Raw genomic sequence first — 72,089 nt, forward strand, 5'->3', positions numbered from 1 at the left:
GCTAAATATCCTGAGTATGGCTAAATATATTGAGTATGGATAAATATCCTGAGTATGGCCAAATATATTGAGTAGGGCTAAATATCCCGAGTATGGCCAAATATATTGAGTAGGGCTAAATATCCTGAGTATGGCCAAATATATTGAGTAGGGCTAAATATCCTGAGTATGGCCAAATATATTGAGTAGGGCTAAATATCCCGAGTAGGGCTAAATATCCCGAGTAGGGCTAGATATCCAGAGTAGGGCTAAATATCCTGAGTATGGCTTAATATCCTGAGTATGGCTAAATATCCTGAGTAGGGCTAAATATCCCGAGTAAGGCTAAATATCCTGAGTATGGCTAAATATCCTGAGTATGGGCAAATATCCTGAGTAGGGCTAAATATCCTGAGTATGGCCAAATATATTGAGTAGGGCTAAATATCCTGAGTATGGCCAAATATATTGAGTAGGGCTAAATATCCTGAGTATGGCCAAATATATTGAGTAGGGCTAAATATCCTGAGTATGGCCAAATATATTGAGTAGGGCTAAATATCCCGAGTAGGGCTAAATATCCTGAGTAGGGCTAGATATCCAGAGTAGGGCTAAATATCCTGAGTATGGCTAAATATCCTGAGTATGGCTAAATATCCTGAGTAGGGCTAAATATCCTGAGTATGGCTAAATATCCTGAGTAGGGATAAATATCCTGAGTATGGCCAAATATCCTGAGTATGGCTAAATATCCTGAGTATGGCTAAATATCCTGAGTAGGGCTAAAGAGCAGCCTATGCAGAGGTTTAGCGCCACTGCAGAGATTATGTCTACATTGCTAATTTTATGCCATGTTGTCTGCAGTAATGTGTTGGTAATGAGGGAAGTTTGGGACATAAAATAGCCTTCAAGATTTTGGAGTGATATGCTTAGTGACTGAGTAACATTTTCTCTGAATGCAGCCCGACAATAGAGGCCACAGTAATCTAGGCCAGAAGTTTGGAGAAGGACAACATGTAGTAGAAGGATAGACTACCTCTGCCCAATGCTCCGTAAGGAGAAGGAAATCTCAAGTAAATCTCTTTCATATTCATTTGGAAGTGAGTGTCAGATGAGGCCCAAATAACTTGAATGTATCAAACACACATTTCAATCTACACCAAATGTAAATGTGACATTTGTAAACGGAAGATTATAACTTCAAAACACTTTATTGCTCTTAAAACATGAGACAGGCTGTACAGACAGAAGAACACAGTGAAGACAAGATTATTGACAAATAAATACTAAGTAAATAAATAAGTGCAAACAAACACAATGGAATAGGCCATGAAACAAAGGTTCATTACGTTATGAAACAAAGGTCCATTATGTTATGGAACATAGGTCCATTATGTTATGGAACAAAGGTCCATTATGTTATGGAACATAGGTCCATTATGTTATGGAACATAGGTCCATTATGTTATGGAACATAGGTCCATTATGTTATGGAACATAGGTCCATTATGTTATGGAACAAAGGTCCATTATGTTATGGAACATAGGTCCATTATGTTATGGAACAAAGGTCCATTATGTTATGGAACATAGGTCCATTATGTTATGGAACATAGGTCCATTATGTTATGGAACATAGGTCCATTATGTTATGGAACAAAGGTCCATTATGTTATGGAACATAGGTCCATTATGTTATGGAACATAGGTCCATTATGTTATGGAACATAGGTCCATTATGTTATGGAACAAAGGTCCATTATGTTATGGAACATAGGTCCATTATGTTATGGAACATAGGTCCATTATGTTATGGAACAAAGGTCCATTATGTTATGGAACAAAGGTCCATTATGTTATGGAACATAGGTCCATTATGTTATGGAACATAGAGACACATTCACAATATGGCAACAACGCAACTCAACAATGACAACCACACACTATATTTATATATTAATGTTTGAAAACATTTCCAGGTGGTCATGATGAGAATGTTTTGTTTTTATAAAAATAAACATGTCCCATGCTTTATACTCATTATATACTGTTAAAATATAAGTTTTCGCTATTAGTTTTCTATGGAACATAACGACTATACATTATACGGTACAGACATGTTTTCTCTTTTTTTTACAAAACGCTGAAGAATTCAGAACCAGTCTTCACACGTCAGTTAGTCATTTAAAAGTGTTTTCCAGGCTCACAAATATTCCAACTGTTTTACAATATTTACATCTTGAGTGTAGAACAACACAACTCCGCATAAATAATTTCAGTTGCAAAACATTATTGGTATAAGTAGCATCCTCATATATTGTTGTGGGTGTATATTCTTTCTTTCTCACTTCAATAAAATTACTAGTAACACGGAATCTGCCAACACCACTGGTAACGGGACCGCTTCTGCTTCTTGTAACTCTAAGAACAAAGGACCGCTTCTGCTTCTTGTAACTCTAAGAACAAAGGACCGCTTCTGCTTCTTGTAACTCTAAGAACAAAGGACCGCTTCTGCTTCTTGTAACTCTAAGAACAAAGGACCGCTTCTGCTTCTTGTAACTCTAAGAACAAAGGACCGCTTCTGCTTCTTGTAACTCTAAGAACAAAGGACCGCTTCTGCTTCTTGTAACTCTAAGAACAAAGGTAGAATTGAGGAAACATGCAAGACAGTGGTGCAGTGAAAGAATTCACGTGGCCTGGTATGAATAGTATCCTGTCAGAATATAACAGAGTCTGAATAGTTTCTGTTGAGGTTAGCTGTAGGCTGCTTCGATCTCTGTGGGTTGACAACAGGAGGAGACAGAAAGACGTTTTCAGACAGAAAACACAGGTGTCAGTTTTATTAAAATACATAGAAAACTACTTTGTGTGTTAGTGATTTATATATATCTCCTGTATTGCACAAGGGATAACAGCACATATAGAGAGCAAAAAGTATAACCCCATTGAATTGTTTGTGACACAGAATCCTGTAAAATTATTGTAGAGAAGAATATAGCAACTTGAATCTTTTCTAAGATGAAATAGTTTATAAAATGGAAGGTGTATGAGGAGTTTGTTTTCTAGAGCAGTGTTCAGTTGACTGAATGTAAACAAAACATGAACGTAGATCATGTGTGAACAGGAGCAAATGCTGAAGGTTGTGCAAAATTCGAAGGCTAAGCTTGCTAAAGTGGATCTCTCATTTACAAGTGTTGATGTGCCGGTTTAGTGTGGATTGTGATTGTCGTGTGTGAGTATTGTGTGTGTGTCTCTAACCAAGACAGCAACGTGAGGTTGACTACACTAAATACTGCAGAGCGAGGCTGCCTTCATTTCCTTCATGAAGAACATTGATCCTACCCAGCTGATTGGTTAGCCACTAGTGAGTTAGCGTTTCTGTTATATCTGCCCACGCTAGGTGTTTCCATACCAGTGGTTTTATTCTACAGGTGAGTAAATGGGCTTCATATCTGTTTTATATCAACCCAATTCAAATGTGTGGATTTTCCAATCTCACAGGAGGTACAACATTCTGAATGTGATGTACGTGATATTGTTGAGGTGCAGGTCATGGCATTGTCCAGATGACCAACAGAACGTATTGTGTAACAACAGTTAGAAAATTTAACAAACAAACACGTCAACTACTAACCCAGGCTTTGGACTACTTAATTCACAGAATTCGCTACTTTGACATTTTCTCTGCTGTATTTTTGCCCAGAGCACATTTATTGTAGATGTATTACTCTTTACATTTGTTATACTCAATATCATTTTATATATTATTTTCATTATTTTTATTCTCCACAAAAAGGTATACTTTGCTAAAAAGATACAACTCAAATATACATAGAGAATAATGAGACGGACCTCTGTAATGTGAGAGTTGACATGGAGGAGTGGTTAGCCCTGTTTTCACACTGCATTTCAGAGGTGTAGGTCCTTGCACCTTTTGTATAGAGGTGCCCAGGCGTCTGTCTCTTATGCTAGAACACCACAGGGCCACTCTGCAACTGCCACAGCCCCTGGAAACGCATAATGGAGCAGTTGCATTGCGATTTTTGCTGAGGATGGATCATTGCATGTCCTGTAAACAATAAATAACTACTGGACATTGAGAATGTGGTCCCAGCCACCCACACTCCCAACTGTCATATATGATTATTTACTAACTTCCCCATTCTTTGTCTCTACTGGGTAGGCAGGGTTTTGATTGGGCGAGAGAGGGAGCCCATGTTAGTGGAGGTTGTAGTAACTTGGGGACTCACGCTCTTGTTAGGCAGACTACTGGAGTGGCCCATCGCCTCCTCGGCTGCACGCAACAGCAAAGTGTAATTGATAGCAACCTCTTCAACCTTCCGCAACAGTTGCAGCCTTTGGGCCTCTGAACGCACCCCTCTAACCAGCTTGATGAATGTCTGAGTCAGTTCGCAGAGGACCAGGAAGCTGGCCGTAACAACGCTCAGCATGCGAGTGGGGCTCTTCTCAACGCTCGCCACCCGCCTGCACGCTGCCCTGAACTCTTTGAAGCGCACTGCCAGCTCCTGCTTGTATTCGGCGATCCGGGATGGCTGTAGGCGTGATTCGTTATCCACCTGGGGAATGTTAGCGCACTGTCGCAGGATGGCTAGCAGCTCATTAGCATCCAGCTGGGCATTGAGGAAACCGTCCGGCAGGCTGAACGTCTTTCCTTGCAGGGATTCGACCCTCGCCAGGCTCCCCTCCAGAGTCCCGCAGGCCCGGAGGTCGATCTCCTGTGTCTGCGGCTCCTCTTCTTCTTCCTCTACTTCCTCCTCCTCCCCGCTGCAGCCCTCAGCGTGGAGAACCTGGAGCGTTTTGCTGACAATGGGCAAGGTCTGAGAGCCAAGCTGCATCCCGGGCAGGACCTGGAGGGTGGTGGAGTAGGAGAGCTCTTCTTTCTCGCTGCTCTCGTCCGCCGCTTCACACTTCCTGTAGCAGAAACAGAAAGAGCAGCACTTCTCCCTGTCGTCACTGTCCTCGCTAGGCAGCCCCAGCAGCATCTCCGTCGGCGCCCCCTCTCTGCTCTCCCTCAGCAGCTCTTCTCCCTGGATGAAGAACACTCCTTTCTTCCCCTTTGCCTCTGCAGCAGCCGTGTGAGTTTGATTGTGAACGGGCTCCACGGTTGTTGGAAGCCTCAGCCCTGCGGCCCTCACTCGCTCCATTTCCTTCTCCAGGTTCTTGGCTTTGGGTTTTATCTCGGTGTACAGCTGGGTGCCTTCAGCATTGTCCACCTCTCCGATGCTATACCGCCTCTGGAGCTTCTTGTACTGCGGAGCGCCCATGCAGTCTGGTGTGCGAGAGGTGCAGGTGGGCAAGCAGGAAGCCTGCTCCCCCCTGGGTTCCCGCGACTCCAGACTGGTCGAGCGGATTCGGGTGGTCTTGATCTCTAAGGTCTGAGGTCTCCTCTGAGCTCCCTGGGGGTGAGGGGTTTTGGAGTTCGCTGGAGGGGTCTTGGAGAGGGGTCTCTCTCTACCTCTATGCTGCTGTGTCTCTGCAATTGAGCCGACCGGCGTATCGGGCAGTCTGATGCCTCTGCACATCCTCTTGCAGTCGCAGCTGCGGCGTTGCTCTCTGGAGATTCCAGGGGCTTTTAGCACAGGACTTGTAAGGAGCTGGCAAGCACATGGGGTGCCTGAGGGGACTGGCGAGGACCCCTGGGGTAGGTATTCGCACCCAGACGACTTGGGCTTCAGAAGTTCTTCCAGAAACTCTAACTCGTACTGCCGGACCTTCTGGAGCTGGGCTCGGCGCTCATCAGTCTCCCTGCGAATCCGAGCTGGGAACGTGGCCGACAGAAGGTTCTTGATACTTAGGAAGGGAGCGCTACGCTGGGCCTTCCCTTTACCGCCACCCTGGTTCTTGCTGTCAGCAGAGGAGAGAGTAGAGACCTTGTCCACAGAGCAGGTAGGGTGTGTTGGGTCTCCCAGGAGAGGGAATGTCTTTGGGGGGCATTTATGTGGCTCAGCTTGAGCTTTACCCTGGGACCTCTCTGCCTTGGCCTCTGCTGCTTCCTTCCTCTCAGCTTTCACAGGCATGTGTGGGGACTGGGAGTACTTGGTTGGGACCTGGGGTCTGGGCTTGGCCAAGATGGGGTCTGCTCCTGCTCCTCCTGCTGCTCTCACTGTGCTCTCTTTGCTGCTGGCCAGTTGGAGGCCTTTGGCACAAAGACGCTCATCATCTGTAGGGGAAGAGGAGTGGAACACCACCACCTTCTGGGTATGTGGATCCTTCAGTCTTAGCTGTGGCCCGGGTTCTCTAACTGGGCATGTGCAGAACAGGTCATCAATTGGCAAGAGGTCTTTAGAGCTTGAAGGCTTGATGGTCTTGCTAGAGGCAGTCTCGGCATCTTGGCACATGTTTGTGGGGCAAATCTTGGCGGAGGCAGTTCTGTCCACAGGCAAGAGAATAGGTAAGGCTTTGTTGGTAGTGGCCGGGCTCAGAGGCGCAGACTTCTTCCCCTTGACACCCACAGAGGAATTTGGGCTTAGTTTGCCCACAGCAGTACCGGGTGACCTTTGATCCTTGCCGACCTTAGGTGCCTGCCCTGGATCGGAGACTTTCAGCTCCTCAGGTGACATCGCAAGGCGGTCTGGGGTGCACGCTTTGGTGGGCTCTGGTTTTGCCTTCTTGCCTTCACTCGGCTCACTCTGCGTTGGTTCTTGGGTAACGTCACTCCCCTGCTCCACTGTGCTGAGGCCTGGACTGGCAGTCTCCTGACCAGGGCTAAGCTTTAGGGGAACAGTCTTACTGAGGATCACTGGTTTCGAGGGGCAGCCGCCGCGGATCTGACCCATGGAGAACGCACCGCCTCCAATAGTCTGGGTGGTGCAGCCTGGTATGGCCAAGGGGAAGTCTCTGCGACTGAAGATACGCTCCTTGTTGATATGGTGGGCCAACAGGTAGGCCTGGTTCTGGTGCTGCTTCATGGCCGACACCATCTCTGAGACGTCTGTCAGCTCAGAGGAGTTGGTCTCGTGCCCTGAGTCTAGCGATGACTCAGGCGTAATGGCCGCCAACACAATCAACCCTATGGAAAGAAAGAAACACAAGACACTATCAGGGTCACACGGACGTCATACAATATCACAGACAGATGGAAAACAGTCATTGATTTTTGAAAGATGGCACATCAAATACACTGTTTCTAAATACTTACACTTGTAAAAAATCTCTTGATGTTTCTTTTAAAGCTCTGCTAACCGTCTGTGAGCAAAACCTTGTTTTGCATCAAACTGAATTTTAATCAAGACTGAGTGAACTCTTGTGTTTCTCTCGCTATCAAAAGATACAACACAAGAGACTATGTTCAGTATCAAGCAGAGTGCTGTAAAACAACACGTCAAAACAAAACGTCTTTTTGTCCCTGTTTTGGGATGTTAAAGCTTTGAACTTGAATTGTGCTGTCAAGCCAGCCCCAATTCATCAGGGCATGGACTCAACACGTTGTCTAAAGTGTTCCACAGGGATACTGGCCCATGTTGACTCCAATGCTTCCAACAGTTGTACACACGGGAAACTGTTGTGCGTGGAAAAACCCTGCAGCATTGCAATTTTTGACACACTCAAACCGGTGTGCTTGACACTTGACACCATATCCCGTTCAAGGCACTTAAATATTTTGTCTTGTCCATTCACCCTCTGAATGACACACATACACAATCCATGTCTCAAGGCTTAAAAATCCTCCTCCCCTTCAGCTACACTGAAGTGTACAAAACATTAGGAACACCTGCTCTTTCCATGACAGACTGACCAGGTGAAAGATATGATCCCTTATTGATGTCACTTGTTCAATCCACTTTAATCATTGTATGTGTGTCATTCAGAGGGTTAATGGGCAAGACAAAATATTTAAGTGCCTTTGAACGGGGTATAGTAGTAGGTGCCAGGCAGGTGAGTGTGTGTCAAGAACTGCAGTGCTTCAGGGTTTTTCACGCTCAACAGTTTCCAGTGTGTACAACTGTGGGAAGCATTGGAGTCAACATGGGCCAGCATCCCTAAGGGAAAGCTTTCAACACTTCCATGCCCTGATGAACTGTGGAGGGTAAAAGAGGGTGAAACTCAATACTAATGTTTTGTACACTCAGTGTATAAAAATATTTAAAAGTGCCCCTTAGTAGTCACTGTGCCCTAAAATTAACCATTAGCAATGAAGGAGCCCTTGGTGGTTAGATTCGACTCTCTATATGAGAAGAAGTCCATATAGCATGACACGGCATGTTGACCTGTGGTCTGAGCTGGCTGTTGGGGGTGATGGGGGAAGTCCTCTGATGCAGCTAGGGCCTCCAGGGCCTGCAGAGTGGACACCAGAGCATCATCCAGCTCCTGGGCATGGTCCCGTACTGTCCTGGTGGCCACGTTGTCTATCAACGTCACCGGGACATCCTCTGGAGCCGGTACCACTTCCTTGGAAGAAGCCTTGGCAGAGCTCTTGCTGACTGCAGCCCCGGTTGCAGGGCTTGGACGGGTGACAGGGTTTGGTCGAGACTTCCGTCCTCTCTTGGCGTCATCTTCGTCCGAGCTGTTGTCCCTGAACCCAGGTGGAGGAGCAGCAATGGCCGGATGGGGCAGCTGCAGCTTTCTTCCTACGTCCTCCACCTCTTCTTCCTCCTCCTCTTCATTCCCCGGGGGAGGCAGGGCCATCAAGTCTACTGCACCTCCATCGCGGGAGGCACAGGCGCTGGAGCAGTGCTTTGATGAGGCGCTGCTGCGTCCACCGTTCAAGGCCACAGCCACTCCCTCTGCCCTCAACCTGGCCTTGCAGGAGTCACAGAAGAACCGTGTAGTTCGCTGGGACTGCCCCATGGTTTGGGCTCTGCTCCTGAAGGCCACTGAGCTCTCCTGGACGGGGCTTTCCAGCCTCACGGCAATCGTCTCCGTTTTCTGCAGCGTCGGGTCAGACTTGGTACGGGGCCGCCCTGGTGCCTCTTGGGAAATGAAGTTCTCGTTGACGTCGAGCTCGGGTTCTGCCTGCATTTGGAGCTCCTGCAGCTGTTGTTGCTCACGGAGATGGACGTGGCATAGACCCAGGTGTTGGGACTCTGCGGGCAGTGGGGCGGTCGCTGTCTTCTGAGACTGGGACCCTGGGTCCCTCGTATGGGGTCTTTCCCTCTCGTCCCCTCGTCGGTCCCCACTGGACACAGCTGTAGTGCCGGAGCGCGGGTGGGTGTGGTGGGAACCTCTGTAATCTGCGGACAGAATTTTCAGAGCAGTTGAGAGGCTGAGAGGTGAGGAATCGCATGGGAAGATGGAGTGGGTCCTTATGGGAAAATAGAGGCGAAGGCTGGTGGATTTTTTTCAGTGATGGATGCTGGAGACTGGAGTTGGAGGTAAGTCTGGTGGGATGTTATGGGACGTAGCGGCCTTCCTCTCATGCAGGCACACCACCACAGCAGATGGAAACAGAGCTGTGCATGTTTGAATATTACATATATATTTCACAGAAAAAAAGCAAGGCAAAAACCACAAAATGTTACCCTATGCAAGGAAGAGGGAGAGAATAGTCCGATGAAGATGAGATCTCAGTATGGAGATGGGAGGAGCGACAGCAGAGGTGATTGGTAGCTGTTGATATGGTTTAGGTCCGGATGCACAGATGCATTATGGAGAAGCAGGTGTCAGTCCAGATGGATTGACTAGAGTTGGTTGCAGTATGATGGTTTACATGCAATGCCTCACACTTGCAGACACACACTAAAACCTGTAAATGGAATCCTTGAGATGCAAACTGATATTCAGTCAACGTGCCTTTGGATACTGAGTTTGGATGTTGAGTTTTATTGATAGGAAATGTAGTCAAAGCAAAGAGTATGGAAAGGATTTTAACAGTAAATTAAAAACATTTTCAGTGTTATCTAAAGCTAATAATAATGGAATCTCTATAACAACCTCCCGAAACACTAGACTTACCGATCCATTTCTTAAACATCAACAGATAATGTAAATATACAGCTTCATTGCAAGTCTTAACCAGCAGTATAAATCAAGGAGGTGACTACTAACATACCTGCCTTGATCATATAAGACTGACCAGGTGTCCGGTAGTAGATGGTTCGTTTGGGATCCACAAACAGCTTGTAGTAGCCGGAGATGAGACAGGCAAAGTTACTGGCATCAGGCCACTCCATCAACAGGACCAGAGGCTGCAGGGGTGGGAGGGGATAATTACGTTTTAGATGTAGATTTCTTTATTGTCCAATTGTACACAAGGTCAAACGGAAATGTGTCTTCTGCTTTATCCAATGATGTACAGTGCATTAGGAAAGTATTCAGGCCCCCTTGACTTTTTCCATATTTTGTTACGCTACAGCCTTATTCTAAAAATTATGAAATTATTTTTTATTCCTCATCAATCTACACACAATACCCCATAATGTGAAAACAGGTTTTTAGAAATAGTTGCAAATGTATAAAAATAAAAACAGAAATACCTTATTTACATAAGTATTCAGACCATTTGCTATGAGACTCAAAAATGAGCTCAGGTGCATCCTGTTTCCATTGATCCTTGAGATGTTTCTACAACTTGATTGGAGTCCACCTGTGGTAAATTCAATTGATTGGACATACGGTCCCACAGTTGACAGTGCATGTCAGAGCAAAAACCATGCCATGAGGTCGAAGGAACTGTCCATAGAGCTCCGAGACAGGATTGTGTCGTGGCACAGATCTGGGGAAGGGTACCAAACATTTCTGCAGCATTGAAGGTCCCCAAGAACACAGTGGCCTCCATCATTCTTAAATGGAAGAAGTTTAGAACCACCAAGACTCTTCCTAGAGTGGGCCGCACGGCCAAACTGAGTAATCAGGGGAGAAGGGCCTTGGTCAGGGCGGTGATCAAGAACCCGATGGTCACTCTGACAGAGCTCCAGAGTTCCTCTGTGGAGATGGGAGAATCTTCCAGAAGGACAACCGTCTCTGCAGCACTCCACCAATCAGGCCTTTATGGTAGAGTGGCCAGACATGGCAGCCCACTTGGAGTTCACCAAAAGGCCCTTAAAGGACTCTCAAAACATGAGAAACAAGATTCTCCAGTCTAATGAAACCAAGATTGAACTCGTTGGTCTGAATGCCAAGCATCTCGTCTGGAGGAAACCTGGCAACATCCCTATGGTGAAGCAGGGTGATGGCAGCATGATGCTGTGCAGATGTTTATCAGTGGCAGGAACTAGGAGATTAGTCAGGATCGAGGGAAAGATGAACGGAGCAAAGTACAGAGAGATCCTTGATGAAAACCTACTCCAGAGTGCTCAGGATCTCAGACTTGGGCGAAGGTTCACCTTCCAACAGGTCAATGACCCTGAGCACACAGTCAAGACAAGGCAGGAGTGGCTGTGATAGAAAATGACATATTTACCTGGTTTGTTTGATATTAATAGTTAGGAATAATAGTTAACAAATAGGATATATCTGTTTTGTTTAATTCTGTGTTTTCATGGGCTCCACTCTAGTTCCCTGCAGCTAATTTGGTCGTTATGGTCACCAGAGATGACTTGAGCTGACAAATGAGTTAAAGACTGCATTACGTAGACACGATGTGGTGGGTGTAACAGAGATAGAGATAGCCAGGAGGATTTTAGAACAATTCCTCATTGTCTCTAAATCATCCTTGCATCTGGGAAACTAAGCCAGGGTGGGGTTAAGACAACAACCCATGTGCAGATAACAACAGGATGAACCCAGAGTGACTTATGATGCTCCTTGGTCTGCATGAGGGGGGTTAAACCAAACATGACTGAGCATTGTTAGTGTCAGCTATATATAGTACTCTGCATTTGTGTAAAGGTTAGGTTACTCGGTCCAACACTCAAGGGTGGGAGTGTCGACCAGCCTCATTATTGCAATAATTAATTTATATTAAATAAAGATGATTGTTTGAAAAAATGACCAAATCTCTCTCATTACTGAATTTCCACGACACAAGTTTCTGAATGTCCTTGAGTGGCCCAGCCAGAGCCCGGTCTTGAACCTGATCAAACAACTCTGGAGAAACCTGAAAATAGCTGTGCAGCAACGCTCTCCCATCCAACCTGACAGAGATTGAGAGGATCTGCAGAGAAGAATGGGAGAAACTCCCCAAATACCGGTGTGCCAAGCTTGTAGCATCATACCTAAGATGACTCAAGGCTGTAATTGCTGCAAAAGGTGCAACAACAAAGTACAGAGTAAAGTGTCTGAATACTTATATAAATGTGATATTTCCATGTTTTTTATTTGTAGCAATTTGCTCAAATTGATAAAAAACTGTTTTTGCTTTGTCATTATGGGGTATTGTGATGTCATTATGGGGTATTGTGATGTCATTATGGGGTATTGTGATGTCATTATGGGGTATTGTGATGTCATTATGGGGTATTGTGATGTCATTATGGGGTATTGTGATGTCATTATGGGGTATTGTGATGTCATTATGGGGTATTGTGTATAGATTGATGAGGGGGAAAAAACCATTTAGTCCATTTTAGAATAAGGCTGTAACATAACAAAATGTGGAAAAAGTCAAGAGGTCTGAATACTTCCTGAATGCACTATGTATTGGCTTCATCTCAGCCCCTCTGAAACACACACATCTTCATACAAAGAGGTTGGAGCAGGGACGGAAATGAGTTTGGAGGCTTAAACAAAGCATTTTACTGTATATTTAATATAATGACCATACCGCTACTTCAACTTGGTTTATCTCACAGGTTTGATTTAATTGAATTTGAAAGGAATTCTTCTGTGCAGCGAAAATCTATGTTTGGCACCATGGCCTACTAGTATGGTGCAATGAGTTCCATCCTGAGCTTCATAATGTCCTTCTAAATCTATAGTTGTACATGTGTTCAATCTGTCACATACCTTGGCCTCCTGTATGGCCACCTCTACGCGGGCTACGCCCTGGTTCTCCCGGTGCAGCTGTATCTTAGCAACACGACTGAACTCTGTCAGAACCGTGGTCAGGTTGTTTTTTAGGTCGATCACATGACCGATGCCGTGCCGCGGACCCACCAGCAGCGTAGTGGCCGACTGCTTCTCATCCTGTGGATCAATCAGTCAATCAATCAATCAAACATTCTATCAACACAGAGAGAGCTCTGAATTCATGGAACAACAGCAAAAAAATTAACTCAGAAACATGCATTCTTCAAAATGATATGTACTGTAGTATATATATACAGTGCCTTGCGAAAGTATTCGGCCCCCTTGAACTTTGCGACCTTTTGCCACATCTCAGGCTTCAAACATAAAGATATAAAACTGTATTTTTTTGTGAAGAATCAACAACAAGTGGGACACAATCATGAAGTGGAACGGCATTTATTGGATATTTCAAACTTTTTTAACAAATCAAAAACTGAAAAATTGGGCGTGCAAAATTATTCAGCCCCCTTAAGTTAATACTTTGTAGCGCCACCTTTTGCTGCGATTACAGCTGTAAGTCGCTTGGGGTATGTCTCTATCAGTTTTGCACATCGAGAGACTGACATTTTTTCCCATTCCTCCTTGCAAAACAGCTCGAGCTCAGTGAGGTTGGATGGAGAGCATTTGTGAACAGCAGTTTTCAGTTCTTTCCACAGATTCTCGATTGGATTCAGGTCTGGACTTTGACTTGGCCATTCTAACACCTGGATATGTTTATTTTTGAACCATTCCATTGTAGATTTTGATTTATGTTTTGGATCATTGTCTTGTTGGAAAACAAATCTGCGTCCCAGTCTCAGGTCTTTTGCAGACTCCATCAGGTTTTCTTCCAGAATGGTCCTGTATTTGGCTCCATCCATCTTCCCATCAATTTTAACCATCTTCCCTGTCCCTGCTGAAGAAAAGCAGGCCCAAACCATGATGCTGCCACCACCATGTTTGACAGTGGGGATGGTGTGTTCAGCTGTGTTGCTTTTACGCCAAACATAACGTTTTGCATTGTTGCCAAAAAGTTCAATTTTGGTTTCATCTGACCAGAGCACCTTCTTCCACATGTTTGGTGTGTCTCCCAGGTGGCTTGTGGCATACTTTAAACAACACTTTTTATGGATATCTTTAAGAAATGGCTTTCTTCTTGCCACTCTTCCATAAAGGCCAGATTTGTGCAATATACGACTGATTGTTGTCCTATGGACAGAGTCTCCCACCTCAGCTGTAGATCTCTGCAGTTCATCCAGAGTGATCATGGGCCTCTTGGCTGCATCTCTGATCAGTCTTCTCCTTGTATGAGCTGAAGGTTTAGAGGGACGGCCAGGTCTTGGTAGATTTGCAGTGGTCTGATACTCCTTCCATTTCAATATTATCGCTTACACAGTGCTCCTTGGGATGTTTAAAGCTTGGGAAATCTTTTTGTATCCAAATCCGGCTTTAAACTTCTTCACAACAGTATCTCGGACCTGCCTGGTGTGTTCCTTGTTCTTCATGATGCTCTCTGCACTTTTAACGGACCTCTGAGACTATCACAGTGCAGGTGCATTTATACGGAGACTTGATTACACACAGGTGGATTGTATTTATCATCATTAGTCATTTAGGTCAACATTGGATCATTCAGAGATCCTCACTGAACTTCTGGAGAGAGTTTGCTGCACTGAAAGTAAAGGGGCTGAATAATTTTGCACGGCCAATTTTTCAGTTTTTGATTTGTTAAAAAAGTTTGAAATATCCAATAAATGTCATTCCACTTCATGATTGTGTCCCACTTGTTGTTGATTCTTCACAAAAAAATACAGTTTTATATCTTTATGTTTGAAGCCTGAAATGTGGCAAAAGGTCGCAAAGTTCAAGGGGGCCGAATACTGTCGCAAGGCACTGTATGATATATACATGTATGTAGTATCCGTTTGGATGTCTGGCCTGGGATGCTACAAGGCTACAGGAAAACATAAACATGAGCTGTACCTTGACATAAGAGAAATTCATCATAAAGGAGTGGGATATATAATGTGGGAATACGATATGGGCATGTTTATAAGAGAATGTTGCCCTTACTGGTCTGACGGTGTGGAACAGCAAGCCTCCAAAGGGCGGAAGATCGTTGAGCACACGCATGTACTGCAGCTTTCCCTGGAGAGGAGGGACCTGTCAGTAGACACAACACAACACTTAAGGGCCCAGTCTCAACAGTCTCTAGTGGCTTCCTCTACTCATCTCCTCTCCTTGATCTGCACTAACATCACAGGTGAAATTAAAAACCTAGATGTATTTGTATTTGTTTTTTATTATGGATCCCCATTAGTTCCTGCCAAGGCAGCAGCTACTCTTCCTGGGGTTTATTATGGATCCCCATTAGTTCCTGCCAAGGCAGCAGCTACTCTTCCTGGGGTTTATTATGGATCCCCATTAGTTCCTGCCAAGGCAGCAGCTACTCTTCCTGGGGTTTATTATGGATCCCCATTAGTTCTGGCCAAGGCAGCAGCTACTCTACCTGGGGTTTATTATGGATCCCCATTAGTTCCTGCCAAGGCAGCAGCTACTCTTCCTGGGGTTTATTATGGATCCCCATTAGTTCCTGCCAAGGCAGCAGCTACTCTTCCTGGGGTTTATTATGGATCCCCATTAGTTCCTGCCAAGGCAGCAGCTACTCTTCCTGGGGTTTATTATGGATCCCCATTAGTTCCTGCCAAGGCAGCAGCTACTCTTCCTGGGGTTTATTATGGATCCCCATTAGTTCCTGTCAAGGCAGCAGCTACTCTTCCAGGGGTTTATTATGGATCCCCATTAGTTCCTGTCAAGGCAGCAGCTACTCTTCCTGGGGTTTATTATGGATCCCCATTAGTTCCTGTCAAGGCAGCAGCTACTCTTCCTGGGGTTTATTATAGATCCCCATTAGTTCCTGCCAAGGCAGCAGCTACTCTTCCTGGGGTTTATTATGGATCCCCATTAGTTCCTGCCAAGGCAGCAGCTACTCTTCCTGGGGTTTATTATGGATCCCCATTAGTTCCTGTCAAGGCAGCAGCTACTCTTCCTGGGTTTTATTATAGATCCCCATTAGTTCCTGCCAAGACAGCAGCTACTCTTCCTGGGGTTTATTATAGATCCCCATTAGTTCCTGCCAAGACAGCAGCTACTCTTCCTGGGGTTTATTATAGATCCCCATTAGTTCCTGCCAAGGCAGCAGCTACTCTTCCTGGGGTTTATTACGGATCCCCATTAGTTCCTGCCAAGGCAGCAGCTACTCTTCCTGGGGTTTATTATGGATCCCCATTAGTTCCTGCCAAAGCAGCAGCTATTCTTCCTGGGGTCCAGCAAAATGAAGGCAGTTATACAATTTTAAAAACATTACAATACATTCACAACACATTGTGTGCCCCCAGGCCCCTACTCCACCACTACCACATATCTACAGTACTAACTACATGTGTATGTATTGTGCGTATGTTATTGTGTGTGTGTGTGTGTGTGTGTATTCATGTGTCTGTGCCAATGTTTGTGTTGCTTCACAGTCCCCTACTGTTCCATGAGGAGTTTTTTATCTGTTTTTTAAATCTAATTTTACTGCTTGCATCAGTTACTTGATGTGGAATAGAGTTCCATGTAGTCATGGCTCTATGTAGTACTGTGTGCCTCCCATAGTCTGTTCTGGACTTGGGGACTGTGAAGAGACCTCTTGTGGCATGTCTCGGGGATATGCATGGGTGTCCTAGCTGTGTGCCAGTAGTTTAGACAGGCAGCTCGGTGCATTCAACATGCATTCAACTCTCCTCTCATAACTAAAAGTAGTGATGAAGTCAATCTCTCCTCCACTTTCAGCCAGGAGAGATTGACATGCATAGTATTAATATTAGCTCTCTGTGTACATCCAAGGACCAGCCGTGCTGCCCTGTTCTGAGCCAATTGAAATTTTGAAAGTCCTTTTTTGTGGCACTTGAACACACGACTGAACAGTAGTCAAGGTGCGACAAAACTATGGCCTGTAAGACCTGCCTTGTTGACAGTGTTGTTAAGAAGGCAGAGCATTGCTTTATTATAGACAGACTTCTCCCCATCTTAGCTACTACTGCATCAATGTTTTGACCATGACAGTTTACAATCTAGGGTTATTCCAAGCAGTTTAGTCATCTCAACGTGCTCAATATCCACAATATTTATTACAAGATTTAGTTGAGGTTTAATGTTTAGTGAGTGTTTTGTTCCAAATACAATGCTTTTAGTTTTAGAAATATTTAGGACTAACTTATTCCTGGCCACCCACTCTGAAACTAACTGCAGCACTTTGTTGAGTGTTGCAGTCATTTCAGTCGCTGTAGTAGCTGACGTGTTGAGTCATCCGCATATGTCACATCTGCTCCTGTTACGCCCTCTGGTGTTCATCCGGTGTCTTTTTGACTTGCAGTTACTCCCCCTGTACACTCTCCCTCTCCCTCTCTGTGTGATTGTATGGTTGCAGGCAGGTGTGCTGGAGACAGAGTAGATCCCTACCAGCTGCAACTCGTTCCATAATCAAGACATCTACAAATACTCAGTCCTGCCACTTCCTCTCTGCCAGATCGTGATCTCTGCTTATTACCGCTCTGGCTCCTGTCTCCTGTTCCACATCTCACCACCACTACCTTGGATTCCCCTCAGGACCTGTTTACCCTGTTCTACTCAGCCAACCAACCTCAGTCTCCACATCAGTTTTTTCTGCAACTCAGCCAAGCTACCCCGGATCTGCACTCCATATCTCTCTGTGTAACAAATATTTTGGTTCATTCATCCGTTTCCGCATCTGAGTCTGCTCTTAGGTTCCCCGGTGCCGCTCCGCTTAACACATACATAGACACTCTGGCTTTAATCAAAGTCAGTGGCAGGTCGTTAGTAAAAATTTTAAAAAGCAAGGGCCTAAACAGCTACCCTGGGGAATTCCTGATTCTAACTGGAATATATTTGAGAAGCTTCCATTAAATAACACCCTCTGTGTTCTGTTAGTAACACAGAGGGTAACTCTTTATCCACATTATAGCAGGGGGTGTAAAGCATACACATAATTTTCCAGCAGCAGACTATGATCGTCCAAAGCTGCACTTAAGTCTAACAGGACAGCCCCCACAATCATTTTATCATCAATTTCTCTCAGCCAATCATCAGTCATTTGTGTAAGGGCTGTGCTTGTTGAGTGCACTTCCCTATAAGCATCCTGAAATTCTGTTGTCAATTTGTTTACTGTGAAATAGCATTGTATCTGGTCAAACACCATTGTTTCCAGAAGTTTACTAAGGGTTGGTAACAGGTTGATTGGTCAGCTATTTGGGCCAGTAAAGGGGGCTTTACTATTCTTAGGTAGTGGAATGATTTTAGCTTCCCTCCAGGCCTGAGGGCACACGCTCTCTAGTAGGCTTAAATTGAAGATGTGGCAAATAGGAGTGGCAATATCGTCTGCTATTATCCTCAGTCATTTTCTATCCAGGCTGTCAGACCCCGGTGGCTTGTCATTGTTGATAGACAACAACACTTTTTTCACCTCTTCCACACTGACTTTACGGAATTCAAAAGTACAATTCTTGTCTTTCAAAATTTGGTCCGATATACTTGGGTGTGTAGTGTCAGCGTTTGTTGCTGGCATGTCATCCCTAAGTTTGCTTATCTTGCAATGAAAAAGTAATTAATGTAGTTTGCAATACCAGTGGGCTTTGTGATGAGCCATCTGATTCAATGTTGTTCTTCCCCCCCAAAATGTCATTTAAGGTGCCCCAAAGCTTTTTACTATCATTCTTTATATCATTTCTTTGTTTTTATTATTTTTTTGTTTTTTTGTTTAGTCACATAATTTCTTAATTTTCAATATGTTTGCCAATCTGACAGACTTAATTTCCATACCTTTTGCCTCATCCCTCTCAACCACACAATCTTTCAATTCCTCATCAATCCAAGGGGATTTAACAGTTTTTACAGTCATTTTCTTAATGGTCGCGTGCTTGTTAGTAACTGGAATAAGTAGTTTCATAAATGCGTCAAGTGCAGCGTTTGGTTGCTCCTCATTACACACCACAGACCAGCAAATATTCTTTACATCATCAACATCAACATAGGAATCATTACAAAACTTATTGTATGACCTATTATCCCCTATATTAGACCCAGCCTTTGGAACTTTGGTTTTCCTAGATATGGCTATTATATTGTGATCATTACATCCAATGGATTTGGATACTGCTTTAAAACAAATGTCTGCAGCATTAGTATAGATCTGATCAATACATGTTGATGATTTAATTCCTGTGCTGTTTGTAAATACCCTGGTAGGTTGACTGATAACCTGATCCAGGTTGCAGCCACTGATTACAGTTTGAAGTCTTTTCTTGAATGGGCAGCTTGATGAGAGCCAGTCAATATTTAAAATCACCCAGACAATATACTTCTCTGTTGATATCACATACATTATCAAGCATTTCACACATTATCCAGATAGTGACTTTTAGCGCTTGGTGGTCTATAGCAGCTTCCCACAAGAATGGGCTTGAGGTGAGGCAGATGAACCTGTAGCCATATTACTGCAACAGTATTTAACATGGGATCCTCTCTAAGCTTTACAGGGATGTGGTTCTGAATATAAACAGCAACACCGCCTCCGTTGCCATTTCTGTCTTTTCAGTAGATGTTAGAACCATGTATTTCTACCACTGTATCATCAAATGTATTATCTAAGTGCCTTTCAGAGATAGTCAGAATATGAATGTCATCTGTTACAAGCAAGTTATTGACTTCATGGACCTTGTTTCTTAGGTTACATATGTTAATATGGGCTATTTTTAGCACTTTTCTGGGTTGATTGATTGTTTTTAATGCTTTACTGAGAAGCCTATCAGAGATAGACTTACTCATGGTATTAACATTGGAGCTGAAGTGGTCTTCCTACTATTGCTCACTACCTCAGTGCTAACAGTGTAACTCTGGTTTATAGGCTTATGATTACTGCTTACAATAGCTGTAGGATAAACAGATGTATTCAGTGCAATTAGGGGTACATAAATTAAATTACTTACATTGCGTTTGCCAATGCCCCTAAGATCATGTACATTTGATGCAGCATTATGATGACTCGTTGTCACAATGGTAGGGATTAACTGAGCTGGTCTTGGATCATTTACCAGTCATTGTTTCAACGCAGCCTTGAAATGCGTGGACAGAGTCCAGGAGCCAAGTTGGCATCCTCCATATTGCTTTTACTTATCTTGTGATTTCAGATCAGTGATGAAGGAGAGGAGACGAGGAGAAGACACTTAATACGGTTGAGATTCACCCAAGGATGACAAGACGGACACGGTCGCTAGCTCCTGCTATTGAGATTCACCCAAGGATGACCAGTGGATTCTCGCCTACAATACTGTACATGTCCTGTTGGTGGCACTGTTTCACCATGTAAAGGGGCACCAGCACACTGTTTAAACACGTTTGAAATTCCACAGCCAGTCAGAAGATAAACCTCTTAACTGAGAGAGCAAGATGAAAGGCACAATGGATCTGAAATACTTAGTGTTATAGCTATGCTGTATCTAGAGAATATTTACTGATCGGAAGGTCATTGTGTGACAGAGAGGACAGATCACCTTGTTGCCGGAGGGAGGCAGATGCTGATAGGTCTTGAGCAGCTGTGACAGGGTCTTACACACATTCTTCTCCTTGATGGTGGGAAGTAGAGTGAGGGGGAGGAAAGGTTCCAGACCCCACTCCTTCCTGGGAATGGAGAGAACGAAAGAGAAGAGGGGTTAGAGTAGAGAGCAAAGGGAGAGAGGAAGAAAGAAAGAGAGAGCGAGATGGTATAACCAGTCAGATGCTGACAGCTGTGGGACCATGTCTATATCTCGGGGAGAGACCCCCAGGGAAGACTCGAGGGCTACGTCCCAAATGGCACCCTATACCCTTTATAGCCTTGTGGGCCCTGGTCAAAGGTAGTGCACTATATAGGGAATAGGGTGCCAGTTGGGATGTAGACAAAGACTCAAGGAGCTACTGCTCCTATTTTCTGTCACACTGACAGGGTTGACAAGGCCCCCCCCGTCAGAGTCAGACTCAGACTGGAGACAGAACACTGGCTCTACTCTGTCTGTGTGACTGAATGCAATGCAATGCAATGACTTACGATGAATGTTATTTCATTGTATTCACTCACATACTATATGGTTGCTGTCTTCTAGTTGAATGCACTGATTGTATGTCACTCTGGATAAGAGTATCTGCTAAATTAGTCAAATTCTGTCTGTCAGAGTGAGTTAGTTATCTGGTATAATGTCTGTCTGTCAGAGTGAGTTAGTTATCTGGTATAACGTCTGTCTGTCAGGGTGAGTTAGTTATCTGGTATAATGTCTGTCAGAGTGAGTTAGTTATCTGGTATAATGTCTGTCTGTCAGAATGAGTTAGTTATCTGGTATAATGTCTGTCAGAGTGAGTTAGTTATCTGGTATAATGTCTGTCAGAGTGAGTTAGCTATCTGGTATAATGTCTGTCTGTCAGAGTGAGTTAGTTATCTGGTATAATGTCTGTCTGTCAGAGTGAGTTAGTTATCTGGTACAATGTCTGTCAGAGTGAGTTAGTTATCTGGTATAATGTCTGTCTGTCAGAATGAGTTAGTTATCTGGTATAATGTCTGTCAGAGTGAGTTAGTTATCTGGTATAATGTCTGTCTGTCAGAGTGAGTTAGTTATCTGGTATAATGTCTGTCAGAGTGAGTTAGTTATCTGGTATAATGTCTGTCTGTCAGAGTGAGTTAGTTATCTGGTATAATGTCTGTCAGAGTGAGTTAGTTATCTGGTATAATGTCTGTCTGTCAGAGTGAGTTAGTTATCTGGTATAATGTCTGTCAGAGTGAGTTAGTTAACTGGTATAATATCTGTCAGAGTGAGTTAGTTATCTGGTATAATGTCTGTCAGAGTGAGTTAGTTATCTGGTATAATGTCTGTCTGTCAGAGTGAGTTAGTTATCTGGTATAATGTCTGTCAGAGTGAGTTAGTTATCTGGTATAATGTCTGTCAGAGTGAGTTAGTTATCTGGTATAATGTCAGTCAGAGTGAGTTAGTTATCTGGTATAATGTCTGTCTGTCAGAGTGAGTTAGTTATCTGGTATAATGTCTGTCAGAGTGAGTTAGTTAACTGATATAATGTCTGTCAGAGTGAGTTAGTTATCTGGTATAATGTCTGTCAGAGTGAGTTAGTTATCTGGTATAATGTCTGTCTGTCAGAGTGAGTTAGTTATCTGGTATAATGTCTGTCAGAGTGAGTTAGTTATCTGGTATAATGTCTGTCAGAGTGAGTTAGTTATCTGGTATAATGTCAGTCAGAGTGAGTTAGTTATCTGGTAAAATGTCTGTCAGAGTGAGTTAGTTATCTGGTATAATGTCTGTCAGAGTGAGTTAGTTATCTGGTATAATGTCAGTCAGAGTGAGTTAGTTATCTGGTAAAATGTCTGTCAGAGTGAGTTAGTTATCTGGTATAATGTCTGTCAGTCAGAGTGAGTTAGTTATCTGGTATAATGTCTGTCAGAGTGAGTTAGTTATCTGGTATAATGTCTGTCAGAGTGAGTTAGTTATCTGGTATAATGTCAGTCAGAGTGAGTTAGTTATCTGGTAAAATGTCTGTCAGAGTGAGTTAGTTATCTGGTATAATGTCAGTCAGAGTGAGTTAGTTATCTGGTAAAATGTCTGTCAGAGTGAGTTAGTTATCTGGTATAATGTCTGTCTGTCAGAATGAGTTAGTTATCTGGTATAATGTCTGTCTGTCAGAGTGAGTTAGTTATCTGGTAAAATGTCAGTCAGAGTGAGTTAGTTATCTGGTATAATGTCTGTCAGAGTGAGTTAGTTATCTGGTAAAATGTCTGTCAGAGTGAGTTAGTTATCTGGTATAATGTCTGTCAGAGTGAGTTAGTTATCTGGTATAATGTCTGTCAGAGTGAGTTAGTTATCTGGTATAATGTCTGTCTGTCAGAGTGAGTTAGTTATCTGGTAAAATGTCTGTCAGAGTGAGTTAGTTATCTGGTAAAATGTCTGTCAGAGTGAGTTAGTTATCTGGTATAATGTCCTTCAGAGTGAGTTAGTTATCTGGTATAATGTCAGTCAGTCAGAGTGAGTTAGTTATCTGGTATAATGTCAGTCAGAGTGAGTTAGTTATCTGGTAAAATGTCTGTCAGAGTGAGTTAGTTATCTGGTATAATGTCTGTCAGTCAGAGTGAGTTAGTTATCTGGTATAATGTCTGTCTGTCAGAGTGAGTTAGTTATCTGGTAAAATGTCTGTCAGAGTGAGTTAGTTATCTGGTATAATGTCTGTCAGTCAGAGTGAGTTAGTTATCTGGTATAATGTCTGTCTGTCAGAATGAGTTAGTTATCTGGTATAATGTCAGTCAGTCAGAGTGAGTTAGTTATCTGGTATAATGTCTGTCAGTCAGAGTGAGTTAGTTATCTGGTATAATGTCTGTCAGTCAGAGTGAGTTAGTTATCTGGTATAATGTCTGTCAGAGTGAGTTAGTTATCTGGTATAATGTCTGTCAGAGTGAGTTAGTTATCTGGTATAATGTCAGTCAGAGTGAGTTAGTTATCTGGTAAAATGTCTGTCAGAGTGAGTTAGTTATCTGGTATAATGTCAGTCAGAGTGAGTTAGTTATCTGGTAAAATGTCTGTCAGAGTGAGTTAGTTATCTGGTATAATGTCAGTCAGAGTGAGTTAGTTATCTGGTAAAATGTCTGTCAGAGTGAGTTAGTTATCTGGTATAATGTCTGTCTGTCAGAATGAGTTAGTTATCTGGTATAATGCCTGTCTGTCAGAGTGAGTTAGTTATATGGTAAAATGTCAGTCAGAGTGAGTTAGTTATCTGGTATAATGTCTGTCAGAGTGAGTTAGTTATCTGGTAAAATGTCTGTCAGAGTGAGTTAGTTATCTGGTATAATGTCTGTCAGAGTGAGTTAGTTATCTGGTATAATGTCTGTCAGAGTGAGTTAGTTATCTGGTATAATGTCTGTCTGTCAGAGTGAGTTAGTTATCTGGTAAAATGTCTGTCAGAGTGAGTTAGTTATCTGGTATAATGTCTGTCAGTCAGAGTGAGTTAGTTATCTGGTATAATGTCTGTCTGTCAGAATGAGTTAGTTATCTGGTATAATGTCAGTCAGTCAGAGTGAGTTAGTTATCTGGTATAATGTCTGTCAGTCAGAGTGAGTTAGTTATCTGGTATAATGTCTGTCAGTCAGAGTGAGTTAGTTATCTGGTATAATGTCTGTCAGTCAGAGTGAGTTAGTTATCTGGTATAATGTCTGTCTGTCAGAATGAGTTAGTTATCTGGTATAATGTCAGTCAGTCAGAGTTATCTACACTATACAAAAATATAAACACATGCAACAATTTTCTAAGAATTTACTGAGTTACAGTTCAGTAAGGAAATCATTCAATTGAAATAAATGAGGCCCTATTCTATGGATTTCACATGACTGGGAATACAGATATGAATCTGTTGGTCACATTGGGGAGTGGATCAGAAAACCAGTCAATATCTGGTGTGACCACCATTTGCCTCATGCAGCGTGAAACATCTCCTTCACATATAGTTGATCAGGCTGTTGATTATGGGCTGTGAAATGTCCCACTCGTCTTCAATGGCTGTGCGAAGTTTCTGCATATTCGTGGGAACTGGAACATGCACTGTTGTACACGTTGATCCAGAGCATTCCAAACATGCTCAGGCCATGGAAAAACGGGGAAGTGTTCAGCTTCTAGGAATTGTGTACAGATTCTTGTGACATGGGGTCGTGCATTATCAAGCTATCTGGTGATGGCGGTGGATGAGTGGCACAACAATGGGCCTCAAGATCTCGTCACAGTATCTCTGTGCATTCAAATTGACATTGATAAAATACAACTGTGTTTGTTGTCCATAACTTATGCCTGCCCATACCATAACCCCACCGCCACCATGGGTCACTCTGTTCACAACGTTGACATCAGCAAACCGCTCGCCAACACATCGCCAAACACGCTGTCTGACATTTACCCCGTACAGTTGAAACTGGGATTCATCCGTGAAGAGCACACTTCTCCAGCGTGCCACTGGCCATCGAAGGTGGGCATTTGCTCACTGAAGTTGGTTACGGCGTCAAACTTCAGCCAGGTCAAGACCCTGGCGAGGATGACGAGCATGCATATGAGCTTCCCTGAGCCGGTTTCTGACAGTTTGTGAAGAAATTCTTCTGTGTTGAAACCCACAATTTCATGAGCTGTCCGGGTGGCTGATCTCAGGCGATCCTGCAGGTGAAGAAGCCGGATGTGGAGGCGGCTTATGGTAGAGAAGTGAACATTAAATTATCTGGCAACAGCTCTGGTGGACATTCCTGCATTCAGCATGCTAATTGTACATTCCCTAAAAACTTGAGACATCTGTGGCATTGTGTTGTGTGTCAAAACTTCACATTTTAGAGTGGCATTTTATTTTTTACATGTGTAATGATCATGCTGTTTAATCAGCTTCTTGATATGCAACACCTGTCAGGGGGATTGATTATCTTGGCAATGGAGAAATGCTCACTAACAGAAATGTAAACAAGTTTGTGCACAATTTGAGAGAAACATTTCTGGGATCTTTTATTTCAGTTCATGAAAAATTTGACCAACACTTTACATGTTGAATTCATATTTTTGTTCAGTGTTGTTATCTGGGAGTGATCTAGTTATCTGGTAAGTTGGGGATATAAGTAAATGTGTGGCCCAAGGGACTTTTAATTGTAAAAGGAATTTATTGGTGTCAGAGTGACTTGAGCTCGTGGTTTGAGTGGTTTCTGCTTTTAATATTAGATGGAGTAATTATGGATCATTTTGATATACTTTTAGAGCTCAGCTGGATACCACACTTCAGCATATTAGAGCTAAGACATTTTTTTACGAGGAAATACGGAGACACACATTTTGTTCTGTGGAGTGTCTGAGTAATGAGTCATGCAGCTGAGCGATCCATTTTGTTGTCACACACACACACACACACACACACACACACACACACACACACACACACACACACACACACACACACACACACACTTACTCCACATTCTTGAGCGAGATCTTCTGATTGGGTCTGGCCGATGACACTGTGATGTAGATATGAAGCGCCGCCAGGCGCAGTGTGACGTCAGACTTCCAGTCCATGCCGAAGCGCTCTTTGATGACGTCATTGCGACTCTGTGGTGGGGGTAATGTTATTCAGGTTATTCAGTTTTAGGCACAGCTTTAAGCTATAACATAGATGGATTTCCTTGTCAGGAACTTCTTCCAGCAATCTTATGCAAAAGGGGGGAGACACCAAAGGCTGTATCCCCACCTAGAGGTACTCGAAGGCTGGATCCCACCTAGAGCTACCCAAAGGCTGTATCCCCACCTAGAGGTACCCGAAGGCTGTATCCCCACCTAGAGGTACCCGAAGGCTGTATCCCCACCTAGAGGTACCCGAAGGCTGTATCACCACCTAGAGGTACCCGAAGGCTGTATCACCACCTAGAGGTACCCGAAGGCTGTATCCCCAACTAGAGGTACCTGAAGGCTGTATCCCCACCTAGAGGTACCCGAAGGCTGTATCACCACCTAGAGGTACCCGAAGGCTGTATCCCCAACTAGAGGTACCTGAAGGCTGTATCCCCACCTAGAGCTACCCGAAGGCTGTATCCCCACCTAGAGGTACCCGGAGGCTGTATCCCCACCTAGAGGTACCCGAAGGCTGTATCCCTACCTGTATGTAGAGGTACTCGAAGGCTGCAGGGTCTCTCCTGAGCAGGTCTGCTGGATCCTTGGGGAAGAAACAGATGCGAAAGAGACACTTCATCCCCTGGAAATACGTCCTGTGCACCACCTGGGGAGAGAGAGGGAGACGGCACGAATAACACCTATATCATAACAGCTTCCTTCCCTACATAGTAGACAAACACAGCTAGTCAATGGAAGGTGATACCATGCCATATCGAGTGTAATGTAGTCTATAGATTCTATTTCTATGGCCAAACTGCCATGGTGTGAAGGGATTTGTCCTTGGTAGTGACTAAGTCTGGATTAACCAGGCTATATTACACTCACACTGCTCTTAGAATGACTGTAACACGGTAATCAGCAGGACCTAGAGGTACCTAGAGGTACCTAGAGGAACTGTTGGCTCCCTTACATGTGAGAGCGGCTGGTTCTCCTGCAGCAGGTGTAGTCTCTGGTTCTGGTCCAGCCCACCTGACTCCAGCACCAAGGCAAAGTGCTCGATGTAACGCAGGGACAGGCGGTCCTGCAGGGACGAGATCACATCCTAGAGAGAAAGAAAGAGATATTTATTAAATATTTAATGTCCTCCTGTGTTGTGATTTTTATCTGTGCGATGTTGATTTTTCTGCTTGTGGCACAAATAGACCAAACTATCCTGTTATCTTCTCCACTGAGGGTTCAGAGGTCATTCCCTATCTGCATTATGATGACCTGCCAGAGGAAAATAAGATATGGCTTTCTACGAGTCCACAACGGCACCCTATTCCCTGTAATAGTGCACTTATTGTCAAAAGTAGTGCACTATGTAGGGAATGGGAATAGTGTATTATTTGGGATGCAACCCATGTGTCCATAATGGTCAGAGTAAATACAGGCGAGAGCTCTATTTGCTCTCTCACATTGTTGCATTGGGATCAGTGTACTGTACTACTAGCTAGGTTTCCATGGTGACAGATTTTCATGTGAATATTCTAAAATCCACAAAGAAAACTTGTGTAGGATAAAAGTCAGTATGTGATGACGTAGTGCACACACACAATCTACTTTTCCGCTCATGTACTGAATACAAATCAAAGTTGAATGTGTTTCCATCACCTTTGTTAAATCTACCAATAGTTTTGTCACAAAAACTGTTGCGTTAAATAGATAATGTGCCTAGTCTAGTTTTGGCACCTGAGCTCTAGCCAACAGCTCACAGATACAGTGCAGATAGACTAGTCTACAATGAGATTATTATGAATATGAGCAAGAATATTTTGATTTGTCAAACGGCAGTCAAGCATCGATTATCATGTCACCAGAATAAGACCCTCGATATTAATTGGAAAGGAGCATCAAAATCACCCTGTGAAGTTCATCATAAGTGATTTCATCTGTAGTGGAAGGACTACACACAATATCATAGTGTGACTCCAAGTTTACTTCGATATGATGGTTATCATATAAATATTAATGCATGAAGGCGGTTTAAATCACAATTTCTCACATAATCAATTTTACTTACACAAAACGATCCCACCATGTCGAACGAACCAATGATCTGTCTGCCGAAACCTGTTTCCGTCACAGCTGTCGTATTAAAAGAATTCTGCCCCTGAACAGGCAGTTAACCCACTGTTAACTAGGAAAAATAGGAATTTGTTCTTAATTGACTTGCCTAGTTAAATTAAGGTAAAAAAAAACATATGAGGGGAAGATTTCATAACATATTTCAACTCAGACAAATGCAGTCCTCGGATAGTGTGTGTGGAGCCAGCGATCTATCATAATTGGTAGTTTGTGTATTGTAATCTCCTAAATGGACGGGTAGATGGTGGCTGAATATCCTAGCAACAGAGACGGAGATACATTCACCTTGAATCACAGTGGTGCGGATGAAAACTGACTGTCTGCTAAAACAAAACAAGGATAAGCTGTATTGGCAATATTAACCAAGGATTACAATGACAACAATCTGCTACACAAACAAACTGTGGATAGAGAAAACCCTTCATTTTATTTCCTCCCTCCCTTTCTCTCTCCCACTCTCTCCCTCCACCCATCCATTTCCCTGAATGAGCAGGAAAAGAGAGTTCTGAAATCTAATATTGTACCTTAATGTGTCTGGTATGTCAGAGTCTGGTAAGAGATGGCAGAGCTTGGTAAGAGATGTCAGAGTCTGGTAAGAGATTTTAGAATATGGTAAGAGATGTCAGAGCCTGGTAAGGGATGTCAGAGTCTGGTAAGAGATGTCAGAGTCTGGTAAGAGATGGCAGAGCCTGGTAAGAGATGTCACAGTCTGGTAAGAGATTTTAGAATCTGGTAAGGGATGTCAGAGTCTGGTAAGAGATGGCAGAGCCTGGTAAGAGATGGCAGAGCCTGGTAAGAGATGTCAGAGTCTGGTAAGAGATGGCAGAGCCTGGTAAGAGATGGCAGAGCCTGGTAAGAGATGTCAGAGTCTGGTAAGAGATGGCAGAGCCTGGTAAGAGATGTCAGAGTCTGGTAAGAGATGGCAGAGCCTGGTAAGAGATGGCAGAGCCTGGTAAGAGATGTCAGAGTCTGGTAAGAGATGGCAGAGCCTGGTAAGAGATGGCAGAGTCTGGTAAGAGATGGCAGAGCCTGGTAAGAGATGTCAGAGTCTGGTAAGAGATGGCAGAGCCTGGTAAGAGATGGCAGAGCCTGGTAAGAGATGTCAGAGTCTGGTAAGAGATGTCAGAGTCTGGTAAGAGATGGCAGAGCCTGGTAAGAGATGGCAGAGCCTGGTAAGAGATGGCAGAGCCTGGTAAGAGATGTCAGAGTCTGGTAAGAGATGGCAGAGCCTGGTAAGAGATGTCAGAGTCTGGTAAGAGATGTCAGAGTCTGGTAAGAGATGGCAGAGCCTGGTAAGAGATGGCAGAGCCTGGTAAGAGATGTCACAGTCTGGTAAGAGATTTTAGAATCTGGTAAGGGATGTCAGAGTCTGGTAAGAGATGGCAGAGCCTGGTAAGAGATGGCAGAGCCTGGTAAGAGATGTCAGAGTCTGGTAAGAGATGGCAGAGCCTGGTAAGAGATGTCAGAGTCTGGTAAGAGATGGCAGAGCCTGGTAAGAGATGTCAGAGTCTGGTAAGAGATGGCAGAGCCTGGTAAGAGATGGCAGAGCCTGGTAAGAGATGTCAGAGTCTGGTAAGAGAGGTCAGAGTCTGGTAAGAGATGGCAGAGCCTGGTAAGAGATGGCAGAGCCTGGTAAGAGATGGCAGAGCCTGGTAAGAGATGTCAGAGTCTGGTAAGAGATGGCAGAGCCTGGTAAGAGATGGCAGAGCCTGGTAAGAGATGTCAGAGTCTGGTAAGAGATGGCAGAGCCTGGTAAGAGATGGCAGAGTCGTCTCAGGGCCTGACAGTAGATAGAAGTCATTACTATCTGTCTCCTGACTGACTGGTGTATGCCATTACAATATTACAGGATGCGCCTCAAATGCCACCCTATTCCCTTTTTAGCACGCTCATTTTGACTCGAACCCATAGGGCTTGGGTCAAAAGTAGTGCACCATATAGGGAATCGGGTGCAAGTTCAGACGCAGGCACTGCCGTTTTAAAATACTGGTAATTGATGGAAGTGGGCTTCTCATAACTAGGCCTGTTCATCAAACACTGTGCGGGGAGTCTTACCATCAGTGGGGTCATTAAATATTTTTTACGATGGTTATACCCACTGGGCGCAGACGTCAGCGCAACGTCTAGTTTTGATTTACATTTGGTTGAGTTGTCTGGCAACGTGAATAATTGAAAAAACAAGTTGGATTCCCATTACGTGGATGACTTTCTGCAAAATCCAATCAGTTTTTCATGTTTATAATGTTTCATCTGTCGGTGCTACAAAGCACCATTTGGTGTTATATGAAGCTTTACCGCTTGCTCTGTAATATGAGTAGTAATTGTACAATGTATTGTTGAACATGATATACTCATATCAATGTTCCAGTATGGGATCTCCCCTACTTTTATAGTTATGGCCCATTTAATACAGATAAATGGGCACAGTAGGCAATGTAACCAATCACAGCCCTCCTTTTACTTGTATCATTGCACATCCTGCAAATCACCAGCAGAGGGCAACCATTTTAAATCAATCATCGCATTCACTCTGTTGGTAATGTTTACAAACTGGATCATACACTGTATACGTACCCTGACAGTGGTGCGGCTGTCAAACGTAAAGGACTTGATCTGACCATTCTCCAGGAACACCTTCAGCACATTAGGTATGAGTAGCAAAGAGTCGTCCTTTAGCATTGTCTGTGAGAGAGAGACAGAGAGAGAGAGGGAGAGAGAGAGGGAGAGAGAGACAGAGAGAGAGAGGGAGAGAGAGAGGGAGAGAGAGACAGAGAGAGAGAGGGAGAGAGAGACAGAGAGAGAGAGGGAGAGAGAGAGGGAGAGAGAGACAGAGAGAGAGAGGGAGAGAGAGACAGAGAGGGAGAGGGAGAGAGAGAGGGAGAGAGAGACAGAGACAGAGAGAGAGAGACAGAGAGAGAGAGAGAGAGAGAGAGAGAGAGAGAGAGAGAGAGAGAGAGAGAGAGAGAGGGAGAGACGCAGAGGTAGAGGGCGGGAGAGAAAGAGAGAGCAAATGTAAAACCTTAGTGCCTCTTCTAGCAGTAAGAGAGAGGTAAGATGAGGTAGCTGAGAAAGTACTTAAAGGGTTAATATTCTACATCAACATGGTACAGTACATTTAATCAACCCCAGAGTAGGGGATCAGGCCTATAATTAAATGAAGTCGGAACTCCGGAACTGTGGAATGTGCAGAGAGAAGTACATTCCATCTAAAAGCTGTTCAGAAGGGACCAGGCTGGAGCTTTCCGAGTTCCATGGAGGAGCAATACCTTAATTGAACCGGGGCAGCCTGAATAGGGACACAACTCAGCTTTAGGACCCCTGCCTGGATATATTGTGCTGTGATTAAAGAACAGCTTACTACATTTCCTCAATGCATCAAGTTAATATGCATGCGCCGGTGCGGCAGGTACAATTGGAAGCTAGACGGCTGAATAGACTATAAAGTGTGGTGGTTGCGTAGGTCAGGGAGAGCTGCAGGAGGTATGATGACTCAAGGTTATTCTGCTTTTATCAGCCACTCATCAGAAAAGGTTTCCTCTGCCGGAGTTGATTTCAGTTCAGGTAGGGAGACAGGCCGTGACAGGTATTCACTCTCTCCAGAGGTGGTGTCACCAGGAGGGTAAATGGGGGAAGTAGAGAGAGTTGGTGACTCAAAGCCCTCGTTATTCACTACCGTTCAGAAGTTTGGGGTCACTTAGAAATGTCCTTGTTTTTGAAAGAAAAGCACATTTTTTTTGGTTCAGCTACAATAGTCATTTACAACATTAACAATGTCTACACTGTATTTCTGATCAATTTGATGTTATTTTAATGGACCAAAAAATGTGCTTTTCTTTCAAAAACAAGGACATTTCTAAGTGACCCCAAACTTTTGAACATACACCACGTGTATCCACTGATGGTCTGAAAATCACTTTGTGAACAGACAGAGGGAGAGTGAAAGAGAGAAGAGAGAGGGGAATGGGGGAAGATGGACAGTGGAGCCCCTAGTGGTTAGGAGCGTTGGGCCAGTAACCGAAAGTGCAATGCACTCAGCCTTAATTGCTTCTGTATGTCGCTCTGGATCAGAGGGTCTGCTAAATGACTCAAATGTAATAATATTGAGCAACTACTATATCTGATGAGAGGAAATGATATGATTCCTACAGTAAATCTGAGCATCATTTAGAACAGACTGACGTCACTACAGATGTATCCACATAAGACGTCAGCCTGGCTACACCATCCAGAGGTGCTATCTACAACCTAAAGGGGTTTCCGGCTGTCCTCATAGGAGAACCCTTTTAAAAGGGCTTGTAAGTAAGCATTTCGTGGTAAGGTCTACACGTGTTGTATTCAGCGCATGTGACAAGCAAAGTTTGATAGATTTGACAGAGGAGCTAACGGGAGAATTACTGACTCCTGGTCTTTCATTGCCAGGAAAGCAAGCATCCCCTCAGGCATGGCATATATATATATATATATATATATATATATATATATATATATATATATATACACACACAAACACACACACACACACACACACACACACACACACACACACACACACACACACACACACACACACACACACACACACACACACACACACACACACACACACACACACGCAGCAGCCAGGGGGCTGAGGGGGATCGATAGCACCCATGATAATACCATAGATATCCCGTGTAGCCTGGATTAGACTGCATGGTATTAGACCCCTGGTATACCGATACAGGGAGAGAGAGAGATGGTCCTCCTCCCCTGGATGGAATCCTGATACAGGGAGAGAGATGGTCCTCCCCTGGGTGGAGGCCTGATACAGGGAGATAGATGGTCCTCCTCTCCTGGGTGGAGGCGTGATACAGGGAGAGAGAGACGGTCCTCCTCCGCTGGCCCCTATTCCCTACATAGTCTCTAAATAGTCTCTACCTCTCAATCTACATAGTGCTCTAGTGGCCCCTATTCCCTACATAGTCTCTAAATAGTCTCTACCTCTCAATCTACATAGTGCTCTATTGGCCCCTATTCCCTACATAGTCTCTAAATAGTCTCTACCTCTCAATCTGTCTCTGACCACCCCCCTTTCTCTCTCTCTTTCTCCTTGAATTAACTTCAGTTGATCATATGGTACAGTGCCTTGCGAAAGTATTCGGCCCCCTTGAACTTTGCGACCTTTTGCCACATTTCAGGCTTCAAACATAAAGATATAAAACTGTATTTTTTTGTGAAGAATCAACAACAAGTGGGACACAATCATGAAGTGGAACGACATTTATTGGATATTTCAAACTTTTTTAACAAATCAAAAACTAAAAAATTGGGCGTGCAAAATTATTCAGCCCCCTTAAGTTAATACTTTGTAGCGCCACCTTTTGCTGCGATTACAGCTGTAAGTCGCTTCAGGTATGTCTTTATCAGTTTTGCACATCGAGAGACTGAATTTCTTTCCCATTCCTCCTTGCAAAACAGCTCGAGCTCAGTGAGGTTGGATGGAGAGCATTTGTGAACAGCAGTTTTCAGTTCTTTCCACAGATTCTCGATTGGATTCAGGTCTGGACTTTGACTTGGCCATTCTAACACCTGTATATGTTTATTTTTGAACCATTCCATTGTAGATTTTGCTTTATGTTTTGGATCATTGTCTTGTTGGAAGACAAATCTCCGTCCCAGTCTCAGGTCTTTTGCAGACTCCATCAGGTTTTCTTCCAGAATGGTCCTGTATTTGGCTCCATCCATCTTCCCATCAATTTTAACCATCTTCCCTGTCCCTGCTGAAGAAAAGCAGGCCCAAACCATGATGCTGCCACCACCATGTTTGACAGTGGGGATGGTGTGTTCAGCTGTGTTGCTTTTACGCCAAACATAACGTTTTGCATTGTTGCCAAAAAGTTCAATTTTGGTTTCATCTGACCAGAGCACCTTCTTCCACATGTTTGGTGTGTCTCCCAGGTGGCTTGTGGCAAACTTTAAACAACACTTTTTATGGATATCTTTAAGAAATGGCTTTCTTCTTGCCACTCTTCCATAAAGGCCAGATTTGTGCAATATACGACTGATTGTTGTCCTATGGACAGAGTCTCCCACCTCAGCTGTAGATCTCTGCAGTTCATCCAGAGTGATCATGGGCCTCTTGGCTGCATCTCTGATCAGTCTTCTCCTTGTATGAGCTGAAAGTTTAGAGGGACGGCCAGGTCTTGGTAGATTTAGATTTGCAGTGGTCTGATACTCCTTCCATTTCAATATTATCGCTTGCACAGTGCTCCTTGGGATGTTTAAAGCTTGGGAAATATTTTTGTATCCAAATCCGGCTTTAAACTTCTTCACAACAGTATCTCGGACCTGCCTGGTGTGTTCCTTGTTCTTCATGATGCTCTCTGCGCTTTTAACGGCCCTCTGAGACTATCACAGTGCAGGTGCATTTATACGGAGACTTGATTACACACAGGTGGATTGTATTTATCATCATTAGTCATTTAGGTCAACATTGGATCATTCAGAGATCCTCACTGAACTACTGGAGAGAGTTTGCTGCACTGAAAGTAAAGGGGCTGAATAATTTTGCACGGCCAATTTTTCAGTTTTTGATTTGTTAAAAAAGTTTGAAATATCCAATAAATGTCGTTCCACTTCATGATTGTGTCCCACTTGTTGTTGATTCTTCACAAAAAAAATACAGTTTTATATCTTTATGTTTGAAGCCTGAAATGTGGCAAAAGGTCGCAAAGTTCAAGGGGGCCGAATACTTTCGCAAGGCACTGTATATCAAATATATACGGTTTGTAGAAATCCGAAGAGAGTGGCCAGCAGAGAGAGGTGGGAGGGGCTGAGGGAGGGGCTGTGGAATTGCTGGGCGGGGGATAGAATGACTGTCAAAGAGAAAAGGAAAAAAATGTAAAAATAAAACAAAACAAATAGTACATTTGAATGACACTGAGAGGCAGCGTTGTTACAGCTAACACCTGTTTTCCTGAGGCTGATGCCGGGCAGGTGTTTGGACACATACACACACTCTCATTCAAATGCACACACACACATACACGGACACACACACACACACACGGACACACACACACACACACACACACGGACACACACACACACACGGACACACACACACACACGGACACACACACATACACGGACACACATACATACACACACACGGACACACACACACACACGGACACACACACATACACGGACACACATACATACACACACACGGACACACACACACACACACACGGACACACACACACACACACACGGACACACACACACACACACACACACACACACACACACACACACACACACACGGACACACACACACACACACACACGGACACACACACACACACACGGACACACACACATACACGGACACACATACATACACGGACACACACACACACACGGACACATACACACACACGGACACACAGACACACACGGACACACACACACACACGGACACACACACACACACACGGACACACACACATACACGCAAGTAAATAGTTCCATACATGCATCGAAACATATTCACTTTGCCTTGCTGTTATGATTTTTGTTGTCCTTGATGTCTTTAGTTTTTTTTGCATTGTTTTCCTTTGTCTTTCTCTTTTTGTCTGTTGGTTGTTGGTGCATTGAGGGACGGTGTCTTTGGTGACGGGGGGGGGGGGTTCTTGGGGGATGGGGGGGTCTTTGAGGAATTATTCAGTTATTCTTGGGGAGGGTGAGTGGAGCTGGAGGCAGAGGGAGGGAGGTGAGGGGAGCTTGAGGCAGAGGGAGGGAGGTGAGGGGAGCTGGAGGAAGAGGGAGGGAGGTGAGGGGAGCTGGAGGCAGAGGGAGGGAGGTGAGGGGAGCTGGAGGCAGAGGGAGGGAGGTGAGGGGAGCTGGAGGCTTAGGGAGGGAGAGAGGAGGTGGAGGCAGAGGGAGGGAGGTGAGGGGAGCTGGAGGCTTAGGGAGGGAGAGAGGAGGTGGAGGCAGAGGGAGGGAGAGAGAGAGGAGGTGGAGCGATTGGTAAAGATCAGACCATACCCCTTCGGCAGAGCTTTTAATCAAGTCTATCCGCCTCCTGTGATCAGAGGTTGGGAGTGGGGATTGATTGGTTTGGACTTGCTTATCAGTGCAGACCACCTAACCTGAGCTTCTGAAGTTTATCGACCTGGAGGGAAAGAGATGTTCAGCCAGCGACGATCTACTATGGATATGTCCCAAATACTATGTACGGAATAGGGGCCAATAGAGCACTATGTATGGAATAGGAGCCAATAGAGCACTATGTAGGGAATAGGGGCAAATAGAGCACTATGTAGGGAATAGGGGCCAATAGAGCACTATGTAGGGAATAAGGGCCAATAAAGCACTATGTAGGGAATAGGAGCCAATAGAGCACTATGTAGGGAATAGGAGCAAATAGAGCACTATGTAGGGAATATGAGCCAATAGAGCACTATGTATGGAATAGGGGCCAATAGAGCACTATGTAGGGAATAGGAGCCAATAGAGCACTATGTAGGGAATAGGAGCCAATAGAGAACTATGTAGGGAATAGGGGCCAATAAAGCACTATGTATTGAATAGGAGCCAATAGAGCACTGTGTAGGGAATAGGGACCAACAGAGCACTATGTAGGGAATAGGGGCCAATAGAGCACTATGTAGGGAATAGGGGCCAATAGAGCACTATGCAGGGAATAGGGGCCAATAGAGCACTATGTAGGGAATAGGGGCCAATAGAGCACTATGTAGGGAATAGGGGCCAATAGAGCACAATGTAGGGAATAGGAGCCAATACAGCACTATGCAGGGAATAGGGTGTCATTTTGGAGGCAGACCCTGCACTGCTCTGCTCCATGCTCGGCTCACACAGCACAGCCTGTTATGCTAAATTCAACCTTTACTTCTGCCACCATCATCCTCCTTGGGTCTTAGAGAGAGGCCACGTTGGACTAGGAGGAATTCTAAACTACACCCCTGTTGGCTCCAGGTAGAACCCTTTGGGGAAAGGTTTTATACGGAACCCAAAAGGGTTCTACCTGGAACCAAAAGGGGTTCTTAAAGGCTAAGGTCTATTTTTCTCAATTACCGCCTGGCTGATGTGCCCAAAGTAAACTGTTGCTCAGGCCCTGAAGCTAGGATGTGCATATGATTGGTACCATTGGAAAGAAAACACTCTGAAGTTTGTAGAAATGTTAAAATAATAAAGGAGATTATAATACAATAGATATGGTAGGAGAAAATCCAAAGAAAAACCAACCAGAATTTTGTTTTGTTTTGAGAGCCCATGCTCTTCCAATGGGACGCATACGGAAAAAATGTAATCTAGCTCCCAGTATGCAATTCCTATAGCTTCCACTGGGTGTCAGTAGTCTTTTTTCAAGGTTTCAGGCTTGTTACTTCCAAAACGGACACATGGACACAGACTTGGAAATTCATGTATGCGCCCGAGACTAAGAGGACGCACCTGTTAATATCGTTTTTCCTATTGAACATACTTCTTTCTGTATGAAATGTTGTAGTTTAATTACATTTTAGGGTATCTGAGGATTAAATAGAAATGTATTTTGACTTGTTTTAATAAAGTTTAGCAGTAGCTTTTTGGATTCCTTTCACTGCATGTCGAATGAGTGGATTACTCAAATTGATGGCGCCAACTAAACAGACCTTTTGGGATATAAAGAAGTGTTTTATCTAACAAAACGACACTACATGTTATAGCTGGGACCCTTTGGATGACAAATCATTATTATTATTCAAAAAGTATGTGAATGAACAAGAATTTAAGCTTTTAACCAATGTAAGACACTTGTATGTACCTAAATGTTTAATATCCATCATTTTTAATGATTATTTATTTGAATTGCGCGCCCTACAGTTTCACCGGAAGTTGTCCCGGTAGCTGTTTAAATTAAAACCTCTTAGGGTTAGGGGGCAGTGTTCGGAAGTTTAGATAAATGACGTGCCCAAAGTAAACTGCCTATTACTCAGGCCCAGAAGCTAGGATATGCATAAAATTGGTAGCATTGGATAAACACTCTGAAGTTTCTAAAACTGTTAAAATAATGTCTGTGAGTGTAACAGAACTGATATTGCAGGTGAAAACTCGAGGAAAATCCATCCAGAATTATTTTGGGAGGTCACTGTCCATTTCAACGCTTGTCTATGGGATATACAAATAAATAGCTCCCAGATTGCAGTTCCTATGGCTTCCACTAGATGTCAACAGTCTTTAGAAAGGGTTTCAGGCTTGTTTTTTGATGAATTAGTAGTTGTAGTTTTCAAGGTGGCTCTCATTTTGACTGTAGTCTTGTGGAGTGCGTGGATGAGGGCGCACACCTCGTTATTTATCTCTGGTATTGAACATACTCCATTCCGTCTTAAATTTAATTGTTTATTTACATATTAGGGTGCCCGAGGATTGATTAGAAACGTTGTTTGACTTGTTTGGATGAAGTTAATTGGTAACTTTTGGGATTCCTTTGTATGCATGTTGAACTAGTGGAACAGGTGGATTACTGAATCAAACGCGCCAATAAACTGACTTTAAACAGACAATAAACTGACTTTTTTGACCATTTCTTGTGTAGCTGGAACCCTTGGGATTGCAAAGGAAGGTCTTCAAATGAAGGTCTTCAGGAGATCTGCTGGTTTGGAAAATGTTTTTAATGCTTTTCTATGAGGGACACTGTCCTCAGATAATCGCATGGTATGCTTTCGCCTTAAAGCCTTTTTGAAATCTGACAAAGCGGCTTGATTAACAAGAAGTTAAGCTTTTAAATGATGTAGGACACTTGTATGTTCATGAATGTTTAATATTACAATTTTGTAATTTGAATTTGCCGAGCTCCAGCTTCCCGGTAGCTCCCAAGTAACTCTCCCCAGTATCTCTCCCGTTAGCTCCCAAGTAACTCTCCCCAGTATCTCTCCCGTTAGCTCCCAAGTAACTCTCCCCAGTATCTCTCCCGTTAGCTCCCAAGTAACTCTCCCCAGTATCTCTCCCAAGTAACTCTCCCCATTATCTCTCCCAGTAGCTCCCAAGTAACTCTCCCCAGTATCTCTCCCATTAGCTCCCAAGTAACTCTCCCCAATATCTCTCCCATTAGCTCCCAAGTAAGTCTCCCCAGTATCTCTCCCGTTAGCTCCCAAGTAACTCTCACCAGTATCTCTCCCGTTAGTTCCCAAGTAACTCTCCCATTGGCTCCCAAGTAACTCTCCCCAGTATCTCTCCCAAGTAACTCTCCCCATTATCTCTCCCGGTAGCTGGTAACAGGCAGCTGGTAATCGTTGCCTCTAATTGGGGATCATATTCAGGAAGCCCTATCTCCCACCTGCTTTGTGGAATAGTGTTTGTGTTAGTGTGTTTGGGCACTACGTCTTCACGTTCTTTGTAAGTTTTGTTGTTTTGTTTCTAGTTTCACTTTGTATTAAAAAGATGTGGAACTCAATGTACGTTGCGCCTTGGTCCGCTCATTTTGAAGTTCGTGACACCCGTTAGCTCCCTAGTTATCTCTCCCGTTAGCTCCTTAGTTATCTCTCCCGTTAGCTCCCTGGTAACTCTCCCGTTAGCTCCCTGGTTATCTCTCCTGTTAGCTTCCTAGTTCTCTCCCATCAGCTCCCCTGTTATCTTTTCCTTTAACAGAATCAAAGGGTGTAGGGGGCAGCATTTTCACTTTGGATGAATTGCGTGCCCATAGTAAACTGCCTCCTACTCTGTCCCAGATGCTAATATAGGCATATTATTATTACTATTGGATAGAAAACACTCTGAAGTTTCTAAAACTGTTTGAATTATGTCTGTGAGTATAACAGAACTAATAGGGCAGGCAAACTTCCAAACAGGAAGTGGAAATTCTGGGGCTGGTTGATTTTCAACTCATCGCCTATTCACATCCAAATAAGATATGGATCTGTTCGCACTTCCTACGCCTTCCACTAGATGTCAACAGTCAGTAGAACGTGCAATGAAGTCTCTAGTGCGATGTGGGACCGGATGGCAGCTATTTGAGTCACTGGTCTGGCAGAATGCCAGTTCCTGGTTACGCGCAGTAGTCATTATATCGCCTTGCGTTCCATTACTCTGTAGACAAAAACGAATTCTCCGGTTGGAACGTTGCCTTTTCAGCAGAATGTTGGGGGGTTCCGTTAGCGGAACCTGTGTCCTAGACAGGTTTAAGCCTAATGTGTTATTCATAAATTGCATAACAGTTGCCAATAGGAACAGTGAGAGGTAAACTCGTTGGCTTACCTGTAGAGCCAACCCCTCTGGGCTTCGAGAAGAGGACTCAGGTCTGCATCCCAAATGGTAATCTATTATCTATATAGTGCACTACTTTTGACCTGGGCCCTATTATAGTGCACTAATGTAGGGAATAGAGTGCCATTTGGGACACTTACTCAGAGCTCCGTGGCAGTAGGAAGAGGGCCTTCACAGCCAAGCAGGGACTTTACATGTCTGCTCTCAGCCAGCCTAACACTGTAACGCTGCTGCTGCAGCTGAATTCAAAATGTGCCCAATGTAACAAACATCTTAGAGGTGCAACCTGTGCTCTACCAGAGAGAGGGGACATCGATCTGGAGGAGAACAATTTATAATCAAAAAGCTGCACTATGTTGGACCCAAGGCTGTTTTGTATGGTGCAGGTAGTCAGCTACCCAAAGAGGAAGAGGATGTTCGGCCATGTTTAATCAGCCAGGAGACAGGCACAGGCCCAGGGTAAAGAGAGAATAAATACAGAACTTTTTAGAGAGAAGTGGGGAAAGAGTGAGTAGTGAGAGAAATTGTGTTAGAGAAAAATGGAGAGTGTGAGAGAGAATTAGACTGAGAAAGCAAGAACGACTGAGAGGGAGACACAAATGGAGAGAGAGAGATAGGAAGAGTATACTTACTGAATCTGGGTCACTGAAGGACACTTGCTCTGAAAAGCGCACTTTGGGCGGGTTAGTTCTCAGATGGGCCTTCTTAGCTGCACTTATGAAGGCTGACTTAGGTGACTGGTAGAGAGAAGAGAAAAGAGGAGAAACAGGTGACTGGAAGAGAGGAAAGAGGTGAAACAGGTGACTGGAAGAGAGGAGAGGAGAAACAGGTGACTGGAAGAGAGGAGAGGAGAAACAGGTGACTGGAAGAGAGGAGAGGAGAAACAGGTGACTGGAAGAGAGGAGAGGAGAAACAGGTGACTGGAAGAGAGGAGAGGAGAAACAGGTGACTGGAAGAGAGGAAAGAGAGGGAGAAACAGGTGACTGGAAGAGAGGGAGAAACAGGTGACTGGAAGAGAGGAAAGAGAGGGAGAAACAGGTGACTGGAAGAGAGGAGAGGAGAAACAGGTGACTGGAAGAGAGGAGAGGAGAAACAGGTGACTGGAAGAGAGGAAAGAGAGGGAGAAACAGGTGACTGGAAGAGAGGAAAGAGAGGGAGAAACAGGTGACTGGAAGAGAGGAGAGGAGAAACAGGTGACTGGAAGAGAGGAGAGGAAAGAGGAGAAACAGGTGACTGGAAGAGAGGAGAGGAAGAGAAACAGGTGACTGGAAGAGAGGAGGGGAAAGAGGAGAAACAGGTGACTGGAAGAGAGGAGAGGAAAGAGGAGGAGAAATAGGTGACTGGAAGAGAGGAGAGGAAAGAGGAGAAACAGGTGACTGGAAGAGAGGAAAGAGGAGAAACAGGTGACTGGAAGAGAGAAAAGAGAGGGAGAAACAACATCGCAGTACATCTCCATAGCTTATAAGACATTTAGGGTTTATTCACTGAATTAATAATAAAATTAAACAAATTAGAAAAGTTTTCATTTGATTTAATGCTTTGAAACCATTTAGTTATGTTTGGCAAAAACGAGATGTAGTTAGATGGTTAAATAATTAGGACGTTTTACATTAACGTTTAATTACATGCCTGGCTGAGCCTGTAAGTCTGTAATTACAAAGGCAACAAAATAACTGATACGTGTTTGTGCACAAAACAGTGCTTTTGAAACAGACTGTTGACGCAAGACATTCTAGCAGTATCCATGTAATCTATAAAGGTGATTTTGTTGAGTAGCACTGCACACTAAAACAAATGAGCCTTCTTTGGGAAGGGTGATGGTTCTATGTGGAACCATACAGACCTAAAGAACCCTTTGAGCCCAATGGCTCTTTGCAGTTCAAAAACGGGTTAGTTCTGCTTTTAGTGATAATTAAAATGTACGCAGTGGAGAAAAGTACTTCAGTAAAAACACTTTAAAGTATTACCTATGTTTTTTTGTGGGGGTGGGGGGGGGGGGGTATCTGTATTTTACTTTACTATATATATTTTTGACAACTTTTACTTCACTACATTCCAAAATATAATAATATAATTTTCACTCCATACATTTTCCCTGAAAACCAAAAGTACTCATTACATTTTGAATGCTTAGCAGGACAGGTTCAATTCACGGTCCAATTCACACCCTTATCAAGAGAACACTAAACAGAGAACATCCTCGGTCATCTCTACTGCCTCTGATCTGGTGGACTCACTAAACAGAGAACATCCCTAGTTATCTCTACTGCCGCTGATCTGGTGGACTCACTAAACAGAGAACATCCTCGGTCATCTCTACTGCCTCTGATCTGGTGGACTAACTAAACAGAGAACATCTCTGATCATCTCTCTGCCTCTGATCTGGTGGACTCACTAAACAGAGAACATCCCAGTCATCTCTGCTACCTCTGATCTGGGTGGACTAACTAAACAGAGAACATCCCTGGTCATCTCTACTGCCTCTGATCTGGTGGACTCACTAAACAGAGAACATCCCTGGTGTCGTTTTGGCTATGCCGGATTAAGTGATATGACATGCTATTCTATAAAATTCTTTCTCCGTTATTAATATTACCTGATTGAGCTAATCATGTAAATGTAATTAACTGGAGAGTCGGAGCACCACAAAATAATATTTACAGAGCTGTTATCTTCCAATAAACTCTTAAAGACCTAGTAATATTTTACATCAATAGCAGTCAATATTAATCGTCACCTTAATTCAGTCTCATCTGAAAGTTGTAAATTATTGGTTATCTTCACAAACCCTGGCTAACAAGTTGAATCAGCAATACAAAATTGGGTTTAATTATTTATTTGCTAAATACCTAACTAATCACACAGAATTACATATACACAGAATTAATTATACCTTATTACAAATTACGTCATAAAGGAAAACGTCCCTAGGGGGCGGAACAGATATGAAAAGGGTCTGGATTGAGTGAAAGAGCGGGAAGACTAAGGGACAAAGGGAGAAGCTGTGCTATCGTAAATACAGTATCTTATGCATTCTAAATTACCGCCCATTTGGAAAAGGAAAATGCAATAAATATTTACTCTGAGCTGCGCTTCGGTAGGTTGGTGGTAGATGGAAGGCCGTGATGCCAAACCGAGTCCTTTGAAGAATGTCTCTGGTGGTCACTTGGATAAGTTGTAGTAACGTCGTTGTGTGGTAGACAGAATACTCTGTCTGTTCTTTCCTAGCCCGCATTTGCAGCTGCTGCTGCTAACTCAACGGCTAGGAAGTATCACTTCTGTAGTGAATAAGAGTTCGAAGTTCATACCATTCGCAGCCAAAGCTCACGCTGAGGTTGGTTTACTTCTGTAGTTGACATGTTAGTCCTTTTAACGCAGAGGCTGCAGACCTCACATACTTGGAACAGGAGGTTACATTTTCGTCAAGGCTTTATATAGTGGAGGGAGAAGGGTGTGTTTGAAAAGTTTTTTAACCCATGTCTCTTCACAGGGGCGGGCCACTGATTGAGCAGAGCCCTAACCTTATGAAAACCCAAATCTCTCATTTAGAAGCTAAAATTACATTTCATCTCTTCACCAATACGTTTATATTCAAACATTTAAATTGAACAACAATTCCATGTGACTCCGATAACTACAATGTGCAGACTTTCCACTGTAGAGTTTATGTCATCCTATCATTGATGAGAATGTCTCAGATGACAACCGAACTGACATCATATTCATTAAGTACCACCGCATATGTTCAATTGGCCGGATAACCAGAATATACAGTGCATTGCGAAAGTATTCGGCCCCCTTGAACTTTGCGACCTTTTGCCACATTTCAGGCTTCAAACATAAAGATATAAAACTGTATTTTTTTGTGAAGAATCAACAACAAGTGGGACACAATCATGAAGTGGAACGACATTTATTGGATATTTCAAACTTTTTTAACAAATCAAAAACTGAAAAATTGGGCGTGCAAAATTATTTTCAAATGTCACATCAGTAGAGGAAAAAGGGGGGAGAGGAAAAAGGGGGGAAGAGGTATTTATGACTGTCACAAACCTACCCCCAGGCCAACGTCATGACACTGGTCATCTCTCTGCCTCTGATCTGGTGGACTCACTACACACAAATGCTTTGTTTGTAAATGATGTCTGAGTGTTTGAGTGTGACTCTGGCTATCCGTAAATAACAAAAACAAGAAAATGGTGCCATCTGGTTTGATTAATATAAGACATTTGAAATGATTTATACTTTTACTTTTGATACTTAAGTATATGTAAAACCAAATAATTTTATGCTTTTACTCAAGTAGTATTTTACTGGGTGACTTTCACTTTTACTGGAGTCATTTTCTATTAAGGTATCTTTACTTTCACCGAAGTATGACAATTCGGTACCCTTCCACCACTGAATGTATGAGCAGCGGCTCATTTGAATATTTGGGGGCGTGCCTACTTGACACAACTGTGGGAAGCATTGGAGTCAACATGGGCCAGCATCCCTGTGGAACACTTTTGACATCCTTCTAGAGTCCATGCCCTGATGAATTGAGGCTGTTCTGAGGGCAAAAGGGGGTTGCACCTCAATATTAGGAAGCCGTTCCTAATGTTTTGTACACTCAGTGTAGAGCGTTTCTATAAAGGTTGCATAAAGAACCATAAAAATAACTATAAAAAAGGGTTCTATATCGCCCCAAAAAGGGTTGTAAAAGGGTTGTAAAAGGGTTGTAAAAGGGTTGTAAAAGGGTTTTTAATGGTTCTTTATAAAGGGTTCTTTAATTAAATGGCCACCGGACTATTTACATTGACCCGCCTCCATTTATTTTGTACACTGCTGCTACTCACTGTTTATTATCTATGCATAGTCACTTCACCCCTACTCACTGTTTATTATCTATGCATAGTCACTTCACCCCTACTCACTGTTTATTATCTATGCATAGTCACTTCACCCCTACTCACTGTTTATTATCTATGCATAGTCACTTCACCCCTACTCACGGTTTATTATCTATGCATAGTCACTTCACCCCTACTCACTGTTTATTATCTATGCATAGTCACTTCACCCCTACTCACTGTTTATTATCTATGCATAGTCACTTCACCCCTACTCACTGTTTATTATCTATGCATAGTCATTTCACCGGTCCCTACAAATTACCTACATGTACAAATGACCTCTAACATATACCTCTACACACTGACTTGGTACCGGTACCTCCTGTATATAGCTTCCACACTGACTCGGTACCGGTACCTCCTGTATATAGCCTCCACACTGACTTGGTACCGGTACCTCCTGTATATAGCTTCCACACTGACTCGGTACCGGTACCTCCAGTATAAAGCCACACTGACTCGGTACCGGTATCGCCTGTATAAAGCCTCCACACTGACTCGGTACCGGTACCTCCTGTATAAAGCCTCCACACTGACTCGGTACCGGTACCTCCTGTATAAAGCCTCCACACTGACTCGGTACCGGTACCTCCTGTATAAAGCCTCCACACTGACTCGGTACCGGTACTTCCTGTATATAGCCTCCACACTGACTCGGTACCGGTATCTCCTGTATAAAGCCTCCACACTGACTCGGTACCGGTACTTCCTGTATATAGCCTCCACATTGACTCTGTACCGGTACCTCCTGTGTATAGTCTCCACATTGACTCTGTACCGGTACCCCCTGTATATAGCCTCCACACTGACTCGGTACCGGCACCTCCTGTATAAAGCCTCCACACTGACTCGGTACCGGTACCGCCTGTATAAAGCCTCCACACTGACTCGGTACCGGTGCCCCCTGTATAAAGCCTCCACACTGACTCGGTACCGGTACCTCCTGTATAAAGCCTCCACATTGACTCGGTACCGGTACCTCCAGTATAAAGCCTCCACACTGACTCGGTACCGGTATCGCCTGTATAAAGCCTCCACACTGACTCGGTACCGGTACCTCCTGTATAAAGCCTCCACACTGACTCGGTACCGGTACCTCCTGTATAAAGCCTCCACACTGACTCGGTACCGGTACTTCCTGTATATAGCCTCCACACTGACTCGGTACTGGTATCTCCTGTATAAAGCCTCCACACTGACTCGGTACCGGTACTTCCTGTATATAGCCTCCACATTGACTCTGTACCGGTACCTCCTGTGTATAGTCTCCACATTGACTCTGTACCGGTACCCCCTGTATATAGCCTCCACACTGACTCGGTACCGGCACCTCCTGTATAAAGCCTCCACATTGACTCGGTACCGGTACCTCCTGTATAAAGCCTCCACACTGACTCGGTACCGGTACCTCCTGCATAAAGCCTCCACACTGACTCGGTATCGGTACCTCCTGTATAAAGCCTCCACATTGACTCGGTACCGGCACCTCCTGTATAAAGCCTCCACATTGACTCTGTACTGGTACCCCCTGTATATAGCCTCCACATTGACTCGGTATCGGTACCCCCTGTATATACCCTCCACATTGACTCGGTACCGGCACCTCCTGTATAAAGCCTCCACATTGACTCTGTACTGGTACCCCCTGTATATAGCCTCCACATTGACTCGGTATCGGTACCCCCTGTATATACCCTCCACATTGACTCGGTACCGGCACCTCCTGTATATAGCCTCCACATTGACTCTGTACTGGTACCCCCTGTATATAGCCTCCACATTGACTCGGTATCGGTACCCCCTGTATACAGCCTCCACATTGACTTGGTACCGGCACCTCCTGTATATAGCCTCGTATAATATAATTTTTTCTTTAGTTTATTTGGTAAATATTTTCTTAACTCTTCTTGAAGTGCACTGTTCGTTAAGGGCTCGTAAGTAAGCATTTCATGGTAAGGTCTACACTTGTTGTATTCGGCGCATGTGACAAATAAAATTTGATTTGATTTATAGCACCATACAGGTTCCATGTAGAACCTTGAACCAAGTAGAACCTAGAACCTCAAAAAAAACTTTTCATACAGCACCAAAAAGGGTTCAGCTATGGTCACAAGACAAATAACACCTATTTGGCACTGTATAGAACCATTTGTTTTTAGTGTGTTTGAAGAGTACTTACTGACAATCACACGACACACAGTAAAAATAGGGAGGGAGAGAATGAAGGAGAGAGAGAATGAAGGAGAGAGATAATGTGGGAAAGAGATAATGATGGAGAGAGAGAATGAGGGAGAGAGAATGAGAGAGAGAGATAATGAGAGATATTGAGAGAGCGAGAGGAGAGAGAGAATGAGGTTAGAGAGAATGAGGGAAAGAGAGAAGGACGGAGAGAGAGAATGAGAGAATGAGTGAGAGAGCGAATGAGAGAGAGAGAGAATAAGAGGGAGGCAGAGAGAGAGTGGGAGGCAGAGAAAGAGAGGGAGGCAGAGAGAGTGAGGGAGGCAGAGAGAGAGATGGAGAGCAGTGAGAGAGGGAGGCAGATAGAGAGGGAGAGCAGAGAGAGGGGGCAGAGAGAGAGTGGGCAGAGAGAGAGGGAGAGAGAAAGGGGGCAGAGAGAGAGGGAGGCAGAGAGAGGGAGAGAGAGGGGGCAGAGAGAGAGGGAGGCAGAGAGAGGGAGAGAGAGGGGGCAGAGAGTGAGGGAGGCAGAGAGAGAGGGGGCAGAGAGAGAAGGAGGCAGAGAGAGAGGGAGGCAGAGAGAGAGGGAGGCAGAAAGAGAGGGAGAGCAGAGAGAGACGGAGGCAGAGAGAGAGGGAGGCAGAGAGAGAGGGAGAGCAGAGAGAGACGGAGGCAGAGAGAGAGGGAGGAAGAGAGAGAGGGAGAGCAGAGAGAGAGAGGGAGAGCAGAGAGAGACGGCGGCAGAGAGAGAGGGAGGAAGAGAGAGAGGGAGAGCAGAGAGAGACGGAGGCAGAGAGAGAGGGAGAGCAGAGAGAGAGGGAGAGCAGAGAGAGACGGAGGCAGAGAGAGACGGAGGCAGCGAGAGAGGGAGAGCAGAGAGAGACGGAGAGCAGAGAGAGACGGAGGCAGAGAGAGAGGGAGGAAGAGAGAGAGGGAGAGCAGAGAGAGACGGAGGCAGAGAGAGAGGGAGGAAGAGAGAGAGGGGGCAGAGAGAGATGAGGCAGAGAGAGAGGGAGGCAGAAAGAGAGGGAGAGCAGAGAGAGACGGAGGCAGAGAGAGACGGAGGCAGAGAGAACAGGAGAAATGGAGGGATAAAGAGATAGAGATAGAGCTTGAGAATGTCAAGGAGACGATGAGAGAAACATTGAGCGGGAGCTGTGTATTGTTACCTGGTGAGGCTGCAGCACGGTGAGAACTATGGAGTCTTTGCAGCATCTATAGAGAGGACAGGCAGCAGACACGAGAGGAGAGAGCAGTGTGGAGTGGGTTAGGTAACACTAGAGCTGTGGCTTTGGAAGAAACGGTAGTGTTTTTACCTGCAAAACCTCCTCTCTGTTCTCTATGATTCAATGACTCATCTGTCTCATTGTGTTTCCATGGAACACGAGGCTTAGAGACAGACTATTTCCCCATGACTTTAGCCTTCAAACTCACAGAACTATTCCCGCTGTACTGCTGCTGCATTTAATGCAAATATTCTGCTCTTAATGTGTTGTGTGAGTTCACACATTGAATGAGCTAAGAACAACATTTCCTCCAAAGATTCGTCCTGTCTTAGACTCATATCAGGTGTAGGTTTTAGACTCACATCAGGTGTAGGTTCTAGACTCACATCAGGTGTAGGTTCTAGACTCACATCAGGTGTAAGTCCTAGACTCACATCAGGTGGCGGTCCTAGACTCACATCAGGTGTAGGTTCTAGACTCACATCAGGTGTAGGTCCTAGACTCACATCAGGTGTAGCTTATAGACTCACATCAGGTGTAGGTCATAGACTCACATCAGGTGTAGGTTCTAGACTCACATCAGGTGTATGTCCTAGACTCACATCAGGTGTAGGGTATAGACTCACATCAGGTGTAGGTTATAGACTCACATCAGGTGTAGGTTCTAGACTCACATCAGGTGTATGTCCAAGACTCACATCAGGTGTAGGTCCTATACTCACATCAGGTGTAGGTTCTAGACTCACAACAGGTGTAGGTTCTAGACTCACATCAGGAGTAGGTCCTAGACTCACATCAGGTGTAGGTTCTATACTCACATCAGGTGTAGGTCATAGACTCACATCAGGTGTAGGTTCAAGACTCACATCAGGTGTAGGTCCTAGACTCACATCAGGTGTAGGTAATAGACTCACATCAGGTGTAGGTTATAGACTCACATCAGGTGTAGGTTCTAGACTCACATCAGGTGTAGGTTCTAGACTCACATCAGGTGTAGGTCCTAGACTCACATCAGGTGGCGGTCCTAGACTCACATCAGGTGTATGTTCTAGACTCACATCAGGTGTATGTCCAAGACTCACATCAGGTGTAGGTTATAGACTCACATCAGGTGTAGGTTATAGACTCACATCAGGTGTAGGTTATAGACTCACATCAGGTGTAGGTCCTAGACTCACATCAGGTGTAGGTTATAGACTCACATCAGGTGTAGGTTATAGACTCACATCAGGTGTAGGTTATAGACTCACATCAGGTGTAGGTCCTAGACTCACATTAGGTGTAGGTTCTAGACCAGTGGTTCTTAACCTTGTTGGAGGTACTGAACCCCACCAGTTTCATATGCGCATTCACCGAACCCTTGAAAAAAAAAATCTAATTCAAAACATAGGTATATATTTGACTGGTGCACAAAATGAACCGTGCATCAACATCACTGTGTTCAAAGAACAAAATCATCAAAACATTTTCACACAAAAACAAAAACATAATAATGAATATTTACTGCAAATCAGTGTGACTTCTGCTGTTGCCTTTCAGAGACCAGTTCAGAAATGTGCGGCTTCACCTTGGCAAGTGCCACTCTCATGTCATTTTCGCAACAAAGTCTGTTCCTTTTCTTCGTTTTTATGTCCAGCATCCTCGAAAAGGATTGCTCGCAAAGATATGTTGTAACAAACGGTATGAAAATCTCCAGAGCTTTCTTAGCAATAACAGGGTACGTTACCATTTGTTGACACCAAAACGTTGAAAGCGTTGTTGTTCTGAAGAGTCGCTGTTGAACCTGGCTCTGCTAAATTTCAATGATTTCATCGAGGTATTCATCATTGACATCTGTTGTCTCAACACTAAACGTGAACGGCTGTCTCACCCATGCTGGACATGACTCTCTTGTAGGGAAGTATCCGTCGAGAGACTTTGCAAGCTCATCTAAGTGCGTGGCAATTGCTTGCTTCAGTTCCGCGGGTACAGAAATGTCTCCGATTCCAGATACATCTTCGATCTTACTTACACAGTCGTCCAGCAGGGGAAAGTTTGCGAAGTTATTGTTCTCTGTTCGTAGTTTCCATAACGGTAGCTTTTTTTGAAAAGCCTTCAGGTTTTCCTCCGCTTCGATGATGTTGACTCCACCGCCCTGCATATTTTGATTGAGATGATTGAGAGCTGCGAAGATATCGGCCATGTACGCTAAAATGAGAATGAACTCAGAATTTTTGAAGCAATCTGCATGACAATGTTGGTGCTCTTGCAAAAACAGGGCTAATTCCACACGCACGGCAAAAACACGATTCAGCACCTGTCCCCGGGATAACCACCTAACGTTAGAATGGTACAGAAGTACTTCGAATTCAGAGCCCATTTCTTTACACAGCTCACTGAAGACACTAGTTCGCACATAGTTAACGCATTCTACTACAATTTTTAATACTTCTGCCAGTTTTGGAGGCAAGGTTTTTGTTGCCAACGCATGCCTGTGCAGAATACAATGCGTAACAATGATGTGTGGTGCATCGGCTTTCACTAGCGCACCAAAACCAGACTTTCTTCCCAGCATCCCACGAAAGATTGTTGTCTTTGAAGAAGTCATCCACAAGTTTCTTCACATCGGCTGCCTTAGTTGTTGTTGTAAGAGGCTTACAAAATAAAAATCTTCCTTTATCACGGCGTCTTTCACATAGAGCACGAATACAGCAAGCTGGCTTAGATTCGAAACGTCTGTGGTCTCGTCGAGTTGAAGGCTGAATTTTACCGGGCTTGAAATCAGATCTGCAACTACTTGAGCCAAGATGTCTTTGCTCATGTCCTCTATTCTGTCGCCGATGGTGTCATTTGAAAGAGGAATTTGGGATTTGGGACTTAACTTCAGCCTCTTTTCCCAGCATGATATTCGCCATCTTCAACACAGCTGGTTTTATGAGTGTTTCACCAATGGTGTGTGGTTTGCCCTGCTTTGCGATCAGGTAAGCAACTTCGTACGATGCTGTGAGGATCGGTTTGTTGATGGGTACAAAGCCGAGAACAGGCAGAGTAGCCTTTTCATCGAATCTGGCTCTCTTCACCTTGAATTCAGCTAGCATTGTGTTCTTGTATTTTCCATCTCCATGCAGCTTAAGGAAGTGTTTTCTTAGTTTTGCCGGTGCTAGACTAGAATTGCTCAACTTGGCATTGCATATCATGCAGTTAGGACACTGACTCCCATCACTTTCCGTTATACATGTAAATCCATATTGTACATATTCGTCCGACCACTTTCCTTTTTTGCTTGACATAGTAAGTATGAAGGGATTAAAATATTAAGAAAGAAATCACAAGACGTACCATCACGACAGTCACAAGTCGACTACTGAGCGCACCAAATTCCCTGCAGCACAGATAGGCCAAGCGATGTAGCGTGATCACCTGCAGCCAATGATGGCCAAGCGGAGCGTGTCATCACGAATCATATGAATCGGATGTGTGTCTTGACCTCCGACCGAACCCCTGAGACTGACTCACCGAACCCCTGGGGTTCGATCGAACCCAGGTTAAGAACCACTGTTCTAGACTCACATCAGGTGTAGGTTATAGACTCACATCAGGTGTAGGTTATAGACTCACATCAGGTGTAGGTCCTAGACTCACATCAGGGTAGGTTCTAGACTCACATCAGGAGTAGGTCCTAGACTCACATCAGGTGTAGGTTCTATACTCACATCAGGTGTAGGTTATAGACTCACATCAGGTGTAGGTTCTATACTCACATCAGGTGTAGGTTATAGACTCACATCAGGTGTAGGTTCTAGACCCACATCAGGTGTAGGTCCTAAACCCACATCAGGTGTAGGTTATAGACTCACATCAGTTGTAGGTCCTAGACTCACATCAGGTGTAGATCCTAGACTCACATAATGTTTAGGTTCTAGACTCACATCAGGTGTAGGTCCTAGACTCACATCAGGGTAGGTTCTAGACTCACATCAGGAGTAGGTCCTAGACTCACATCAGGTGTAGGTTCTATACTCACATCAGGTGTAGGTCCTAAACCCACATCAGGTGTAGGTTATAGACTCACATCAGTTGTAGGTCATAGACTCACATCAGGTGTAGGTTCTAGACTCACATCAGGTGTAGGTTATAGACTCACATCAGTTGTAGGTCATAGACTCACATCAGGTGTAGGTTCTAGACTCACATCAGGTGTAGGTCCTAGACCCACATCAGGTGTAGGTTATAGACTCACATCAGGTGTAGGTCATAGACCCACATCAGGTGTAGGTCATAGACTCACATCGGGTGTAGGTTACAGACTCACATCAGGTGTAGGTCCTAGACTCACATCAGGTGTAGGTCATAGACTCACATCAGGTGTAGGTCCTAGACCCAGATCAGGTGTAGGTTCTAGACTCACATCAGGTGTAGGTTACAGACTCACATCAGGTGTAGGTCCTAGACTCACATCAGGTGTAGGTCCTAGACCCACATCAGGTGTAGGTTATAGACTCACATCAGGTGTAGGTTCTAGACTCACATCAGGTGTAGGTTCTAGACTCACATCGGGTGTAGGTTCTAGACTCACATCAGGTGTAGGTTCTAGACTCACATCAGGTGTAGGTCCTAGACTCACATCAGGTGTAGGTCATAGACTCACATCAGGTGTAGATCCTAGACCCACATCAGGTGTAGGTTACAGACTCACATCAGGTGTAGGTTATAGACTCACATCAGGTGTAGGTCATAGACTCACATCAGGTGTAGGTCATAGACCAACATCAGGTATAGGTTAAAGACTCACATCAGGTGTCGGTCATAGACTCACATCAGGTGTAGGTTATAGATGAACAACAACCTAGAGACACATAGCATTGGATTCTTCTCCTCCACTCATTCCTTACCCCCCCAACCCCTCGCTCTACCGTCCTCGCCAAACCAACCACCCCTCGACCTCCCCCATCCTCCCCCCTCCTTCCACCCTCCTCTGTGGTGATATAAAGGATGTTACCTTACAAGGTCTATGACTCTCTCCCGGGAAGCCTCGCTCACCACCTCCTCATTGATGGCCAGGATCTGGTCTCCAGGGAGAAGCTTGCCGATGGACGGGCCGTCTGGGACAGCACGCACACACACACGCACACACACACACACACACACACACACACACACACACACACACACACACACACGCACACACGCACGCACGCACCCACGCACGCACGCACACACACGCGCACGCACGCACACACGCACACACGCACACACGCACACACGCACACACACACACACACACATGCAGAGGGACACTTAGTCTATGTGTAACAGACGGACATACAGTAGTAGACATCAAACTGAAAACACTCACATCGTCTCTCCATCTATCTCTCACTCTATCGGTCTCGCTCACACACACACACAGATCCCTGCCTACCTGCAGAGACAGAGCGTACGATGACTGGTCTCTGGCTGCCTGCTATGAATCCGAAGCCTTGGCTGGGGTGGCGCTGAATGCAGACCTGTCGAGCTGAAGCTGGGCCAGGAGTCAGGCTACCACTGTCCATACCATCCTGGCTCTCTTCTAACATCGCAGGGCTGCACCGGGAACACACACACACACACACACACACACATACACATACACATACACATACACATACACATACACATACACACATACACATACACATACACACACACACACACACACACACACACACACACACACACACACACACACACACACACACACACACACACACACACACACACACACACATATATATAGGGTGTACATGGGGTAGGAAATGTCCTATGTAATGTGTATATGGGGTAGGAAATGTCCTATGTAGGGTGTATATGGGGTAGTAAATGTCCTATGTAGGGTGTATATGGGGTAGGAAATGTCCTATGTAATGTGTATATGGGGTAGGAAATGTCCTATGTAGGGTGTATATGGGGTAGGAAATGTCCTATGTAGGGTGTATATGTGGTAGGAAATGTCCTATGAAATGTCCTATGAGAAATAATGTGTTTGTGTGCCCTACATAGGGAGGAAGTGTAGTGTACCTGTCACATGTGTTTGTGTGTCCATCCTGGACCTTGGCCATCCCCTGAGAGGAGGGAGGAGCATGGGGTGGGGTCTCACAGCATGGAGATCGCTCTGATTCTCAATCATTCACCTGAGAGGAGAGAGGATGGACGGAGAGGGAGAGTAGGGAGAGGGGGGGGGGGGGGGGGGGATGGGGAAAGAAGGATGAAGGGAGGAGGGATGGGGAAAGAAGGATGAAGGGAGGAGGGATGGGGGGGTAGGGCATTATATACGAGATGAAGGGGGGAGAAAGAAGTACAATTATAGATTGACTTAGGAGCGATCAGAACACTGATGCAAATTCCAACAGAGCCTTTAATATTTAATGCACTCTACATGCTGCAGAGTAAAATACTGAGATGGTATAAGCCAGGGGTATTCAACTCTGACCCCACGAGGTCCAGAACCCGCTGCTTTTTTGTTCTACCTGATAATTCATTACATCCACCTGGTGACCCAGGTCTAAATCAGTGCCTGATTAGAGGGGAATCACCCACCTGGTGTCCCAGGTCTAAATCAGTGCCTGATTAGAGGGGAATCACCCACCTGGTGTCCCAGGTCTAAATCAGTGCCTGATTAGAGGGGAATCACCCACCTGGTGACCCAGGTCTAAATCAGTGCCTGATTAGAGGGGAATCACCCACCTGGTGTCCCAGGTCTAAATCAGTGCCTGATTAGAGGGGAATCACCCACCTGGTGTCCCAGGTCTAAATCAGTGCCTGATTAGAGGGGAATCACCCACCTGGTGTCCCAGGTCTAAATCAGTGCCTGATTAGAGGGGAATCACCCACCTGGTGTCCCAGGTCTAAATCAGTGCCTGATTAGAGGGGAATCACCCACCTGGTGTCCCAGGTCTAAATCAGTGCCTGATTAGAGGGGAATCACCCACCTGGTGTCCCAGGTCTAAATCAGTCCCTGACTAGAGGGGAACAATAAAAAAAAGCAGTGGAACTGGCTTGGAGGTCCAGAGTTCAGTTTGAGGGGTATAATCTAGGCTATTTGTTGTTATGAAACCATCATCCATTTTATTTCAAGCACAATTTGGAGTCCGGCCACAGAACAGCATGGCTTCTACACAGGGGCAAGAATGACTATTGTGAAGTTGAAAGATGCAATTTCACAGAACACACAAACGTTTGCCTGCGTCTCAAATGGCTCCCTATTCCCATAGGGCTCTGGTCAAAAGTAGTACACTACATTGGGAATAGGGTGCAATTAGAGACACAACCTCAGTCTCAGTCACAGTCTTCAAAACACACATCTCCAACACACTCAACATATTGTGTTGTAGTTTCTTCCAAAGCTACTGACTCCAGATATAAAAACCCAGGTGGTAACAGAAGAAGAAGAAGAGTGAAAGAGGATCTGGGGATCTGAACAGAGAGATGGAGTGTTTATGTACTGCAGGCCTTATTAAATATATCTCTCAGAAAGCAAAACACTTCAAATCTGCGTAAGGCAGGACATCTGACTGAACCTTGCATCTGATGGCTCTGGTGATGAAGAGGCAGCTGAAGTCAACAACAACAACAACAACAACAACAGTCAAAGACTGGGCTCATGTCAAACAACACATTCTCATTTTCAGATGCCTGCGTGGGAGTTAGCGGTAGAGGGAGGGAGATAGAAAGAGGGTACAGGGTTGGAGAGAGATAGAAAGAGGGTACAGAGATGGAGAGAGATAGAAAGAGGATACTGGGTTGGAGAGAGAAAGAAAGAGGATACAGAGATGGAGAGAGATAGAAAGAGGATACAGGGTTGGAGAGAGATAGAAAGAGGATACAGAGATGGAGAGAGATAGAAAGAGGACACAGAGATGGAGAGAGATAGAAAGAGGATACAAAGATGGAGAGAGGTAGAAAGAGGATACAGAGATGGAGAGATAGAAAGAGGGTACAGAGATGGAGAGAGATAGAAAGAGGATATAGAGATGGAGAGAGATAGAAAGAGGATACAGAGATGGAGAGAGATAGAAAGAGGATACAGAGATGGAGAGAGATAGAAAGAGGATACAGAGATGGAGAGAGATAGAAAGAGGATATACAGAGATGGAGAGAGATAGAAATAGGATACACAGAGATGGAGAGAGATAGAAAGAGGATACACAGAGATGGAGAGAGATAGAAAGAGGATACAGAGATGGAGAGAGATAGAAAGAGGATACACAGAGATGGAGAGAGATAGAAAGAGGATACAGAGATGGAGAGAGATAGAAAGAGGATACACAGAGATGGAGAGAGATAGAAAGAGGATACAGAGATGGAGAGAGATAGAAAGAGGACACAGAGATGGAGAGAGATAGAAAGAGGACACAGAGATTGAGAGAGGTAGAAAGAGGATACAGAGATGGAGAGAGATAGAAAGAGGATACAGATATGGAGAGAGAAAGAGGACACAGAGATGGAGAGAGGTAGAAAGAGAGCGGTATAGTGTTATTTTATCTCATTTTAGTGAGCTGCATATTCCGACAGTGTCTGCCTGAAGATGAGACACTGATTAGAATTTGAATGGGACATGTTGCATCAGGCGGACACAGAGAGAGAAATATATAACAGAGAGGGAGATAGAGACAGAAAGAGAGAGATAAGGAAAAGCTAATCGTTATTCAGATACTGTTGATCCATTATGCACACAGTGTCTGGTCTGTGGAGAGGCATTGATAAATACAGGGATGACAAGCCATCAATAACATGGGGCAAAGATGAGTCAATGGTTGATATTTATGTTCTGTCACATTTGTTTTTCCTGATAACGACAGAACGGCATTGGGAGAAAATGTCACCTCTCCAATCACAACAGAGCATTAATGGTCCCTGACTAATCTATGACAGGCGATCAATTGACGATTGATATTCGTTTCAATGATCTCTCATCAAGGGATAGACTCATTATAGCAGTTTGATAAGAATTAACTAAAGTGATTAAAGGATGTGTTCCAAATGACACCCTTTTCCCTTTATTGTGTCCTACTTTTATATGGGATGTGGTGGTATTTGGGAGGAAGACATAGCACAATATAAACCCAGCTAGCACATTTGTTTTTTTGTAAGTTGTGGGAACGTATGTTTTTGGTTTCACATTGGTTGTTGGAATGAAGCATACGTTTCCTGACCGGTAAAACAGAACTCTTTTTTTTTTTAAACGTTCTGAGAACAGAAGTGATCATTTAATTTGTTCTGGGAATATTTATTTTTAGGTTGCAGGGAGGTTCTGAGAACCTTTTACTACGCTCAAGTCCTGAAATTCCCACAGAAGAAGGTTGTTTCAACGTTCTTGGAACAATTTGAGAACATTCCCAATGTTCCTCCTAGAATATTACCAAAATTAAAACAAGGCAACAGTAAGCATGTCATCCCCCACAAATGACGCAGGTAACTAGACATTGTTTCCTGGGATGTTGTTTTCAGAAACTTGTGAAAACTCCTCATGAATAATGTGTATTGTTTATGGTAATTCAGGCTGAAGGATGAAGGTATTTAAATCTGAACTGTAGCATAGACTCTCTTTGATTCTATATATGAAGCATCATCAGGTGTTGCAAAACCTACTCATATTTTGTGATTACGCATTTATGACTAAGTAACCTATAGCAGTCACAATGTAATTGTTCTCTCTCTCTCTCTCTCTCTCTCTCTCTCTCTGCACCCTGCCACTTCACATAGATCTTTCTCCCTCCCTCGCTCCCTCCCTCCCCTTTTCTCTGCTCGCTTTTCACTGTCGTTAGGGAAGGACACCCATTCTGTTGTGCCATCATGGAGCCTCCTAGGAATTGATTATTCCTCAGTGGTCTGTGCCAGCTGGGTACCATTATGTATGTCAATGGCTTCTCAGCACCACCCTGCCAGGGCTGGGTACCATTATGCATGTCATATCTTCTCCACACCACCCTGCCAGGGCTGGGTACCATTATGCATGTCATATCTTCTCCACACCACCCTGCCAGGGCTGGGTACCATTATGCATGTCATATCTTCTCCACACCACCCTGCCAGGGCTGGGTACCATTATGCATGTCATATCTTCTCCACACCACCCTGCCAGGGCTGGGTACCATTATGCATGTCATATCTTCTCCACACCACCCTGCCAGGGCTGGGTACCATTATGCATGTCATATCTTCTCCACACCACCCTGCCAGGGCTGGGTACCATTATGCATGTCAATGGCTTCTCCACACCACCCTGCCAGGGCTGGGTACCATTATGCATGTCATATCTTCTCAGCACCACCCTGCCAGGGCTGGGTACCATTATGCATGTCATATATTCTCCACACCACCCTGCCAGGGCTGGGTACCATTATGCATGTCTAATCTTCTCAGCACCACAACCTCAGCCCATCCCTGCCAAGAGAGGGGGCAGGATTTGTGTACTGACCAAGGAGTTAGCATAAATATCCCTGCTAAGGAGAGGGAGCCAACACTTAACCTCGTCAAACACAGACATTACTCACTGGGGCCAGAGCCTGGAATCCAGTGGCCATTACCCCATAGTCAAGAACCCAGATCTTGGAACCCGTAATCTATTCTAGAACCTATAGAACAGGAGCCCAGAGAGTGTCACACAGACAATATGTCCGTCCTATATCTATGGTGTAACTTACGGTAAAATAATTCTAGGGGTTGCACAATTTAGGTTGAACAATTCCGGATTTCCTACCAATTTCCCTCTGATTCCCGGGAATCCTCCAACCCGGATTTCTGGAAAACCTGAACATTTTGCAATGATAAGACAGCCTGCGCACATTGAAGAACCTCTGAGGTCTGCAGGCCAGCTAAAGAAGATCTCTGGTGTTCAGCAGACCAGCTAAAGAATATCTCTGGTGTTCAGCAGACCAGCTAAAGAAGATATCTGGTGTTCAGCAGACCAGCTAAAGAAGATCTCTGGTGTTCAGCAGACCAGCTAAAGAAGATATCTGGTGTTCAGCAGACCAGCTAAAAAAGATATCTGGTGTTCAGCAGACCAGCTAAATAAGATCTCTGGTGTTCGGCAGACCAGCTAAAGAAGATCTCTGGTGTTCATCAGAACAGCTAAATAAGATCTCTGGTGTTCAGCAGACCAGCTAAAGAAGATCACTGGTGTTCGGCAGACCAGCTAAATAAGATCTCTGGTGTTCGGCAGACCAGCTAAAGAAGATCTCTGGTGTTCAGCAGACCAGCTAAATAAGATCTCTGGTGTTTGGCAGACCAGCTAAATAAGATCTCTGGTGTTCAGCAGACCAGCTAAAGAAGATCTCTGGTGTTCTGCAGGCCAGCAAAATAAGATCTCTGGTGTTTGGCAGACCAGCTAAAGAAGATCTCTGGTGTTCAGCAGACCAGCTAAATAAGATCTCTGGTGTTCAGCAGACCAGCTAAAGAAGATCTCTGGTGTTTGGCAGACCAGCTAAAGAAGATGTCTGGTGTTCAGCAGACCAGCTAAATACGATCTCTGGTGTTCAGCAGACCAGCTAAATAAGATCTCTGGTGTTTGGCACACCAGCTAAAGAAGATCTCTGGTGTTCAGCAGACCAGCTAAAGAAGATCTCTGGTGTTCAGCAAACCAGCTAAAGAAGATCTCTGGTGTTTGGCAGACCAGCTAAAGAAGATCTCTGGTGTTCAGGAGACCAGCTAAAGAAGATCTCTGGTGTTCAGCAGACCAGCTAAATACGATCTCTGGTGTTCAGCAGACCAGCTAAATAAGATCTCTGGTGTTTGGCAGACCAGCTAAATAAGTTTTCTGAAGTTCAATGCTTCTGTGTTCTGAATGAGTGAACCCAATCCTTTCCCTTCACAGTTTGATTGACAAATTAGTTGACAAATGGATGTCTTAGTTACAAGTCACAGCTGGCAGCCACTGAGCTGGAGTCAGCCCAGGGTTCACTGAGTGTAAACAAAACTTTTTAGGTTATTTTCTGTTCAATACCTCATTATACAACCACTGTGTTCAGTGTTCAATACCTCATGCTACGGCCACTGTTCAGTGTTCAATTCCTCATGCTACGGCCACTGTTCAGTGTTCAATTCCTCATGCTACGGCCACTGTTCAGTGTTCAATACCTCATGCTACGGCCACTGTTCAGTGTTCAATTCCTCATGCTACGGCCACTGTTCAGTGTTCAATTCCTCATGCTACGGCCACTGTTCAGTGTTCAATTCCTCATGCTACGGCCACTGTTCAGTGTTCAATTCCTCATGCTACGGCCACTGTTCAGTGTTCAATTCCTCATGCTACGGCCACTGTTCAGTGTTCAATTCCTCATGCTACGGCCACTGTTCAGTGTTCAATTCCTCATGCTACGGCCACTGTTCAGTGTTCAATTCCTCATGCTACGGCCACTGTTCAGTGTTCAATTCCTCATGCATGGCCACTGTTCAGTGTTCAATACCTCATGCTACAACCACTATGTTCAGTGTTCAATTCCTCATGCTACGGCCACTGTTCAGTGTTCAATTCCTCATGCTACGGCCACTGTTCAGTGTTCAATTCCTCATGCTACGGCCACTGTTCAGTGTTCAATTCCTCATGCTACGGCCACTGTTCAGTGTTCAATTCCTCATGCATGGCCACTGTTCAGTGTTCAATACCTCATGCTACAACCACTATGTTCAGTGTTCAATTCCTCATGCTACAACCACTATGTTCAGTGTTCAATTCCTCATGCTACAACCACTATGTTCAGTGTTCAATTCCTCATGCTACGGCCACTCTGTTCACTGTTACTTGACTTATGCAACGTAATCCTAGGAGTAAAGGATCAAGGCTACTGCTGCGAGGAAAAGACAGGAGAGGAGAGTGAAAGATTCAAAGATAGAGACAGGGAGAGACCGACAAAGAGGGGGAGAGAGAGACAGACAAAGAAGGGGGGGGGGAGACAGAGAGGGAGAGAGAGTGAAAGAGAGAGACAGACAAAGAGAGGAGAGAGAGTGAAAGAGAGAGACAGACAAAGAGAGGGAGAGAGAGTGAAAGAGAGAGGCAGACAGGCAGGCAGCCTTGAGGACACAGAAGCTTTCCAGATAAACAACAATCCAGTAACAGCGGCCTTTAATGAGCGAGGAGGCCCAGGAATTCTGTCAAGAACCACCTCGCCAAGGGCATCGACAAGCATGGCCATTTCCATGGTTACCACAGCGCTGGCACGACAGTGGGGGATGATGATAATAATAATAATAATAATAATATTTGGGGCTACTTATATTTGTCCTATTAAACAAGTGTGTAATGAAAATGTGTTTCTTGCTTATCCTAACTTCCTCTGAGACACCACTAGGGAGTGGGGTCACCATTGTACAGCGCCCTGGAGCTATTAGGGTTAAGTGTATTGCTCAAGGGCACCGCAACAGATTTATCACCTTGTCGGCTCCGGATATCTCCCACCACAATGATTATGGTGATGGTGATAAGGAGTGATGATGGTGATGAGGCGACAGCTTGGTTAGGTTACAGACGACTGCCTTCACTTGGCTGCCTCACAGACAGTCCCCCTACAGCCAGTGTGGCCAGATGCTCAAACATTCCCGAGCACCAGGCACAGACCGAACCAATCCATTCTGCCCTTGTACCCAGGCAGGCTGTGGTGGTTCTTCAGGGGGTGGCTAGCCCTTCTGTGGGGAGGCCGGGAGACTGGGAGATGGAGGATAAATTTACCATCTATGACCTTTTACATTTAATACACTCTGGAATATAACATCTGTACACTTGGCAATGGTACAACTACAGATGTCGGATCTTAATTTGACACGTTTTGTTACAGGAGGAAAATAATCCTGCAGCAGGAGGATTTGAATAGCTGAAGAAATATGTAGCAAGCAACAATAGATGCTATGCTAACTGATATAGAAAGCAACAATAGATGCTATGCTAACTGATATGTAAAGCAACAATAGATGCTATTCTAAATGATATGTAAAGCAACAATAGATGCTATGCTAACTGATATAGAAAGCAACAATAGATGCTTTGCTAAATGATATGTAAAGCAACAATATATGCTATGCTGTGATATGTAAAGCAACAACAGATGCTATGCTAACTGCTATGTAAAGCAACAATAGATGCTATGCTAACTGATATATAAAGGAACAATAGATGCTACACTAACTGATATATAAAGGAACAATAGATGCTATGCTAACTGATATACAAAGGAACAATAGATGCTATGATAACTGATATAGAAAGGAACAATAGATGCTATGCTAACTGATATAGAAAGGAACAATAGATGCTATGATAACTGATATACAAAGGAACAATATATGCTATGCTAACTGATATAGAAAGGAACAATATAAACTATGCTAACTGATATACAAAGGAACAATAGATGCTATGCTAACTGATATATAAATGAACAATAGATGCTATGATAACTGATATAGAAAGGAACAATAGATGCTATGATAACTGATATACAAAGGAACAATAGATGCTATGTTAACTGATATAGAAAGGAACAATAGATGCTATGCTAACTGATATACAAAGGAACAATATATGCTATGCTAACTGATATAGAAAGGAACAATAGATGCTATGCTAACTGATTTCACCATTGAAAGAGAAAACAAGCATAGAAATAGAAAATAAACCCCATATGCTGAGATTCAGGTCTGACATTTTGAGGTGGAAATTAAACTTCAGAGGACTTTTAAGCCTTGAATTCTTTCCAAGTTTGCCGTTTCACTTTTGATTAACACAGTGATTGAGTGGAGGAGTTCCACCATCAGATCGTTAATTTCTCAATTAATTTAGATAGCCTATAGCCCAGTGGTGGAGTGGTGCCTGGAGAAGTGGGTATACCAAACGGCCCGCCTGCCAAAGGAAAAGCTCCCTGTGTGAAAAACAGTGACATAAATTCTGCATGACCTAAAATGATGAATCCCATACTGGCCCAAGCTCTACTGTGCAAGTAGGCTAATAGTGGGCCTACTATTGAAGGTTGAGACACTTCAGCACTGCGATGTAGTGGCTTAGACCGCTGCACCACTCGGGAGGCCCCCCAGTAGACCACTTTTGAGGTCTGAGAAAAACATTTGAGTGTATTTATACTTCAATTCATACTTCAATTTATACTTCAAATCACTCTTGTTTGGTTAGTGGTGTTTCTGTAACAATTGAGATGGAGTTTGCAAAACAAACGGCCATTGGATTGATGCAAATAATTATGATATCATTCTGCCAGGTAAGCAGGCTACTTTGTTGCTAGTTAACATTTAATTGAGAATGTTTTTGGGAAAGCCTTTCCATCTACCAGACGATGGTTCGGCCTACCAGACGATGGTTCGGCCTATCAGACGATGGTTCGGCCTACCAGACGATGGTTCGGCCTACCAGACGATGGTTCGGCCTACCAGACGATGGTTCGGCCTATCAGACGATGGTTCGGCCTACCAGACGATGGTTCGGCCTATCAGACGATGGTTCGGCCTATCAGACGATGCTTCGGCCTACCAGACGATGGTTCGGCCTACCAGACGATGGTTCGGCCTATCAGACGATGGTTCGGCCTATCAGACGATGGTTCGGCCTACCAGACGATGGTTCGGCCTACCAGACGATGGTTCGGCCTACCAGACGATGGTTCGGCCTACCAGACGATGGTTCGGCCTACCAGACAATGGTTCGGCCTACCAGACGATGGTTCGGCCTATCAGACCTACCATCAGCATCGCTATATTTTTCCTGTCCTTTAATTGTTTGAAACTGGACGTTTGACTTCATATTAGACGCATGTCTTATTTTGATTCAAAGTAGCCTATAGCCAAAATCCTACCAGAGACATTTTGAAGCAATTATTTAATAAAGAGTTCCTCAAGTGTGTTCTCCTGTTCTATTCGTTTTCTTTCAACTTTATTTCATTGTCTAGCAGCCAAAGGCATTATCCTAGCGATATTAGACACTATGATAGTTGTTGCATTTAACAATCAACCCCTATTTCAAAAATGTTTACGGATATTTCCATCTCAATCAGCTGTGTTGTGACAAGGTAGGGGTGGTATACAGAAGATAGCCCTATTTGGTGAAAGACCAAGTCCATATTATGGCAAGAACAGCTCAAATAAGCAAAGAGAAATGACAGTCCATCATTACTTTAAGACATGAAGGTCAGTCAATCCGGAAAATTTCAAGAACTTTGTACATTTCTTCAAGTGCAGCTGCAAAAACCATCAAGTGCTATGATGAAACTGGCTCTCATGAGGACCGCCACAGAAAAGGAAGACCCAGAGTTACCTCTGCTGCAGGATAATTTCATTAGAGTTACCAGCCTCAGAAATTGCAGCCCAAATAAATTATTCACAGAGTTCAAGTAACAGACACATCTCAACATCAACTGTTCAAAGGAGACTGTGTGAATCAGGCCTTCATGGTAAAATAGCAATACGCCATCCCATCTGGTTTGCACTTAGTGGGATTATCATTTGTTTTTCAACAGGACAATGACCCAACACACCTCCAGGCTGTGTAAGGGCTATTTGACCATGAAGGAGAGTGATGGAGTGCTGCATCAGATGACCTGGCCTCCACAATCACCGGACCTCAACCCAATTGAGATGGTTTGGGATGAGTTGGACCGCAGAGTGAAAGAAACCAGCCAACAAGTGCTCAGCATATGTGGGAACTCCTTCAAGACTGTTGGAAAATCATTCTACAAGAAGCTGGTTGAGAGAATGCCAAGAGTGTGCAAAGCTGTCATCAAGGCAAAGTAAAAATAAAAATAATAAAATAAATAAAAGGTGTGTCCAAACTTTTGACTGGTACTGTATACTGGTACTGTATACTGGTACTGTATACTGGTGGTACTGTATACTGGTACTGTACACTGGTACTGTACACTGGTACTGTACACTGGTACTGTATACTGGTACTGTATACTGGTACTGTATACTGGTACTGTACACTGGTACTGTATACTGGTACTGTATACTGGTACTGTATACTGGTACTGTATACTGGTACTGTACACTGGTACTGTATACTGGTACTGTACACTGGTACTGTATACTGGTACTGTATACTGGTGGTACTGTATACTGGTACTGTATACTGGTACTGTATACTGGTACTGTATACTGGTACTGTATACTGGTGGTACTGTATACTGGTACTGTATACTGGTACTGTACACTGGTACTGTATACTGGTACTGTACACTGGTACTGTATACTGGTACTGTACACTGGTACTGTACACTGGTACTGTATACTTGTACTGTATACTGGTACTGTATACTGGTACTGTACACTGGTACTGTATACTGGTACTGTATACTGGTACTGTACACTGGTACTGTATACTGGTACTGTATACTGGTACTGTATACTGGTACTGTACACTGGTACTGTATACTGGTACTGTATACTGGTACTGTACACTGGTACTGTATACTGGTACTGTATACTGGTACTGTACACTGGTACTGTATACTGGTACTGTATACTGGTACTGTATACTGGTACTGTATACTGGTACTGTATACTGGTACTGTACACTGGTACTGTATACTGGTACTGTATACTGGTACTGTATACTGGTACTGTATACTGGTACTGTACACTGGTACTGTATACTGGTACTGTATACTGGTACTGTATACTGGTACTGTACACTGGTACTGTATACTGGTACTGTATACTGGTACTGTATACTGGTACTGTACACTGGTACTGTATACTGGTACTGTACACTGGTACTGTATACTGGTACTGTATACTGGTACTGTACACTGGTACTGTATACTGGTACTGTATACTGGTACTGTACACTGGTACTGTATACTGGTACTGTACACTGGTACTGTATACTGGTACTGTATACTGGTACTGTACACTGGTACTGTATACTGGTACTGTATACTGGTACTGTATACTGGTACTGTACATGTATTATACATTGTATAATAATAGTGAAGATATCAAAACTATGTAATAACACACATGGAATCATGTAGTAACCCAAAAAGTGTTAAACAAATCAAAATACATTTTAGATTCTTCAAAGTAGCCACCCTTTGCCGTCATGACAGCTTTGCACACTCTTGGCATTCTCTCAACCAGCTTCTTGTAGAATGATTTTCCAACAAAGGCCTGATTGGTGGAGTGCTGCAGAGATTGTTGTACTTCTGGAACATTCTCCCATCTCTACAGAGGAACACTTGAGCTCTGTCAGAGTGACCACTTGGTTCTTGATTGCTCAGTTTGGCCAGGCGGCCAGCTCTAGGAAGAGTCTTGGTTGTTCTAAACGTCTTCCATTTAAGAATGATGGAGGTCACTGTGTTCTTGGGGACCTTTAATGGTGCATATTGTTTTTGGTACCTTTCCCCAGATCTGTGTCTCGACACAATCCTGTCTCAGAGCTCTACAGACAATTCCTTTGACCTCACGGCTTGGTTTTTGCTCTGTGATGTCAATTGTGGGACCTTATATAGATTAGACAGGTGTGTGCCTTTCCAAATCATGCCAATCAATTGAATTTACCACAGGTGGACCACAAGCTGTAGAAACATCTCAAGGATGATCAATGGAAACAGGATACACCTGAGCTCAAGTTCGAGTCTCATTTCAAAGGATCTGAATACTTATGTAAATGCGATATTTCAGTTTTACATTTTTTTTTATACAATCCCACAAATTTATACAAACCTGTTTTCACTTTGTCATTATGGGGTATTGTGATGTCATAGGGTATTGTGATGTCATTATGGGGTATTGTGATGTCATTATGGGGTATTGTGTGTAGATTGGTGATTAAAACATGTATTTAATCCATTTGAACGTAAGGCTGTAATGTAACAAAATGTGGAAAAAGGGAAGGGGTCTGAATACTTGCATGCCATAGTGTATGTCTATCTTTACTTATTATGCTATATAACACAACAGTTGTTGATGTGTATTGATGCATTTCAGATACATTTTTGTACATCTGTACATTTTTACCCTTATTTTAGCAGGTAAGTTGACTGAGAACACATTCTCATTTACAGCAACGACCTGGGGAATAGCTACAGTGGAGAGGAGGGGGGATGAATGAGCCAATTGGAAGCTGGGGATGATTAGGTAAATCAGATTTTAGTTTCTTCCGTCCTAATTTGTGGAACAATCTTCAAAATGTTCTTAAATTTGAGGTTTAATGGCAATTCAGAAAGCTGATAGAGGACTTCATTGCATTTTGTATTCATATTGATGGGGTTAACTCCCCTACTCTAACGATTAGTGACCACAGAGAGTCAGGACACCGGGGTTAACTCCCCTACTCTAACGATTAGTGACCACAGAGAGTCAGGACACCGGGGTTAACTCCCCTACTCTAACGATTAGTGACCACAGAGAGTCAGGACACCGGGGTTAACTCCCCTACTCTAACGATTAGTGACCACAGAGAGTCAGGACACCCGTTTAACGTCCCATCCGAAAGACAGCACCCTACACCCTACACAGGGCCATGACCCCAATCACCGACCTGGGATCTTTTTTTAAACTAGTGAAAAGAGTGCATCCTACTGGTTCTCCAACACCCCTTCCAGCAGCATCTGGTCTCCCATCCAGGGACGACCATGCTTAGCTTCAGTGACAAGCGAGCAGTGTGATGCAGGGTGGTATGCTGCTGGCATAGGACTGCAGTAATCAGACCTATAGTAACAGTAGGGCAGTTATTAATATTCTTTCTGGTGCTTTAAGCAATTGAGCGACAGAGAGAGAGAGAGGGATTTTTACAGCAGGTATCTGTCCGAATAACATGACTTCCCCCGCATTGGGGCGGCAGGTAGCCTAGTGGTTAGAGCATTGGACTTATAACTGAAAGGTTGCAAGATCAAATCCCCAAGCTGACAAAGTGAAAAACCTGTTGTTCTGCCTCTGAACAAGGGAATTAACCCACTGTTCCTAGGCCGTCACTGAAAATAAGAATTTGTTCTTAACTGACTTGCCTAGTAAAATAAAGGTAATTAAAATACAAATTGAGAGAAAGAGATCTGCAGGTTTTCAGTGAACATACCTAAATCACAAGGATCTTTTTAATTTCCTGATGCACAGGATAAAATGTTGCGACTAAAGAGGTGATCAAATTAAGCTCCAACATCTGTGTAGCTGTACCATTGTCCATAACACATAGAGAATGAATGACCATTTAGCTGTACCATTGTCCATAACACATATAGAATGAATGACCATTTAGCTGTAAGGAAGTGCAATATAGAGTATATAAATGAAAAATAAAAATAAAATATAAACGGCTTGATCAATAATGTAATCCAGTACAGGACGGTTGATGATGTGTTTTAATTGGGTTATCTGTGATATAGGATTTTATTCAATATCAACTAGTGTCTTGGTAACATTCTACACAGAAATAAATCCATTAAGAGTATGGAGTTAAGGCTATGCCTGTGTCCCAAATGCCACTAAATTCCCTATTTAGTTCACTATGTTTGACCACGGTCCACAGGGTTCTGGTCAAAAGGCTGCCAACATTTAGCCTCAAATTGAGTAAATCCTTAAATCTGCATAAATCCTGTTAGCTTCATGAAAGAAGACCCAGTAATCTCCTGTGAGATGAGGCTTCCCAGACAAACAGACAGATTCCCCCCCCCCGTCTGACGTCCAACTCCTCTCTCTCTTTCTCTCTCTCACACACACACACACACACACACACACACACACACACACACACACACACACACACACACACACACACACACACACACACACACACACACACACACACACACACACACACACACACACACACACAGAGTATGCAGTATATTGTAGCCACCTCCTGTCCTTCATTTATTTTCAATTGTAAGAGATGATAAACTCTGCACTAAATATTAATATTGTTTATCTGCCTGGAGAAGGCTAGAGAGCTTTGTGAACTGCTGTGATAGATAGACTTAGAGAGAGAGAGAGAGAGAATCAAGTGATCCTATCTACTGGGGCCTGACTTACCTAATACTTGTTGCCTATTCCAAAGGGCTGGTTGAGGCAGGCCCATTGAAAGCCTGCAGGATTCAAGCACCATTCATATAATTCCGATTGGAACGGAACTGATGATAAATGTTATATTGTGTGTTCTAATCTACCAGGGCTTATCTGTTCAATATTGATGCAAACCTTTCACTATAAAAGGAATTCGCTTTGCTCACACAGTGGGCCTTCCAACTCCGTATTCATGAAATCTCTCATTTTCCTTCTCGACTTACATTTCTCTATCTCTTTCTCTTTTTCACCACTCTCTCCCCATCTCTTTTCCTGCATGTCCATCACTTTACCAGTCTCTCTCTCTCTCTCTCTCTCTCTCTCTCTCTCTCTCTCTCTCTCTCTCTCTTTCTCTCTCTCTCTCTCACTTTCTCTTCATCCCACTATTCCTTGAGCTGTGACCGACACTTTAACGAACTAGACTCAGAATCCATCTCAGGGAGGTGTACTTGACATCCTCAGAGAGAGAGAGGGAGAAAAAGGGAGAGGGAGAGGGAGAAAAAGAGTGAGAGAGAGGGAATAGGAGAACGAGAGGGAGAACAAGAGAGAGAGAGGGGGAAAAGGAGATAGAGAGGGAGAAAAGAGAGAGAGGGGGGAGAGGAGAGAGAGGGGAAGAGGAGAGAGAGAGGGAGAAAAGAGAGAGAGGGGGGGAGAGGAGAGAGAGGGGAAGAGGAGAGAGAGAGGGAGAAAAAGAGAGAAAGGGTGCAAAGAGGAGAGAGAGAGGGAGAAAAAAAGAGAGAGGGAGAAAAAGAGAGAGAGAGGGAGACAAAGAGAGAGAGAGCGAGAAAAAGAGAGGGGGGGAAGAGGTGAGCGAGAGGGAGAAAAAGAGAGAGGGGGGAAGAGAGAGGGGGGAAGATGAGAGAGAGAGGGAGAAAAAGAGAGAGGGGGAATAGAGAGGGGGGAAGATGAGAGAGAGAGGGAGGAAAAGAGAGAGAGGGAGAAAAAGAGAGAGAGCGGGGAAGTGCGAGATGAAGAGAAAGATATAGGCAGATACAGAAAGACAAAGATGGACAGATACAGAGAGCTGTATTTGTTGTTACTGTCTAATGAGGTAAAGACAGAGAGAGCTGTATTTGTTCATACTGTCTAATGAGGTAAAGACACAGAGAGCTGTATTTGTTGATACTGTCTAATGGGGTAAAGACAGAGAGAGCTGTATTTGTTGATACTGTCTAATGGGGTAAAGATACAGAGAGCTGTATTCGTTGATAATGTCTAATGAGGTAAAGACAGAGAGAGCTGTATTTGTCCATACTGTATAATGAGGTAAAGACAGAGAGCGCTGTATTTGTCCATACTGTATAATGAGGTAAAGACAGAGAGAGCTGTATTTGTCCATACTGTATAATGAGGTAAAGACACAGAAAGCTGTATTTGTTGACACTGTCTAATGGGGTAAAGACACAGAGAGCTGTATTTGTTGATACTGTCTAATGAGGTAAAGATACAGAACTAAAGATCTCTCTCTCTCTCTCTCTCTCTCTCTCTCTCTCTCTCTCTCTCTCTCTCTTTGTATCTCTCTCTCTCTCTTTATCTCTCTCTCTCTGCTCCTGGGATAGCTTCTCTATCCCAGGCCTGCCTGCCGTCCTGGTCTACTCTACCCAGTTAGACCTCATTCTCCTCTCCACACAAGTGGCTCCCCCACCAGGTCCAGATGGCATCCATTCAGGAAGTACCGTTGAGTGGTTCCTGACTTTTGCTTTCTGAACATGTTGCTCTACCTCTACTGGCGGCCTGAAAATGTATCATGCCAGCGGGCAGAGGTGACAGGCCCACAGCGAGTGATTGATATAGCAGTGAACAAGTAAGACCTTTCTGGTTGTAAATTGAGTTTGGAAAATGCCAGTGAATGTTTAGAGAGTGAGAGGTGGTGGCAGAAACGTTTTGTTAGCAGTTCCCTTTCCTTCTGTTTCGTCTCCCAGAACAATTATTACACATCTGTTTCCAAAATGGCACCCTATTCCCTATATAATACACAGGGCTCTGGTCAGAAGTAGTGTACTATATAGGGTATAGGGTTCCATTTCAGATGCAACCACGGTGTCCTCATTTGCTCTGTGCAATCTCATGCTGCTGAGAATAAACACGTTGGCTGTGCTAATTACCTTGTGGATCAGTAAGTAATGGCGAGGGAGCCGGGCCTAGACCCCACTGAGATCCAGCTAGTTCTGGCTGTGACGTTCACACACCTGTTACAGTTCAATTACGGGAACGATCAGCCATAAAGTCATTATCCTGTCTCTCAGAGTGACTACAATAGACTTCCCAGAAACAGTGGCCAAACGGCTACGTGTCTATGTGTGTATGTGCAGCTGGTTGTTAGCTGAGGCTGG

At 44.1% G+C, this 72,089-nt stretch overlaps 1 protein-coding gene across 2 annotated transcripts; it reads right to left on the reverse strand.

Annotated features, from left to right (window-relative positions):
- Nucleotides 1–2,785: 2,785 nt before the first annotated feature.
- LOC110504557 (FERM and PDZ domain-containing protein 3) lies at nt 2,786–54,862 on the reverse strand. 2 transcript variants are annotated; one of them, XM_036969707.2, is made up of 15 exons: nt 54,784–54,862; nt 54,149–54,309; nt 53,726–53,828; nt 48,691–48,736; nt 41,084–41,188; nt 30,777–30,884; nt 27,046–27,177; nt 26,620–26,739; nt 25,939–26,075; nt 20,475–20,601; nt 14,938–15,027; nt 12,823–13,002; nt 9,989–10,124; nt 8,208–9,170; nt 2,786–7,009 (listed from the first exon to the last, which is right to left on the reverse strand). In XM_036969707.2, exons 1-15 carry the CDS (start codon nt 54,822–54,824, stop codon nt 4,152–4,154), a joined length of 5,307 nt encoding a protein of 1,768 aa, XP_036825602.2. In that variant the 5' UTR covers nt 54,825–54,862; the 3' UTR covers nt 2,786–4,151. The 2 variants fall into 2 exon arrangements, with proteins under 2 accessions (XP_036825602.2, XP_090076260.1); XM_090220134.1 differs by lacking the exons at nt 8,208–9,170; nt 53,726–53,828; nt 54,149–54,309; nt 54,784–54,862 and having other exon boundaries at nt 48,691–50,746.
- Between the last annotated feature and the right edge of the window lie 17,227 nt (nt 54,863–72,089).

This window comes from Oncorhynchus mykiss, chromosome 25, assembly GCF_057628025.1.
Source record: "Oncorhynchus mykiss isolate SJ-2025 chromosome 25, ASM5762802v1, whole genome shotgun sequence".
NCBI lineage: Eukaryota > Metazoa > Chordata > Actinopteri > Salmoniformes > Salmonidae > Oncorhynchus > Oncorhynchus mykiss.

Coding starts and splice junctions, on each gene's coding strand:
- LOC110504557 (XM_036969707.2), bottom strand. CDS start 54,824: ATGGCCAAGGTCCAGGATGGACACACAAACACATGTGACAG. Junction 26,076..26,619: donor TCGAGTACCTCTACATACAG/GTAGGGATACAG, acceptor CCCCCACCACAG/AGTCGCAATGACGTCATCAA. Junction 9,171..9,988: donor GTCTTATATGATCAAGGCAG/GTATGTTAGTAG, acceptor TTCTGTCCGCAG/ATTACAGAGGTTCCCACCAC.